The following is a 63,736-nucleotide window of genomic DNA, read 5'->3' as shown; positions in this document are numbered from 1 at the left end:
TTGGGCTTCTGCCATGGCATTGTAATCCAATCTAAGGTGAATGGCGCCCAATGTGTTTTTTGACAGGGCATCAGCAATGGAATTCATTTCCCAAGGAGGTGTTGAAGGGTGCAGGTGTCGGCGTTGACAGGCAGACCAGGCATCGGACTGTTGAGTGAAGGAGTGCACCAGAGGCATGGGGTCCGTGCGAATGATGAAGGGTGTACCCTCTAAAAAGTGGCAAAAGTGAGGGACAGCAAATGCACTTCCAGCAATTCTTGGTCAAAGGTAGAGTAGCTATATTCCGCTTTGGACAGTTTTCTGATGAAGAAGGCCAATTGACGGGGTGGGATCGAGTGCTGCACCAATAGAGATATCACTGGCATCGGTGTAGAGAAGGAGAGCGGAATTTGTCATGGGAAAGGTGAGAGCAGCAGTAGTTGATAGGGCATTCTTTATGTTGCAGAAGGCCACTTCCTGAAGGGACCCCACTTCAGGTCCTTTGGCTTGCCCTTGAAAGAGGGTGTAGTGCTTTGACTGTTGAGAACGAGGGAAAGTTCTAAACACCTATTACCTTCTCATAGAGGGGGTGGATACCTACAGGGGCGATGCAGTGCCCTAAGAACGATACTTCGTTAGGGCCAAAGGTACACTTGTCGTACCAGACTACAAGGCTGTTCGGTTGCAGGCGGTCGAGAACGATGCATAGGTGGCATCGGTTTTCCTCTTAGAAGGAAGTGAATGCATGTATGTCATCCATGTAACATACACAGAAGGTGAGGTCCCCTAAGATGCCATATATGAGGCGTTGAAAGTAGCACCAGTATTACGAAGGCCAAAACAGTAGTAATTGAATGTGTAAATCTTGAATGGGGTAGGTGTTGTTGGTCTTGGGGATGTCTTCTGGGTTCATGGACACCTGACAGTAGCCCTCAAAAGGTCGAGAGTGGAAAACACCTGCACTTTGCGCTAGTAGGAGGTAACCTCAGTGATGTTGGGGAGGATTTAGTGATATGGTTGTGGCGGGATGTTGCAATAACAACCCCTACACCCTTGATCACACTTAACAGACAATTGTCTCCGCAACACAAACTTTCCCCTTACGTTATCAGCAGCGGGACTCTCGGACATAAAAACAAAACATAACCTTAAAACTATATTTCTTAAAACTAAAACAATCACTTAATACTAAAAAAGACATTCAAATAACCAAAAAAAAAATCACAAAACCTTAATACTAAGCACAGAAACAAATCACCATAACCTAAATCTTCAAAACAAAATAACATATATATATATATATATATATATATATATATATATATATATATATATATATATATGTATGTATGTATATATATATATATATATATATATATATATATATGTATGTATGTATATATATATATATATATATATATATATATATATATATATGTATGTATGTATATATATATATATATATATATATATATATTGCATGTGTTTACTAACACTTTCGCAAGATAACAGTCACAAAAAAACACTTAAGTAATCAATCATTTAGCCAAATGTCTTTATTAGCACATCACTATATGGGAAACAGAAGAGTGTCTATTAATATGCCACAACGGCCTTAGCTCTTCGGGGTCATGGATGTCAAGATCATCATCATCATCATAATCATCATCATCATATGTAATCGTAATACACAGGCCAGGTCATCAACGGTTGAGGAATCCAAAAGAGCAGTCTAAATATAATCTATTACAGGCCAGGTCAGCAACTGTATATCAGCATTCAAAAAATAAGTTTTCCAAAGGAGGAATTACGGCTTGCAAATGAAAAAAAAAAAAAACACTTACGAACACTCCTAGCTAACTAAACTATCGCACTATAATCAAAGATAAATAAGGAATTTTCTATTATTCAGAATCACTCTTAGCAAAGATAAATAAAATGTCCTTACTGTCGAAATAATTAAACACTTCCACGCTGGTCGAAATAATAATAATAATAGTAGTCCAGCGTTCACAAAATTGCCTCTAGCTGCAGTCAAATCAAAATAAGCTTTTGCCCAAGAAATGCACTACTGTCCTAACTTAGCTAAAAACATAAACAAACAATTTCAGTTATACCAACAGTCTTTCTCACAACAACAATCGATACACTAACTACCTTTCGCTCGCTGACACTCTCTCTCTCTCTCTCTCTCTCTGGATTTGGCAAACAAAAAATAAATAAAAATAAAACAAAAATTATTCCTCCACATTCCTTCCCCCTTACTTTGCCAAATCAGTCTTACATAACACTTAGCTAATTTTTTTTCATAACCCAGTCGCAGTCGGGAACAGGACCTCTGCTTCGAGTAACTGGGCCTTCATATACTCTCTCATTCACTTCTTCCATATCGCTATCATTCATTGTCCTATTCCGACTTCCATCTATACTCCTATCATCTACTGTATCATGCACTATCCCATCTACCTCGCTATCATCGGGCCCTAAAATCTCACTTATTTCTGTCAACAATTCATTCATTTCATCTAAACCATTTTCTACTCTAATAAAAGATTCATTCATACTACTTATCATTCTCCTATCTCTCATTCTTGCATTCCTCATACTTTCTTTTACATCATTTAAGGAAAAATCACACACACTATAGGTATCATTCATACTCGGCCATGATTCATCTGTATTAACACATTTATCTTCCATACTCACCTGTACATTTACACCCTTGTCATGCCTATTTTTCCTCCCATACTCAACTAACACCAATTGCTTATCTTGTAAACCTAATGTCTCACACATGCTGGGTTAATACTTATTCATTTTCAGCTCCTTCCATTTACGCAACTGGTTGTGGTGTGCCCTAACCTTTTCCACACTACCATCCACACATACTTTACCCAAAACATAACTCAACCCACTAGAACTAACATCTAACATCTCATATGGACCTTCAAACTTATCTCGAACCTTATTAACATTCATTCTTCCCTTTTCAATTACTTCTTTTAACAATTGCTCTCCCACTTTATAGCTCACAAACCTCTCATTCGCTTTCCTCTAAACATCTCTATCATTCTCGGATACACTCAACACCGGTCTTACTACCTTTTCAAAATTCAACACAAACTTACACGGAAACATACCTGTACTCTTGTGCACCGTCACATCCCAATCATTATCACATGTACTCATCATCCGCAGAATTTCAGTCAATGTTCTTGTAGTCCTTTCAGCCAAACCATTTGCACTAGGCATATATGGAGTCGAATACACATGCTCAATACCCCATTCTCTTAATATCTGCTCAAACTCCCCTCCAACAAACTCACGTCCATTATAACTTAACATTTTCGCAGGCTTACACACACACATATCGGCAACATCGCTTGACTAACCATTGTCACTACAGTTTCGCTCCTGTTATTCTTGATAGGCACTGCATACGTAAACTTACTTATGTGATCTACCGTAATAATCATTCCCACGTGTTTCCTGGCAGTCACAGGGAATGAAACTCAATTAATCACAAACATCTCAAGTGGTTCTTTCATACGTGACCTCAAAACAGGCAGACTTGCATGCACACTCTGATAATTCCCCTTCTGACAATCCTCACAAGTAGTTGCTATATCCCTACAAATTTGACTCAATCCAGGCGTAAACAATCTCTCTCGCATGCACTCCCACAATTTATTCTTCCCCATATGCCCATACCTGTCATGCACTAACATACACATACTTACAGCTGCAGGCATTTGAAATACATGAACATATATATCTTCATCCATTCCCCAATGCAAAAAATACACAATATTCTTACTAACAATAAATCTTTTAACAAATTTCTTATACGCTTCCAAATCAGACGGCCATTCTTCTACTCTACTACCATTCAAAATACATTCACTTAACCTATTAATTTCCAAACATTCATCTTGCATCTCTTCCACCTCTTCTTTGGTCAACAAATCATCTTCACTCTTCGTAATATCAATCATGCCAACAAAATTCGCCATAAATATGCTATTATCCTCAATTACTCTTAACTTACAGCCATTCTTCAAAAGCAAACCCTCACCGATATCAACTGACACATCATGCAACCTTAAAAAATAAATTTCTATCAAAAAACATCTAAGCATTTCATTTTCTCCCATGACAATAAAATTATATTTAACTTCCATACTTCCTAGTTTCACCTTCAAGCTCACCTCTTCCCAAACAAGTAAACTTCCCTGACCTATCCCATGAATTCTCACACTCGTACACTGTCTTTTCACTTCCCAATTGTACCTCTCAATTTCTTTAATAACTGACGCATTTAGCAATGACACTTGCATTTAGCAATGACACTTGCACTTAGCAATGACACTTGCATTTAGCAATGACACTTGCATTTAGCAATGACACTTGCATTTAGCAATGACACTTGCACCCCCGTATCAATTAAACTTCAATATTCATTCTCATTTATATTCACATATGTAATCATTCTTCCTTTTACAATATGTATGCATACATTTAATCTCCTTTCAATTCTGTCACTCTCTTCGCCAGTATGTTCATCTTCATATTCACTGTCCTCCATACCCCCATATCTTCCATTAAAGTCACGCTCACCATTATCCTTCTCACTAAACAATTTGCAATATTCCTTATTACATTGAATCCTCAAAATATGTTCCCTATCATTCTCCTTACATGCCCTATATTCCATCGGTGGATTCCATCCAAAATACAAATACACAGTTACACTGTACAACATACTTACCACCATTAATATCTTTGATGATAATTTCCCTTCAAGTAAACTATTCTCCTCCTTATACAACATTTCTTTCGATACTTCATTCATCACCCTTCTTTTAAATTCATTTACGTTATCTGGTATTTCCCTATCTAACCCCTTCTGTATTAACTCACCCAACCCTCTTAAGATGCATTTATATAATATATCTTTCCCTTCAAACCTTTGTTCCACAGATAAACCTTCAGGCAACCTTTCAGAATTATGATCACTCTCATTATCTTCCATCCTACCATGCATTCTCGACATCGCATCTGCTATCACATTTTTACTTCCCGGTACATATTCTAACCTAAAGTCAAATTCATTCAAATCCTCTATTTTCCTAGCAACCCTTGCATTCACACACTCTTTCCTAATCACATACACTAGGGGCTGATGGTCAGTACGCACAATAAATTTTACACCTTACAAAGTACTGTCAATGCTTTCACACAAAATATTATTGCAGCCAATTCCCTGTCAATTGTCAAACACTTCAGCTCAGCTTTATTAAACGCTTTACTAATATGTGCTATTATTCTCAACTGCTCTTCTCCATTTGCTTCTTGCATTTGAACTAAACAACCACCCATACTAACCCCACTCGCATCCGTATACCACTCTAGCATATTCGCATTCGCAATATAGTCTGGAAATGCCAAAGTGACGTCTTTCGCGGCCTCTACTTTTAACCTTTCAAACGCTTCTATCATCTGATCATCCCATTTTAACTTCGTACTATTCCTCTTACCCGTCCATTCATTCAGAGGCTTCCTATACCCGAAAAATCTCTAACAAACTTGCAACCAAACTCAATCAAACCAAGAAAACCTCGCAACTCGCTCACAGTCCGGGGACGTGGAAATTCTCTCACCTTATTCACAAACTTATCACTCTTCCTTACACCTGATTCCCTTACCACATGCCAAGAAATTCCACCTCCCTGGCCTATCACACACACTTCTCAAGCTTAACTTTCACACCTACTTCTATTAACCGTCTCAACACTGCCTCAAGCAACTGCATGTGTTCTTCAACAGTCTCACTCGCTATCAAAATGTCATCTATAAACACAGTCACCTTCTGTAGATCAAACCCAGCCGTTGTTGTTGTTGAAGATTGCCTGGCCCTTTTGGCCAGACACGGGCTCTTGCATTTATGCAGCCCGTAGATGTTTTGTTAGGATTTTTGGGGATAGGTAATTGGGGTATGGGGTATTCTGCAACTTTTATTTTAGGATATTGGGTTAGGTTTTGGGTTGAGGATGGTAACAGGCGATGTTCAAAGCCTGTTTAGAGGGTGAAGAAGGTGACTGTGGGAAGGGGATGTCCTTCCCAGGAGCCCACTGGCTCCAGTCTTTAGTTAGAGAAAAAGAGTTATAGTAGTAAGTCCCGATAAGTAGGAGGGCGTGGGAAGGAGTTGAAAAGTTCTGGTTGGAGATATTGGTATATGTGAAGTAAAAAACTTCGTAGTGGTTTAAGCTTAAGTTATTAGGTAGAGGTATAGGGTGAGATTTCAAAACCCAGCCAAAACAACATTCATCGCTTCCTGGAAGGCAGCAGGCGCATTAGTAACACCAAAACTTAACCTTTTAAATTGAAAATGACAGCTGCTACTCAAAAATACAGTAATGGGCCTGCTCCCCTCTGCCAGAGGCATCTGGTCATAGTCCCGAACTAAATCTAATTTGGTAAAAACTTCCATTCCATACATCTTATAAACACAATCAGACACCACATTCATAGGAAAACGTTCTTTAACAGTTACTTCATTCACCTTCCTATAATCGATACACATACGTAAACTTCCATCAGGCTTTCGTAGAGGGACAATAGGGCTATTCCAGTCACTCTCACTCCTTTCTATTACACCCATATAATTCCTAACACTACTCCTCTATCTCTCTGTCGATATGCGGAAAAAAAATGCCTGCGAACCTGATATATGGGGGTATCATCACTGAGAATTATTTTAAATTCCGGTAGCTTTGACCCCCCCAAATCCTTGTCACTGAGACTCAAAACTCTCCGCTTATCCCACAACATTTAAAACAATCATTCTCTTTCGACCTCACCTACACTCTCATCTAATCTAATTTTTTCTTTCAATGTATTGTACTCCCAATCATCATCATTCTTTACTTTACCAGTCATTACCTGTCTCGCCTTAACATATCTTTCATCCTCTCCATTGATCAGTGTATACATACACCCCATGCAATCGCCCTCACGTATGCCACGTACTCTCTTCCTCCTAACACTCGGCAACAAACTTACATACACCTGGGGTTCCTGCATATTCGTGACACCATCATATATATACGCACTCATTTTCACCAATTTACCTGCTTCCATCCCTTCCACTACATATTCTTCCTTGTCACTATTGGAAATTCCCAGACTACTCGGCCAGGTAACTTTTACACTAATAACCTCATCTTTCTTACCTGATAACTTTACACTTTCCCTTGCTACCAGTGGCACCCCCTTCCACACCTTCGTACTCACTCTACCATCTTCCTTTAAATAAAATTCCCCAATAATATTACCCTTAATTTTCATCTTTATCATATTCACACTTAGATGTACAATCATACCACATTTTTTCAAAAATTTATACGCAGACAATACATCATATTTCTCATTCGTTCCTTCAGCCACGTAAAAATCATTATCATCCATCATTAACCCCCCAATTATAACATTTCCAAGCATCTTGCCTAACACGGGCATACTCAAATTACCAATACCTTTCACATTACCCTTACATCCCTTAAATTCACAACCATCCCTTACCTTATCATATGCGTTGCTAAACATTAAATTAACACCACAACAAATATCAATCAAACCAACCAACTTACGCCATTAAAAGTCAATTTCCCACTCATGCAATCATACGCTCTTTCTCCCATCACATCTTCATGTAATAAACCTTCACGAACATGCATCACATTCACTCCCCACACACACGAGGCCTCACCCAGCTGAACCCTCTGATTACTTAGTTTCTCGAACATCCTGGCTGACTTAATCCCTTCTTCCTACAAACCATAGCTATATGTCCATCTACACCACATTCAGTACACTTCGCACGCTGTTCCCTACATATCCTCGCATAATGCCCATCCTTACCACAATTGACGCAAATTACATTCGTACAATTACCAATACATCCACTTGCTATGTGCCCAGTCATACCACACCAATAACACTTACCCACTTTCTCTTTCTAACACTCACTAATACGATGCCCTGTCTCTCCACACCCGAAACATGCTCCTAACGCCCATCTACACATTCTTTTTATGCCTTACTTTGCCACACCTAGAACAGTTCTCTTCACGGACACAGCTACCTGACCTACCTCGCTGCGCACTAGCACTCCTATCTAACAGGTATTCCCGCATTACTTGCCCTAACACTCCTATCTACTACACTATCAGCTACCCTCATCGGTCCTCTCATAACAGCATCTCTAAAACTAACAAATTCTGGCACACTTTCCTCCATTCCAGTTCTTACACTCACAGATTTACTTTCTTTCATACACCTATCCAACTCGTAATCCTCAACTATCTCTAAAATATTATCCCATGTCAATCTTTCTTTCATCCACCTCATCTTCTCCTTACGTTTCAAATTAATAAACTCAGCCACATTCTCAGGTACAGTAGCCAAAAACTTCTTCATTAATTCCTTATTCTCATTTATGCCTTCATCCCCATACTTCTTCCTAGCTAAAGTTTCCAACCTACATACATACATTGATATCGCTTCTCCTACATTCATCTGTGCCTTATCAAAATCTTTCATACACTTATACCTACGTTCATACGTTTTACCTGTTCAATTATTCTCTTGTTCACACTTTCATAATCAACATCCCCTACACTCATTATCACACCATACATCGTCAACAAATACCCTGTCAAATATTCCCCTAACTCCCTAGCCCAAACTCTGTTACTATCACCATACTTAGCCTGACAGAACCTTTCATACTCCCTAAAAAAGTCATACACATCCCTACTGCTATGTTCATTAAACCTTTCACACCTCGGTACCTCTCTCATAACCACTGTCATACAAACTTCAACTTCATTGTCACTACTATCTTCACTGCCTAATCCCTTCTCGTTTCCTTCTTCCTCATTCGAATATAATGAATCCAATTCAACACTTAAATTCCTATCTTTAACCATTCCCTTCTTACCCTTTTTCTTACTTACCTCTTTCACCCATTCATGATCATCCTCACTCTCATCCTGACCTTTCTTCTTTCCCCTCTTCACATTACTTTTACCTTTCTTCTCATTCTTCCTATCACATTTTTGTTCATCCTTACTATGAATAATTCCCTTATCTTCAATCTCACTATCACTCCCTTCCCCGTTATCACTTACCTTAGCCTTCTCTTCCACTATCACCCCATTACCCGAAGCAGAAACCACTCCTCTGGCTGCACCTTCACCCATGAAAGATTTCATCATTCCCATTACTTGCCCCATCATAGCTTTCATTTGTTTCTCTATCCGTTCCTCATTCTCTCGTATCCTCATCTTAACACCCTTTTCCACTCTCTCCACAGTTCCCTGAAGTTCCCTCAGTTTCTTTTGCATTTCTCATTCTCACAACTCAGCCTCTTATTCTCGTGCAACAATTTTTCTTTCTCTATGGACAACTTCTCCTCACGCTCTTTAACCAACCGCAATTCCCCCCTTAATACCTTTAGTTCTTCCATTTTCATCAACCTTAAATATAATTTTCAATTCTAATTTTGTCCTTCGTCAAAGACTCCAGCTTCCAATCCCACCTCAGCAGTCTCTGTTCGGGCGCCAAAATAATGTGGCGGGATGTTGCAACAACAACCCCCACACCCTTGATCATACTAACAGACAATTGTCTCCGCAACACAAACTTTCCCCTTACGTTATCAGCAGTGGGACTCTTGGACAAAAAGGACATAAAAACAAAACAACCTTAAAATTATATATCTTAAAACTAAACCAATCACTTAATACTTAAAAAAGAAATTCAAATAACCCCCCAAAAAATATTAATCACAAAACCTTAATAATAAGCACAGATAAACAAATCACCATAACCTAAATCTTCAAAACAAAATAACATATATATATATATATGTATATATATATATATATATATATATATATATATACATATATATATATATATATATATATATATATATATATATATATATATACATATATATATATATATATATATATATATATATATATAATTGTGTGTGTTTACTAACTTTCGCGAGATAAGTCACAAAAAAAAAACACAATTAATCAATCACTTAGCCAACTTTCTTTATTGGCACAACACCACTATATGGGATACAGAAGAGTGTCTATTAATATGCCACAACGGCCTTAGCTCTTCGGGGTCATGGGTGTTAAGATCATCATCATTATCATCATCATCGTCATCATAATCATCATCATCATAGGTAATCGTAATACATAGGCCAGGTCATTAACGGTTGAGCAATCCAAAAGAGCAATCTAAATATAATCTATTACAGGCCAGGTCAGCAACTATATATCAGCATTCAAAAAATAAGTTTTCCAAAGGAGGAATTACGGCCTGCAAATGAAAAAAAAAAGAAAAACACTTACGAACACTCCTAGCTAACTAAACTATCGCACTATAATCAAAGATAGATAAGGAATTTTCTATTATTCAGAATCACTCTTAGCAAAGATATATAAAACGTACTTACTGTCGAAATAATTAAACATTTCCACGCTGGTCGAAATAATAATAATAATAGTAGTCCAGCGTTCACACAACTGCCTCCAGCTGCAGTCAAATCAAAATAAGCTTTTGCCCAAGAAATGCATTACTGTCCTAACCTTGCTAAAAACATGAACAAACAATTTCAGTTATACCAACAGTCTTTCTCACAACAACAATCGATACACTAACTACCTTTCGCTCGCTGACACACACACACACACAATTTCTCTCTCTCTCTCTCTCTCTCTCTCTCTCTCTCTCTCTCTCTCTCTCTCTCTCTCTGGATTTGACAAACAACAAAAAATAAATAAAAATAAAGCAAAAATTAATCCTACACATGGTTCCAACTGCATGTTCAGATGCCTATAGTCCCCACAGGAGGGCGGCAGAGAACCATCCTTCTTCAGGATTATGGGTAGGGATGACGACCATTTCTTCCATTTCAGCAAACGTTCATTAAATGGCTGCCAAACGATCCGGGGACATACTTCAGATTCTGGCAAACACAGGGGTCCCCAACGTATTGATATGGTGATAAATTCTGTGCTTGGTAGCAACCATGGGCATTTGGCAAAGTTCTGGATGGAAGACATCCGGCTACAACGCGTAGAAGTGGGTGTAGGCATCCGTTGGTGCTCTGATGTGGAGAGCGAGGTCGGAGGTGGCGGGTTGAAGAGGTGTCAACAAGTACGAGTCTGTGTTGACTAAGTGTCGATAAGCAATATCAATCAAGAGGTGGAAATGGGAGAGGAAAGCCGCACCGAGGATTTGCAATGTGACGTCAGCAATGAGAGATTTCAAATGATATTTGGGGCTCCTAAATGATAATGTGTGTCTTGTACCCATGGGTGGGGATCACAGATCTTTTTGCAGCTACCAGGTGGACGTCAGCATGCCTAGAATGACTACGCCTTGTCCTGAAAAGTGGCCTTGGTTGAAAAGAACAGTGAGCACCAATGTGTACCAAAAACTGCACACCCATACCTGCATCAGGTAAAAAGAAACTTAGTGATTAGGGAGGCCACTGCCACAAGCGATGGCCTACTTACAAGTTTAATGGCCACTGACAACCGTTGCATAGTTCTTCGCAGCAGTCCCAAATCTGAAGTGACAGTAGAATAATTGCGGCTGTTGAGCATCAGTAAGTAGCTGTAGAGGTTGTTGGTTGGGTCATGAGCGATGGGTGACAGATGTGAGTGGTGCGCAGGTTTGTTGCCACTGTAGCACATCACAGGGATGGCGTCTGTGACCTACAGAATTCATGTCGGCTTTGGTTGATGTTGAATAGTTGTGCATTGATAGAGGTCCTGAACGTGGTGAAGTGGCTGACCATAAAGGTGTCGAGTTTGGTCATCAGGTCCTTCATGGGCAAAATATCGATATCGGGGATGGCATCACGTACAGGTTCGGGTAAGCGTCGTACCCAAAGGGCACCTTGTAGGATCACCTCCCGAGGAGAGCCATCTACAGCAGGTTGTAGGCAAGTGGTGCTGGTCATTTCTTTAAGGGCTAGCGAAGCCTTTTTGTCTTGTGACTGTTGTTGAGAGAGCTGAAAAGGCTTGTCTATACAGACGGGTGGGATGGTGACTACTGATCAAGGAGGTATGTTTTGAGGATGTCTACGCTATTGGGGTGTACTTCTGGTCACAAAGCCAATCGGAGATTTCCGGGAAAGTGTCCTCAAGGATCATCTCAAGGATATAGTCTGGTTTGGGACTTGAGCAAGTCATGTCCCTGATGGGAAACTGAACCTCGGTGTATTAAAACCAGGCAAATTACTGCATTGGGAAAGGGTGGTAGTTTCATGGATGTGGCGTGTATAGAAGAGTCTGGGTCGTAGGGCGGCAGAGTTAAACACTAGGACACAACCTTGAGGGAGAAGGCGGTAGGGAGGTGGTACTCAGGTGGTCACCTATTGTGTGAGGTGGTTGTTAGGTAATAACAGAGAGGCAAGATGAATGCAACTGAGTTTGTTCAACAAGAGAACGTGCTTATATACAGATAGTTGAGAGTAAGAATGCACAAAATTCAAACGGTACAAAACATGCGATAGCAAGCTTAAACAGTTTTCTATTATCAATCCGGGGGAGAATGAGAGACAAAAAGCAATACCGTTACAGTGCACGTGTGTGAAGGAAACACGTGGGGCAAAAATCAGATATATTAGGATTATTTCTAGAATATATATCAGAAACATGGAGCCTCATTAATGCGTTTGAATATAAGCTAGTTACAACTCAAGGAGGTATTGTAAAAATAATGATGAGAATAGACACTAAGAGACAGAGAAAGAGCAACAGGGATAAGAGAACAAATTAAATTAGAGCATATCCTAACATGTAAGAAAAAATGGTGGTATAGAAACACCCTAAACAGTTGCAAGAGGCAGGATATATGTGAGGCCTTTATCCTGCATTCTTGTGCATATATATATATATATATATATATATATGTATATATATAAATATATATATATATATATATATATATATATAAATATATATATATATATATATATATATATATATATATATATATATAATTGTATACACCTTAGTATGTGTTTGACCAATGGTATAACGTCATTTTTTAAAGTTTACCAACTTTCTGTAGTACCCTGTGTTTAACAGGGATTCCATACTGCGGGTTCTTATAATATTTCATGTTAAATATAATCTTTATTTTTTCAAATAACCAGTAAATTAGTTTCCTTTACCATTTATCACCATCGGTACCTAAAATATAGTTCAACTGCTGAACTATTACAAATAATTATTTGTAGATATGGATGTGGAAATACAAGTATTTTACCTTCTCGTTTTATGTCATGAAATACTTGATATATACGTTATTTTGAAACTTACTTGATATAAATATTCCATAGTAATCTTGACCTCGGGGATTTCAAGCCTATGCCAAACTAAAAAATTGATACTATTGTCTTTCTAGAATATTTATTATGCATGGCTATTTTTTCCCATTTACAATGTATAGTTGCCCTTCATTTCCATCACCTTTATGTCTAAATACGAAGGAAAGTTACTTTGAATGAAACAGCTAAAGCTTAATTCGTGGCAAAAATCCTAGAATATCCTTACTTTACAGAAATTTATCTCGTTCGTGTCTGTTGCAACTTGTCCTTTGCACTTTAATATCTTTCTAACGAGGTCTCATATTTTTTTCTATTACAAAAAGTGAACTTGGGACGTCCACCTGTAGCATCTGGATTTTTAGGTAAATTTTACTTTTATATTCTGAGTTAAGTCCTATATCTGAACTTTGATTTTGCATTCCCTATATGGCTCATATTACTTCGTAATGATGGCGGGCGTAATGAAGTCAGGTCAAAGAGTAGGATACAGATAAACAGTAATTTGAATAAGATGCAGACCAGAGGAGGATAAAAGAGGTTGTTGGGTAAATTTATGTGTTCAAAGTACAATTTTGTTATTGACAATGAAAGAATTCTTTGAGAAATTTAAGAAAATTACTACATTTTGACTTAGAATTTTATTTCTCGAAATCTATGTATTTGGAGTTTCGTTTGTAAATAATAACGGTAGTGTAACTGGTCTTATTATTTATTATTAGGGTGTCATTATTCGATGGGGGTAGCGCAAATGTATTACTTGTCGAAATGTACTGAATATCGTTACAGAGTAAGACGAAATCCATGAGCGAGTGTGATTTCATTCAGTTTGATAAGTCATGTTTCAATTCATTAAGGGCTACCGTAAATCTATGCGCAAGTTGGAATATCTGACTTTTTCATCTTTGCGTAAATTCCCTGATTATTTTCACCTCTTCACATAAAATGTTGCTATTTTTTTCAACTTCAATTTTCCCCAACCTTCACTGAACTCATTCAACTCTGAATTCAAGGCACATACATTTTTTATCCAGACATTTATTGGCTAAATTACTTGACGTTGATGGCGTTCTTATCTGCAGTTTCATTTTGCTTTAAAATCGTTATATTTTTGTTGAGCGTTTTATTACGAGTTTCTCTTAGCAGTATTCTTGTAGCCGTGAATTAATTAAAACTTAATGAAAATTTACGAAGGATAACAAGTCAGGAGCATTTTAGAATATCTTTTCACTAATAAGAAATTATATCCTGCCGAGTGATGTAAATATATACGAGGAGTTTAATAAAAGAAGATTATATTAACACTTTAAATCGGGATAATCATAAAGATGGGAAGGAATTAGAAAAGGTACATCTAAATATTATTAAAATGTTTTGCGTGACCACTTTTTCTTCCTGACCAATAATTAGCTTTTAATGTTTCTGTTGGAAATATGATGAATAATGTTATCTTCATAATTATGAAAAATAATATACGATTATATCTTATGAGTTCGTGTACAATATTATTGTTCATCTAAGTACGTTTTGATGATGAATTAGAATTTCAAGTGATGCTCTGAATAATAAAGAGCTAAGTATATACTACCTTCAAGTATTCTTCTATAAAAATTATTACTATTTTAGTAAGCTCTTGTGAACTCGAACATTATACTTAGTGTTTGGTATGACTACGGCGAAATCGCTTAAGTATTGTACTTGGGTATCTATACTGGTTGAAAAGCATAGGGGAATCTTGAAAGAAAGGTTGTGGATAAACAGGGTAACCAAGGTAAACTGATGGTCATCAGGAATGCTTGTCTCTTATCCACATCATTGGAGAAAGGCCTTTTAAAATGCCCCCTTATCATGATTAAATTTCACTAAATTAGTGATTGGTAAGTTTATTATTATGCATAGCCATTAAAACCATTATTTTTACATTTTCCAATAAAAGTTTATGTTCTGCCACAAGTACTTGTGCCGGGTCTTTTTTATTCTTTTCTCTTTGGGAATTATCATATGGACTTGTTCACTTACGCACTTCTTTCCCTTGAATCAGTATACTGTTTTTTTTTTTTTACCCGATGTTGTGTATTTGTGAATAAAAATGCCCTTTTTTGAAAATGACTCTAACTGAAGCATAATTATACAAGGCCTTTGGTTTTTTTCAAAGGTCAATATTTGTTGAAAGCAACATGCAGCTTAACCCTTGAAGAAAAAGGAGAGTTCCTCGTTGTTGTTTTCATTTAGCTGGCCGGATACTACCATGGGAACTGCCTGTGTATAATATATATATATATATATATATATATATATATATATATATATATATGTATATATATTATATATATATATGTATGTATATATATGTATATATATATATATATATATACGTGTGTATATCTATGTATATATATATATATCTATATTTATATATATTCATATATATATATATATATATTTATATATATATATATTTATATATATATATTCATTTATAGTATATACTGTATATATGTATGTATATATATACAGTATATATATATATATATATATATGTATATATATATATTCTGCATATGCGTGTATATCAGCGTGTATGTGTGTGTATGTATATATATATATATATATATATATATATATATATATATATATATATATACATAATATAAGTGTGTGTATTTGTATGAAATTTAAGAGATGACCAGTGACACACGCAACTCATGACCTCTTCTGCTCTGCGCATGAAGGAAATGGTGAAAGATTAAGAGTAAGAAAATGAGTCAGGCAGAAACAGGACGAGCTGATTACTTCTCCTCTTGGGAGAAAAGATGGTAATGAGATAAAATCAGAAAGGTGGAAACGCCGTAATCACGAGAGTCGAAGTTCACACGGTACACTTATACTATTTGTGGATAGAAGCCTGACAAGTCCTTTCTCCTGTACATTTTCCTGAAATCTAAGAAAAACTCACTGTTCATCATGACGGACGTAGCGTTTATTTTGTGATTTAATGTTTGAATTCCGGATATCCGATGCGATGAGTTGAGTATCCTGGCAGTTTTCGGTATAGCATTGCATTGCATTCCTTTTTGTAACCATCATGTATCGTTATCGTCAGTTGTGTACCAAGCAAATTTAGGTGCAAGTAACTACGTGATGTTCTTTAAAGTAGATTTCACTATTGCAATTTATGAAATATATGCTAATGTTAAATTATCTGGAGTTGTAGAATAATTATATGGTAACTAAAGATTTCCCAGTGTTGGAAAGAAAAGGTTTCCCAGAGGTGGAGAGAGAATGCTTTCAAAGTGCTAGAAATATTTTCTTATAGAACATAAATGGTGGTCTACTCTTAAATATGCACTCTTTGGTGTAGATGCAACAGTTCCTCCTTTACTTAAACCAGATGGCTCAGTCACTCACTGTCCAAAGGAAAAGGCAACCCTTTTGGCTGATTTTTTTGACAGTAAACAGAGTAATGAAAAACTTGAACTTCCTCATTCCTGTTTTCCTGAGGCTAAACTAACTAGTTTAGCTTTTCTATCTCGTGAAATTAAAGCTCTGTTGATGGACCTTGATGCTCATGGAGGTGTAGACCCAAATGGTATTTTTCCTTTGTTTTTTATAAAGAGTGCAGATTTCTTAGTTCCAAAGTTATCTATTATTTTGCGCAAGTTAGCAAGGAAAGGAGCTTTTAGCACTTGTTGGAGAATTGGTAATGTTACACCTCTATGTAAATGTGTTTGTGGTAGCTCAAGTCCCACTGATTACCGCCCAATTTCCATAACTCCCATATTATCTGAAGTTTTTAGATGTCTTCTGGCAAAACATCTTAATAAGTTTGCTGAAGGTAATCATCTATTCCCTAGTGTGCAATTTGGTTTACGTAAAGGCCTTGGAGCATGTGATGCCCTTCTTACAATCTCCAATGCTGTACAGAAATCTCTTGATTGTGGTCAGGAAGTTTGTATGATTGGCCTTTATTTTAGTGCTGCCTTTGATCGTGTTAATCATGAGGTCCTTGTTTTCAAACTCAAACAGTTGGGGGCGAGTGGGTCGTTTCTTAGCATTATTATGTATTTTTTAAGCAATAGATCTCAAAGAGTTGTCGTTGATGAGCACCATAGTGAGTATAGGAATGTGATATCCGGTGTTCCACAGGGTAGTGTTCTTGGCCCATTACTTTTCATACTATATACACATGACATGTGGTTTGGCCTAGAAAACAAGCTTGTTGCATATGCAGATGATGCTACTCTCTTTGCATCAATTCCATCCCCTGAATGTAGATCTGGGGTTGCTGAATCCCTTAATAGAGATCTAGCTAAAATTAGTGCATGGTGCAAATTATGGGGTATGAAGTTGAATCCTAACAAAACTCAAAGTATGATTGTAAGTAGGTCACGGACAGTGGCTCCTCAACATCCGGATCTCAGTATTGATAATGTTTCTTCAACATTGTATGGCTTTTCAAATTTTAGGTGTGATTCTCGACAGCAAATTTACTTTTGAGAAACACATTAGGTCTGTCTTCTTCAATTGCACAAAAAATTTGCTTATTGAGAAAGTCTTACAAGATTTTCGGTGATCAATCTATTCTGAAGAAGTGTTTTAATTCTTTCATTCTACCTTGTTTTGAGTAATTGTTCTCCTGTCTGGTCTTCAGCTGCTGATTTCTCATCTTAATTTGTTGAATAGAAACTTAAGGTCTATTAAATTTCTTATTCCTGATCTCTAGATATTGAATTTTGGCAAAGTCGTTCAATTAGTTCATTATGCATGTTGCATAAGATTTTTCATAATTCTGACCATCTTTTACATTCAGATCTTCCTGCACAATTTCATCCTGTTCCTAATACTAGGCAGGCAGTTATTTCTAATAGCCAGGCATTCTCCATCATGAGGTTCAATACTACACAGTATTCTAGAAGTTTTATTTCAGCTGTGACCAAGTTGTGGAATGATCTTCCTTATCGGGTAGTTGAATCGGTAGAACTTCAAAAGTTCAAAGTTGCAGCAAATGTTTTTATTTTGAACAGGCTGACATAAGTCTTTTTGTAGTTTATATATGACATATCTGTTTTGACGTTGTTATTGTTTGTAGAAGGATTTATTGTTAATTTGTTCTCATCGTTTACTTTTTTCTTTATTTCCTTTCCTCACTGGGCTATTTTTCCCTATTGGAGCCTTTTGGCTTATAGCATCTTGCTTTTCCAACTAGGGTTGTAGCTTGGCTAGTAATAATAAAAATAATAATGATAATAACAATAACAATAACATTATTATTATTATTATTATTATTATTATTAGCCAAGCTACAACTCTAGTTGGAAAAGCCAGATGCTATACGCCCAAGGGCTCCAATAGGGAAAAATAGCCCAGTGAGGAAAGGAAATAAGGAAATAAATAAATGATGAGAATAAATTAACAATATATCATTCTAAAAACAGTAACAACGTCAAAACAGATATGTCCTATATAAAGTATTAACAACGTCAAAAACAGATATGTCATATATAATAATAATAATAATAATAATAATAATAATAATTTGAAATCAATGATAATATTTGAAAAATACTTTCGACCGATCAGCTATTAGGAAACTTTTCCGAGGTTAAAGGGCACTCCTGCGAATCGGTGCTAATCTGCCTCACTAAAAAAATTGACTATAGATGTATGTTTGATCTCTTGTCAGTTACCCTGTCATATGTATATATATATATATATATATATATATATATATATATATGTAAATTATATATATGTGTATATATATTTATATATATGTGTATACATATATATTATATATATATATATATATATATATATATATATATATGTATATATATTATATATGTATATATGTTATATATATATATATATATATATATATATATATATATACATAAAACCATCTATCTATATGTATATCTATATATTTCAAATAAGCCATATATATTAATACATTAAAGTCTGGATTCTCTTAACGACCTCGGGATCAGAGCCCCAGGTGGAATCGCCCAAAGACTATAATATCAGACCGGCGGGGATTTGAACCCTCGTCCAGGATATCTGTATGGTCACTATCGCCCAAAGATTATAATATCAGACCGGCGGGGATTTGAACCCTCGTCCAGGATATCTGTATGGTCACTGGCATACAGATATCCTGGACGAGGGTTCAAATCCCCGGCGGTCTGATATTATAGTCTTTGGGCGATTCCGCCTGGGGCTCTGATCGCGAGGTCGTTAAGAGAATCCAGACTTTAATGTATTAATATATATGGCTTATTTGAAATATGAAAGAAACACGTTTAAATGTGCAAAAATTTATCATTATATATATATATATATATATATATATATATATATATATATATATATATATATATATATATCAACACACAAGCTTAACGGTAAAAGGGATTAGAACTCAAGTCATGAAGTGTAACTTTAGTCCGTACAGAAAATTAGAATATGTCAAATCGTCCTATCGGTAAAGTGACTTTGCATACTCTCGGGTGATAAGAGATAATCTCTTTTTTGCATTTATTATGATCCTTCCTTCAGATGATGTTTTGGACTCCTATTGTCACTTTTGTTCTTCACCCATGGGGTTACTGCACTGTAATATTCAGTGGCCATTTTCCTCTTGGTGAGGATAAAAAAGACTCTTTAGCTATGGTAAGCAGCTCTTCTAGAAGGACACTCCAAAATCAAACCATTGTTCTCTAGTCTTAGGTAGTGCCATAGCTTCTGCACCATGGCCTTCCACTGTCTTGGGTTGGAGTTCTCTTGCTTGAGGGTACACTCGTGATACTATTCTATCTTATTTCTCTTTCTCTTTTTTTTTTATTTTTATAGTTTATATAGGAGATATTCTATTTTAATGTTGTTACTGTTCCTAAACTATTTTTGCTTGTTTCCTTTCCTCACTGGGCTATTTTCCCTGTTGGAGCCCTTGGGCTTGTAGCATCCTGCTTTTCTAACTAGGGTTGTAGCTTAGCAATTGATAGTAATAGTAATAGTTAAGAGAAAATGTTTCAGTAGCTATGTTGTTACTTGTGAATTTTATTAACTATATTAATATGATTATTTTTGTAACTATTATTATAAATATTTAATGGGAAACCCTTTCCCCCTGGTGACAGTGCAAAAAGAAGTTTCCAGTAGTTGAAAAAGAATGTTTTCGAAAGATAAAGAAGAAATGCTTTTTTATGATGGAGGAGCTGTATTTTTCGTTGGTGATGAGATATTTACTTCGAAAATATTACCAGTGGTGGACAGTAAGTTTTTCCCAATATAGAAAAGGAAATTTTTCCAGTGAAAGAGAACTATTTACCAATCGGGTGGTAAAGGTGAAATGTTTAACTGTGGTGTGAGGAAAATAATTTCAAGTTACTAAGTTAAATACTCCAATTGTGTAGGCAGAATGTTTGTGGTAGTGATATATAATTCTCAATGATGGGGAAGAAATTATTTTTATCGGTGAAAGGAAATCGTTGGGAGAAGTGGAGCTAATTGTATTTTAGTGTTGGTGTGAACATGTTTTTATAAGCTGAAGTAAATGTTTTGCGGTGGAATAAAGATGGGTATCCAACGAGAAAAATCCAAGTTTAGAGAAAATATTTCTTAGGGGCAAAGAAATTATTTCTCGGTTGCCACCCCCCCCCCAAAAAAAAAAAATAAAGATATTTGCAAGTGGTGAAGTAAAAGCGTTTGTCATTGGTGAAAAGAAAATGTTTATTAAAGGAAAAGGGAAATATGTGCATACATCCCAGTCTATGGAAAGAATTGAAGGCGAGAAAACATTTTTAGGAAACACTAATATTGCATTAGAATATATTAAATGTAGCAGACTTATTTTTGAATTGTCTTGTAATTTCTTCAATGTGACCCTGTTTAATTCAGTCCTTTTCCACTTATGTTTTTTTTTATTCTTGGCATATGAATCAAGAAATGAAAATTACCTCATAAGTAAAACGAGAGACAGAATCCTAAAATGTATCCTGCTTTCGTTGAAGGAACAGTGTCCTCCGTGGTATTGTTGAACGGATTGCGCCATCCCCTTCAAAGGGTTTGGTGGTTACAGGATTGTTTTCTGAGGAAAATGTAGAGACAGCTAAAGGTTAAAAGGTCACACTCCTATTGCATGAATAAGTGAAGCAGGGCTGTATACCTCTGTAGGTTTTGCTATTGCAGTTGTTGAAGATCCTAGATTGCATTTATATGTAAATTTTGTATTCGGTCAGCTGCAATTTAAGCGAGGCTTTTCTAATTTATAGTCATACTTAAAAAGCTCTTTCATTGTTTATAAATGTGCCCTATGAGTATTTGATTCTAGTGGGAATGCTTTTATATAAGAGCATCCAGGAGGGTTTTTGTTTCAGATCCAGTTTTCTTGGGTCAAATTGCTCTTTGCGAAAACTTCATCCTAAATTGACTTCTGTCTGTTGATTAAGTAAATAAAAGAGTTCATGGCGTTTTACAAAAGAAATCTTTACTTTTCATTTTAACTAGAATTTACGATTTCTTCATATTAAAAACTTCCTTTTCATATTTTTAATGGGTATATAATTTTGACTATCATCTTCCAGAATTTAATTTGAATCCCAGTAACAATATAACTATATAACACTAATGACTGAAAAAAAATGAACTAAACTGTTACGATTAAATGTTATGTACGACAATCACTCGTGTTTGTACAAGTGATTGATTGACTCTGTGTACATATATTGCGGTTGCTCAAAAATAAAGAACAAAAATATCAATTCAGTCATTCTTATTAGGTGATGCACCATCAATTCCTTTAGTAACCGTAAGTTCATTATATCCTGTTTCTGGATCATGTTCTCTCTTGAGGGTGACATCGGTGGATTCACAGAGTGCCAATTCCATGGTGGTGAAGACCTTGAGGTCACCCATCACGTGACCACCAATTGTGGCGCCGTTATTGTCACCCAGGCAGATGTGCAGGTGGGCTCCGTCTTTGCTCACTGTACCAGACATGGACAGGACTTCGAAGTTCTGGTTGTAATGCTGTATCTGTTGAAAAGGAAATGTTAATGTGGTTTTCGAATTTTAAGATCATAACAGTTCTCAAATATTTTCCCTCATAAATGGGATTATTCAGTTGGAAATGGAGGTATCCACACAAATTTATATATGCTTGCGGAGTACATTGTACGCTACTAGGAATGATTTCTCGAATTGTTATGTTATGGACATATCCATATTCATCTTGTGTTATAACAGTATGAGTGACCATATGTGAGATTAATATTTACCGGTGTTTTACAAAAATAAAACTATAATAGTATTCTTGCTTTTATGCTCAATCGCTCCTTTAGATATTTGCCAAAGCTCTACCACCAATAAACAGTGACTAAACAAACGCACAACGAATCTAGAGGCCTTTTATTACTAGTCTCTCTCTCTCTCTCTCTCTCTCTCTCTCTCTCTCTCTCTCTCTCTCTCTCTCTCTCTCTCTCTCTCTCTCACTAACTTAGTTACTTACTTATTTACTTACTTTGTCAGTCACTCCATTCGAATCTGCTGCGAAACGTAGCTTTGCCGATGTGACAGATCCACAGCAAGTCATGATTGCCACACCGTTGGGGGCATGTCCGACTACATAATCTTCCAAGCATTGTTTTACCTTTAACAAAAGTAGAACGAAAAAGTGTTATGGCTTTTGAAAGTATATAACATTCAGCTGAAATGGTTTAGCTAGAGCCAGTTGTTTGTTCCCATCACCAAAGAGCTGACGAATTTTATCCATGAACCAGAATTTCCTAATGCTTAAAATATTCACTTATCCAAGAAAGAGAAAACATTTTCGCTAGCCCCATTATTTTCGCCCATAGCCATGTACATGTTAGAATTTTAAAGTTACATTGCCAGAAGTATAAGTGAAATTCAATTTGAAAGAACGTAAATAATAACGGTTATATTTAGACTACAGCATCAATAACAAACGAAACAGTTTCTCATCCACAGCAGGACAAAGGCCTCAGAGTTGTCCTTATTCATGTCTAGCCAGTTTTCATCACCACGCTGGCTAACTTGTGATGGTGGGAGAGTTTTGCTTAATCACTTAAGGCAAACCAATCTGATATGAGTGGGCCTGACTAATACATGCTGATATTAGCGATACACAAACCCTTTCACCACATTGATTTATTTTCACGCAGGAAGGGAACTGTTTATATATATATATATATATATATATATATATATATATATATATATATATATATATGTATATATATATGGTGCAAATAAGCACCATGTAAAAACATATCTAAGGAGTGGGTTCCATTATTGTACCATTTCGGTATTTTTATACCATGTACAATAAAGTATACACAATGTAAAAAATTCGTCGTAACAACTGTTTTCTACTTTATGCATTCGATGTCGCTACCTTACATTCACTACATCAGCCTAGTAGTGCTTTTAATACAGACAGAATTTATTCATTCGTATATGATATTAAAATCTCTATCTCTCTTATTCTCTTCTCCGTCCCATTGCTTGGGTTTTTTTCTCTTTCATAGATTACTCTATCTAACCTTCTATATACCTAAACTGGATTTCGTTGGTCATGAAATTAGATCTTAAATATTTTTTTCTCATAAGTAAACCGCTTGTTTGTTTTATTCACTCTTCTTTCTCTGATAACTCTCAAACACCCTGTATGACCCCATAATAGAATTTTATATTTACTTCTTACATCATTTCCTTATTATGATAGTTTTTCTTCCTTTTTATCAAACTATATTGTAGATATTACATTTTTGCCCTTCACGTAACTTTACCTTACACCAGGACTCATACAGTTACTGTATGGGTCCTGCCTTACACCAAATATACGTCTAGTCCCCACACGCATATATATATATATATATATATATATATATATATATATATATATATATATATATATATATATATAGATAGATATATATATTTATATATACATGAGAGAGAGAGAGAGAGAGAGAGAGAGAGAGAGAGAGAGAGAGAGAGAGATTAAACGGATTTTGAGCGAAGCGAAAAATCTATTTTTGGGTGAGATAGCCATGGCGTCCTGATGGAAGGATCCTTTTTGGTAGCTTCCTTGGGTAATCACTACTAGGATTTTCCCAGAGAATTAAACCACAGGTTATCACAGAATTCTAACTTCTGGAGCGAGTATCCTAAGGGTTTCCCCTTAAGACATCGTGTATCAACAGGGGACACGCATGTATAAACGTGCCACATAGCTATCTGCACCCCATATAGAGTTAACGCTTCAATATGGCGGACAGGGAGTGGCTGGGAGCTGAGCCGCAGCCAATCTAGACGTGGCGATATCGGTACTCGCGATGTAAACAGACGGACGCCATTGCTTTTGATGACGTCACGACCGTCCTCATTCCGAAAGTCTGGAGCTCGCTCATCACCATGATACAGCGGCGCAGGGCGGGACCTGATAACAGACAGGGTGGGTCCATCAGGACGCCATGGCTATCTCACCCAAAAATAGCTTTTTGGCTTCGCTCAAAATCCGTTTTTTGGGCTCAAGCCATGGCGTCCTGATGGAAGAGTACCAGAGAATTAGTGTATCGTGGTAGACTTTTTCCCCTTTATAAGTGAGTGCTAAAACATTGAGCCGAGAGCATAGTGGTCTATACTAGAGCTACCGTGAGGCAGTTGCCTTCCTGCCCCCCTGGCATGGAAGTCCCCACGGGCTATGCTGAGATCAAAGTGGTCATGGGAAGGCTATTCATATAGGCTGAAGGAACAATGAGATCCATAAGATAAGTCAGAGCGATTTGGTATTCGCGTCGAAACAAACTTGAAGAAGTGGTGGTTGTACACTTCGTGCATGGAGTTGACTCATCTTCATAATTGAGTAAGTATTCGCTAAGTAAACTTACTTGCTCTATATAAATAAATGCCCGGAGTAAATCCTGGCATTTCCCTTAACCAAGAATAAAGGGTAATAAAACTATGACAATTAGTATATTTCATAGTAAGAAAGGAGCAAGGGAGACGCACAAGTAATAAAATAGACATTTTATTATATAATTGCAGGTAAATCAATACATGTCATGCAATAATTAGTAAAAAACATTTACATTGATAAAAATGTACATAGTCATAAAGGCGTGCTCTTGAGTCTGAAAGGGAAGAATCAAGTATTAGTAGGCACTCGTTCTACGGAACGTTAGTCTTTATGTAACACACGTCATGCACGTGGCATGTAACACTCATGTGGTAATCTACTATGACATTTCACCTGAGGTAAGAACAGTTAAAGAAAACACAAGGTGGTTTCTGCTTCACTACGTATCACTTGAGGGTCAACATAGGCACCCGACGAGTTAGAGTCCCTAATAACTCACTGTTCTAAGCAGAGTTCAGAGCAGGTTTCATAACACTACCTGCGGCTACCACAAAATGTTTCACTTCGTGCACTTGTTTCGCATAATGTTTAAAGAAACACGCGAGGATTTCCAGCCTGTATAGTTCTTGAGGCTTTCGAAATCCATACTCTGAAAGAAATTCAGAGACGAAGCGACTTTCCTAGGATCATGACCAGCGGGTGTACTGTCTGGATCCGCTCTGCGAATGAAGTAGGTGATTTTTGCTCTCAATTGTTTCAGTGACAGGTCGCTGCCCGATGTTTCTCCTTTGAAGAGTTGGCCTCCACCAAAGTTTGAAGTTCTATGAAGATAGACCTTAAGGCTCTCTACTGGACATAGAGAGGCATCTTCCTTCAAGGGGCATATCCTCCACGGGCCCCATCGTTTGGTAGGTAATTCGTTCTTTGCGAGAAACGTCGGATCAGGGAAGAGGGAGAGGTCTCCTGAATCGTTGAAAACGATATGTCCCTCTTCTCTAGATAGTGCCACTATTTCGCTGACTCGGGCTCCCGAAGCTAGAGCGAAGAGAAATATAACTTTCTGAGTCAGGTCCTTGAGAGGGCATGAATCATTGTCCAAGTTGGAGGCGAAGTGGAGAACTTTGTCTAGAGACCAAGTGATTGGTCTCGGAGGAGGTGCCGGTCGTAAACGGGCACAGGCCTACGGTAGTTTGTTGAAGATGTCGCTAGACAGATCTATTTGGAAGGCGTATGACAAAGGTCTAGTCAAGGCCGATTTGCAAGTAGAAATCGTGTTGGCTGCCAAGCCTTGTCCATGAAGGTGAATGACGAAGGACATGCAAAAATCTATGGTGATTTTCGAGGGGTTCTTTGCCTTGACGAAGGAGACCCATTTCCTCCAAGACGATTCGTATTGCCTTCTCGTGGATTCGGTCTTGTATTCCTCGAGGAAGTCTAGACTCTTCTTCGAAATCCCAAACCTTTTATTAGCGGCTAGGGTGAGAAAATCATGAGATGAAGGTCCTTGATTTTCGATGATGAAGCGAAGACAGTCGACTTCTGTATTTGCTGGGAGAGAACTGGGTCCGGGAGGGGGATCAGCGTTGGCTGCATCTCCAGGATCAAGGGGTACCAGTTGCTGCGGGGCCACTTGGGAGCCACTAGAGCTGCTGTCCCTTTGAAGGTTCTCAATTTGGAGAGGACTTTCAGCAGAAGATTGGTGGGAGGGAACAGGTAAATCTTGGCCCATCTGTTCCAATCCAAGGTCATGGCGTCCACCTCTTCCACTTTGGGGTCCTCGTACGGGGTTACATATCGAGGAAGTTGATGGTTGTCGCTCGTTGCGAAGAGGTCGATCTGGAGTTCTGGGACTCTGTGAGAGATGAAGGAGAATGATCTTGCGTCTAGAGACCATTCCGACTCTATCGGGTTTGTCCGAGATAGAGCATCCGCTGTCACATTGCGGAATCCTTGTAGGTGAACTGCAGACAGGTGCCATATCTTCCTTTCTGCCAGACGGAAGATTGTCAGGAGCACCTGATTTATCTTGGGCGATCTTGAGCCCTGGAGATTGAGACAACGCACTACCACAGAGCTGTCCAGGGTCAGGCGAATGTGTATCGACGGGGGCGGGGAGAGTTTCTTCAGCGTCAGAAGAACCGCCATGGCCTCCAAGATGTTGATGTGAAACGTCTTGAATAGGGGAGACCAAGTGCCTTGAGCCTGTTTTTGGTGGGAGTGACCTCCCCAACCCTCCAACGAAGCATCCGTATGGATGTTGAGAGATGGAGGTGGGTGTTGGAGAGGAAGGGACCTTTTTAGGGCCCTCGCTTCTGACCACGGCTTTAGAAGAAGTCGAAGTCTGCTTGGGAGCCGTCTCTTGAGGTCTCTTCGAGCGATGGATGCGGAACGTCTCCAGACTCCCGCTGCATCCTTTAGCTGTGCACGGAGCACTGGGTTTGTGATCGAGGCGAACTGTAGAGAGCTTTTGTTCCTGCTGGCGTCTCGAGATCCGTTTGGATTTTAACAGTCGCTTGACAGACCCTGCTATTTCCTTCCTTTTCTTTGCTGGAATGGAAAGGCGGTGTGACTGAAGATTCCAGTGGATGCCTAACCATTGGAACTTCTGAGCTGGAGATAGGCGAGACTTTTTCGCGTTTATCTGGAATCCCAGGTGTTCGAGAAACTGGGTAACTTTTCTGCAGGATTCTATACAATCCTCGGGCGAGGGCGCCCACACTAGCCAGTCGTCGAGGTAGGCCATCACCTGGACGTTTCGGATGCGGAGCTGTTGTACTACTGTGTCCGCTAGCTTTGTGAATATCCGAGGGGCCACGTTGAGTCCGAAGGACATGGCCCGGAAGGCATAGCTTTTCCGTTGGAGTCGGAATCCTAGGTAGGAGGAAGCGTGATGGTTCATTGGTATGTGCCAGTATGCGTCCGCCGGGTCTATCGAGACCGTGAAAGACCCTCGAGGCAGGAGGGTTCTGATCTGTTGAAGAGTCAGCATCTTGAACTTGTTGTTCGATATGAATACGTTGAGGGGGGATAAGTCCAGAATGACTCTGAGTCTGTCTGAGTCTTTCTTGGGAACACAAAACAGTCTCCCTTGGAACCTTGTGGACTTCACCCTTCTTATCACCTTCTTGTTCAAGAGGTCTAGCACATATTCTTCCAGGAGGGGGGTTGAACGTTGGAAGAATTGCCGGAAGGTTGGGGGTGGTTGCGCCCAGCTCCAGCCCAGACCTTTCTTGATGATGCTGTGTGCCCAGGAGTCGAAGGTCCAGCGATCCTGGAAGTGGCGGAGTCTTCCTCCCACCGGAAGCACTTCATTGCTTCTGGGGTCCCGAGGACTTGCTGCCTCGGCCGCTAGCTCCCTGTCCTCCTCTGCCTCTGGAGGGCCGGCGAGAGGAATCTCTGCCGGAACCCCTGCCTGAGCTTCTACCCTTGGGACGAAAGGTAGTGGAGTGCTGCTCGAAGGCGGGGTTGAAGGCCGGTGATGAGGACAAAACCGGCTGTGGGACCAACTGAAAGGTCTGTGGCGGCTGAGCGGCCACTTGGGGAGTAGCGGGTGCCGGAAACTGACGTCTGTGCTGACGTTGCTGGGGTCTATGCTTCGACTGCTTCCTCTTAGGCTGAGGACTGTCATCCTGAGAGGGCTTTCTCTTCCTAGACATGCCCCATTTGTTGAGAAGGTTCCTGTTCTCAGATGCGGCCTTGTCTGTGATCTCTTTCACTAGATCAGACGGGAAGAGGTACTTGCCCCAGATGTTGGAGGCAATTAGTTTCCGGGGTTCGTGTCTGACAGTGGCACTGGAGAACACGAATTCTCTGCAGGCTCTACGAGCTCGCATGAAATGGTACAGATCCTTGACTAAGGTTGCCATATGAGATTTGGCAAGGACCATGTAATGGTCAGGGACTCTGGTGTCACCAGCCATTACGTCCATCTGGACCTGGAGAGTGAGAAATGCTGCCAGCCTCTCCTTCGTTTCCTGTTCCCTACGAAGGAGGTGTTCGTTTAGTTTGGGGAGGTCCTCATTAAACTGACGTCCAGCAACGTCAGGATCTAGTTTGCCCACCACGAAGGTGTGTTGCACATCCTTCCAGTGTTTGGTGTCGGGCGGGGTGGCTGCAGAGAAAGGTCTGCATTCCTCCAATGCAGGGCAGGATTTCCCTTCTTCTACAGCCTTAAGGCAGGCAGCGAAGGCCTTTTCCGTGAAGGGTATCACCACTTCATCGGGCGCAACGTAGGTGGGGTACTTCTTGCTCAGAGCCGGAAGTCCAGAGCAGGTAAAGCCTCTGCTCTTAAGCGCTTTGGCAAGCATAGCCTGGGCCTTCGAGAGATCGAACACTATTTTCTCCTTCGGTTCGGTCTCTTCCTTTGAGGATGGTTCTGAACGTAGACGGACGTAACAGTCCGGATACGCCTCAAAGTGGGGGAAGAACTCCACTTCTTCCAGGGGTATGGAACCGATCTTATCGCTGACGAAGATCTTGTCATCAGCGATGACCATATGCTCGGCGAACCGCCACGGATTGTCGCTCGAGCATGCGGGGAGGCCCTTGATGGAGATTTTGCGAGATTCCTTGGAACCTCCCATCGACCGAATGATCTTGTGAGTTTCTTGGAGCTTCTGCTCCATCACGGATTCAATGAGCCGAATCATATCCTGTGCCGTAGGTAGAGGAGTCGTGGTGGAGGACGTAGACGGGAGAGACACTTCCGTCGGTGTAGGAGTAGGAGGGGGGATGGAGGGAGGGGCATCCTCCTTATCGGACTCGGTATATACTACCCGGTCCTCTTCTTCACCATCCTCCCCTTCACCCTGGGCCATAAGGGTTTTCTCGGTGTCCTCCGAGATCTCTGACATGTGTTCATCATGTTCTGAATCCAGGTGACAATCATTCATGGACTGAGCCATGACAGTATCAGGTTCCACTGTGATCTGGACGACGGGGATCTGTTCGACTGGGACCACTGAGTCTGGTGAGGCCTTTGGGAACAGCAAAGACCTCATTTCTTCTGTGGCTAGGTATGGTCCAGTGGTGTTCTTTTGAAAGCCACGTACCCACTTGCGTAGGTTGTCCCGAGCAGTGTCCCGAATCTCCGCTGAGGGAGGATCATAGAATGCTTTCTGTAGGCATTCTTGGCAGACCGAACAGGTGGTGGGGCCCCAGTACTTGAGATCCCCTCTCTTGTGAGCACAAGGGGCGTGTGTCCTACACGCCGTGTGTCCATAGAAGTGTGGCCGACGGACCGCGCAGAAGTCGTGGTCACACTTGACGTACTCCTCCTGTAAAGGAAAGAGACGATGAGTATTGTAGAGTCATAATATGGCTCGTATATAAAGTTAATTATTAACAAGTTAATATTAACATAAGGTAATTGTGATGCACAGAAGGGTGGGTGAAAGGAGACAGACGCATGCCTCGTGTAACCCGCCCGGCTGGTTGCCGTAGCATCAGACAGTCCCAGGTGGCCGTAGGCCTCCATGGAAGGTGTCTTGATAATGGGAATTCCATTTAGAATTACCATATTATAGACTAGGCTTGAAATCTTATCAAGAAAGTCTGGGGATCATGAGATCCTAGTAAGGTTCCGGCAACCAGACGTGCCAATTACACGTAGCGTGCTGGAAAGATGAAACACGCAAGAAGACAGAGTGAAAACTGAACAAAATGTACGATTCCGTACCAGTTTGTCTGCGTTAACAAGCCGTCTAGGTGCGGTTTTTAGGAGCTATCGCTAGTAAAGATAGCTGAGAGAAGGGGTGCAAGGCATCTTGCCGCCTCCGGACGGGTCCGGCATACCCCCGGCACGCCGGAAGCCGCTCGAGCAGAGTTTCTGGCATTCAAGAATGATCATTCTATGGTCAAAAGAAGCCAGGGTGGCGGCAGCCGGTAGCGGCGGCCGCCGGCAAGGAGCGGCGGTTCCGGCAGCCGGAGGCAGTCGGAGGGTGACAGGGGTAAGGATAAAGGAGCATAGCCGGGGCCGGGGGCCGGCTGCTAGTGCCGGCACTCCGGGAGGGGTCGGCAGTGTGCCGAGGCTATGAGGGAATGGAGAGGCCACGGCGGTAAGCCGGCGGCCGGCGGCGATCCCCCGGCACTCGGGGGAAGGCGGCAAGGATAAGGAAGTCACCCGTAGCGGCGGTAATGCCGGGGTAGAGGCGGCAAGGGACAAGCACCAAAGATGGAGGTGGGATGGCAAGGCTGTACTAGCCTAGTCAAGACACCTCTGGAAAAGGTACCACCATGATAGAGGTGAATCTATCATCCTAAGCAGGGGCCGCAATGGCCGGGGGCTAAGGCAGTCCAAGAGAGGACAGGGTGTACCCAAAGAAGGGGTGGAGACTCTTCATGTCGACCAAATGATAACTGACTCCATAGCACTATGGAGGGTCTATGTATCAGAGCGGACAACACTGGGAGCACCACGGGGTCCAGCACTCCAGCCTAGGGTGGAGTGTAGGACAGGGGACATATGAAGCCTAACCTACTGGTAGGTTAGGCTAGGCAAGAGATAGGTTGGGGGGGGGGAAAGGGTCTTCTTATAAGAAAGGATGGGTTATGCACCAGAGCGGCCACCTAGGAAGGGAGATGCTCACCCTAACCTATAGTAGGTGGACCAACTGAAAAACGGTGCACGCGTATATTTCAGCAAGGTACATAAACCAGCCCTCCCAACCTAACCTGGATTAGGGTTGTTAGACCCTAATCAAGGAAGGGAGAAGACGTATCGCAAGGAAAAGGTCAAGGACCGATTCAGTTTAAAGGAGGTGATCCTACCTTTAAGGTCCGCAACACTAAGGGAGGGGTCATTCCCTTAGGTGGGGAGGCGATACAGTACTCTGAGGAGTCTTGTCCTATCACATGTAATAGGATACAAGATTACCAGAGGGAAGCCCTAGGGCTAGGGATGAAGAGAGCATATAGGGGTCCTATCATAAGGTTAGGTTAGCAAGGCACTCAAGATAACCTACCCCCTATATGGTCCCTGAAGGCGAAAAACACTTGCATCACTGTCAATGGTATTGTAAAATAATGCCAAAATCTTCATAACTAACACTAGGATCACTGAAATATCATGCATTAACACTGGTATAGGCTCACTGGCCTAGGGGCTAATCAAAGCCTACTGGTATGGGGTCAGCGAAGACCCTAACTAATGCGTCAAAAACACGATATAAAGTTCCTAGCTATGAAGACTAAATAACTAATAGCGCTGATTAGTAATTTATATACCGGTAAGGCTGTTGCGGCTAACTAAATAAGGCATGCAAGCAACAGCAGCGTCATAAAATGGCGCTGACCGGTCTGGCAAAGCTCTGCCACAATTATGCAAATATCTCGAAAAGTAAGATTTACTTTAAGGCCAGAGCTTATTTAAACAATACCTAAACCTTTGTACTCAACTTTCCAGAAGAAGGTGAAGCTGAAGGTTGAGACATAGCGAGGATGCAAGTAGATAAAGTCGCACAAAGGGAAAAAAACGTCCAAGCGAGCGAGCTACTAGCAAAGGAATGAGGACGGTCGTGACGTCATCAAAAGCAATGGCGTCCGTCTGTTTACATCGCGAGTACCGATATCGCCACGTCTAGATTGGCTGCGGCTCAGCTCCCAGCCACTCCCTGTCCGCCATATTGAAGCGTTAACTCTATATGGGGTGCAGATAGCTATGTGGCACGTTTATACATGCGTGTCCCCTGTTGATACACGATGTCTTAAGGGGAAACCCTTAGGATACTCGCTCCAGAAGTTAGAATTCTGTGATAACCTGTGGTTTAATTCTCTGGGAAAATCCTAGTAGTGATTACCCAAGGAAGCTACCAAAAAGGATCCTTCCATCAGGACGCCATGGCTTGAGCCCAAAAAAGTTTATAGTGGGAATGCTAATTGCACCTCGGAGATCATCTCTTGGTATGTTACTGTATATTTATGTCGAACTTTTTGTTTCTCCATTGTTTTGCCTATTAGTCTTATATAAATGTTATTGCATCTGCATGGTATTTGTGTACAACAACGTCATCATACTTCTGAGTATTGTGAATGAGTGAACGGCTGATAGTGAAATGGAAAGAGAGAAATGGAAAGAAAAAGAGGATAAACAATGTCAAGGATGGCTGAGCGGTAAGATATTATTACATAGATATAACTGCTCTCAAATTTACATATAATATCATAAAATTTGTTTTTAGTTTGATAAACATTGGTCAATTTAGTGTGTTTCGGAATTATTACAAAAGCCAGTGTTGTAGATGGTATACACCTTTTCATCAAAATATTCTGGACAACGGGTATCAAGGGGGCGGGAAAAATCTCTACTTCGTTGCAGAATACTACAACTCTTTATGGAGGATCAGATACTTACCTTTGGGGAGTATTTTCGGATGGAAGTAATACATGAATTTTATCAATATAATCAGTCTTATCCAGGACTACTAATATACTAGCATTATCAGTTTTAGAGAAAGAAATCGGGATTTAATGTTAAATGGATCCAATGTACTTATTTAATCATTTAGGGAATTAATTAAAGTCGGTATTACGAAGATATGACAAACAATAAACAACTATATGTACAGCACTGAAAGTAATCCCTCGCTATATCGTTGTTCACCTATCGTTCCTTCAGTACATCGCAAATATATAAATATATTTTTTGGGCTCAAACCATGTCGTCCTGATGGAAGGTTCCTATAGGTAGCTTTCTAAGGGATATTTGGCTACAGTGATATTCCCAGATAATTGACCTTTAGATCTCCAGAATTCTAACTCCTGGCGCGAATATCCTTAAAATTTCTCTTAAGGATATCGCATAATATCAGGGGACGTATATTTTGATACGACACACAGCAATCTTCACCCTGAATAGCGTTTTCCTTTCGAGGGGGAAGAGTGGCGAAAAACAGAAGGGGAGTCGTTATCAAGGTTACTCTTCCTCCCGTACTACTACGAGTATCCAAGATGGCGCTCATACCTATTTTTGTAGCGATTTTGTACAGTGGTGTTCCCTGTTGATCTAAAGTTTTTGATCGCTTTTGTGAGGATTTAATATGCAATCTCCAGCGTCTTTTGCCTCTGGAAAGTTGAGTATTTATTCTTTACAGTGTATTATTTTTAGCTCCTGCTTCACTGAAATTAGAGTAATTTATTGTGTTAACGAGCTAGGCCTGTCACCGGAGGCCTGTCATTCGTTATCCATGTGTTATTTACTTAGCAGAACGACTTTCCCGGTTGTAATAGCATTAATAAATTATGAAAGCTATTTAGGCACAATTATACTAGTAAAGAAATATATTTTATGCATAATTTCCTCTTCCTTTTGTCGATCGTATACATCAGAGTTTCGGCGATTTAGGTAACCGAGATCTCGTCTCGCGCTAGGCTACCTAGCCTGTGCGCTGTAGTATACTTTTAGACATTATCCCCGTTTACCCTCGTGTATCGTTTTATCAATTCAACGGGAGATAGTACATCTCCTAAAATTATATAACTCGATACTTGTCTCCTGTGGAGATTTAAGGGTAATCCCTCCTTCCCTCTGAGTGCCGCCATAGGCTACAACCCTATCTGGTCTTGCCATAGAGTAGTTCACTCCGGCTTGACTGGGTTAGGGTTTTCTGTCTCCCACCTTTGCCGGCGAGATCCCGGCTTTGGTTTTCAACAGAACCTCAGAGTATTCAGTCTTTCTGCCGACGGCAGAGCAGCAGGGTGAGTAGTCACTCCCCTGCCGGCTTACAGCTGCCGGCATAGGAGGCTAAGCCTCCCTAGGCCGCACCTGAAGTGGTAGTATGATGCCGCCACCTTCTCCCCTGCGGTCTAGAAGACTAGTCCTGCTTCGGCAGACCCTAGGCTGAAGAATAGATATTCTTCTGCCGCCTAGGATGTCGCCGATACTGAAACATTGTTTCACTCTTGTGTGGAAGTGATGGCAATCCTGCCGCCGCCTTCTACACTTGATAGATTCGGCAGACCCTAGGCTGAAGAATAGATATTCTTCTGCCGCCTAGGATGGCGCCGATACTGAAACATTGTTTCACTCTTGTGTGGAAGTGGCGGCAGGATTGCCGCCGCCGCCTTCTACACTTGATACAGGACCCTTTTCCCTTCCCCTCTCTGTCCTTTAGCGATGGCTTAGCCATCGCAATCCTGTGGCCATTGTCCTGTAATCTCACCGCTTGTCGGGTAGGTTGCGGTGCTGGCCGGGCTCCTACATAAGCAGCTGTTTAGTCACTCAGTCTTTCCCTTATGGACACAAGGCTCCGGGAAAGGTTGTGCCGGCTATGGCGGCTGCCGGTGGGAGACCCTTCTGCTGCCGAGGGTTCTTCAGTCGTCTCTTGCTGAGACCAATCCTATATTGAAAGAATAGAATTCCTTCAATACTCTGATTAGAAATCAGTTAATAACTTACCCTACAATATTAAATAATTTCAGAGGGGTCAGTGGTAGTACACTTTTCTATCCCTACAGGTTAGAACCCTTCTCTTTTGAGTTTTTCCCAGATCAGGAAACTCTATAGTCTTAATATTGGGGGGGGGGAGGTCACAGCAATTGGCTGGGAGGGATACACAAGTATGTGTCTTTCCTAATTTCTAGTCCAGCCGGTGACATGCCGGCCGGATTGTGCCGCCAGGTACTGGCCCTGCCGGCAACATGCTGGCTGAACTATAGTATATGATTATACAGTAGCCAGTATATTTGCAGTATAGTATATACTGCAGACAGAAAACTATAGTATATATTGTACAGTAGTTATTTTCCAACATACCTTGTGTATCCTTGTACAGACTTTTGCTGAGACCATTCCTATATTGAAAGAATAGAATTCCTTCAATACTCTGATTAGAAATCAGTTAATACTTACCACACAATATTAGATAATTTAAGAAGGTTCAGTGGCAGTGTAAAACTTTTTCTAACCCTAGAGGTTAGAACCCTTCTCTTTTGAGTTTGTCCTGATAAAGGAAACTCTATACCCTTAATATTGGGGGGAGGTCACACCAATTGGCTGGAAAGGATACACAAGTATGTGTCTTTCCTAATTTCTTTCTAGCTTACTATCCTAAGCTATAATGGTTAAAATATTAATATTTTGTATATCTGTTTATCATGTGAGATAAACAATCGCATACTCATTTAATTTTCCTTTCTTTACAGGAGGTAACCCAGATGAAATGCGACGATCTTCTGCAACCTTAGGAGTAGGAACTTCTACGGTCACAAAGCGTGCAGGTCTCATGCCCCCTGCACCATCATTACTGAAACCCTGCAATATTGGGACCCCCAAGTCTGCAATATCTGCCGGACCTTGATGACCGAAGGTTTCGACGACCCCAAGTCAACGGAGTCGAGGGATGCGGCATGTGAAAAGCTGTGCAAGTGGGTAAGAGGGTTCCAGAAAAACTCTCCGGGACCATACCTACCTAACGATAGGATGCGTAGCTTGCTGTTCCCGAAAGCGAGTAGTGAAATTGTTGTGCCCCAAGCACAACCTGGACCTCCCTGCGTCCAGATTGCCATCGAGACGGATGTCAGTGAGACGTTGCAAAGTATGGACATCCACCAGGAGAAAAGGATGTCGGAAGTGTCTACGGACACTGAAAAGGATCTATTAAAGGATAATCCCGAGGAGGAGTCTACTCTACCTCCGGAAAAAGATGATGGTGTCGAGTCGGAGTTCCTTCCGTCTGTGCAGGCACCGGAGCCGTTACCCTCGACATCTTCAGCTTCTACCCCTCCATTGGACAACATGAGCCAGGCACTGGCCCATCTTACGGCTTTAATGGAGAACATTCGCAAGCAAGGCGAAGCAGGGGAAGCGAGTTTCGAGAGAGAGCTCCTTGAAGCTCAACTTACCACCTCCCAAGGGTCATACAAGCGACCCAGAGTCCAAGACCTCCCAACCTGCTCAAAAACCAATCCCTGGAGGTATGCGAAGTTTATGCCGATTATGAATGGCAAACTCTACATCTCGAACAAGATGAGAGCCATCCCCTTAGACGACATCCAGTTTTGGCCAAGCTTTAACGATTACCCTGATTGCTTCATTCGATTGAAGCATGAATCAATGCCAAAAGAGGAGACGGAACCGAAGGAGGTCATGGTTTTCGACCACGATAAGGCACAGGCTCTTTTGTCGAGTAGCATGAGAAAGGCGGGCTATTCGATTTCGAAAGTGTCCACCTTGAGCAAGGAACACCCTAACTTACTTGCTCCTGCTTCAATAGCCTTCCCCTTTACGTTGAAGGCATTTAAATCTGTTGCCAAGGCAGTGGAGGCAGGCAAACCAGGTCCTGCACTAAATGAGTGCAGGCCTCTGTCGTTAGCTTTGCGCATGCAAGAGAAGGAATCGAAGGAAGTCCACCTAACCTTCTCAGTAGGGAAACTGGACGCAGACATCACTGGATGACAGTTTAGCGAGAATCTCCCTAAACTTTCTGACTTTCTCTTGCGCAAGGAATAAGAGAGGAAGGAGAGACTTGCGGCATCTTTATCCCTACAAAATTGCATGGAAATGTGTGCAGGCCAAAGAAGTACCCCAGACATGCTCATGGTCCTGGCCAAAATGGATATGGCCACCCTAGTAAAGGACCTGTATGCTTTCATGAAGGCTAGGAGAGCCTGTAGGGAGTTCGTGTTCACTGCTGCAACAGTGAAACATGAACCCAGGAAGCTGATATCTTCTAACATCTGGGGTAAAGACCTCTTCCCAAACGAAGTAGTCAAAGAGGTAGTTGAGAAAGCCATCACGGAGAATAGAAACCTTCTCCAGAAGTGGGGCATCTCTTCAAAGAGGAAGTCTTCCCCAGATGCGGGTCCCCAACCTAAAAAGAAGATGACGAAGTCTAGACTTCCCAATCGGACTGCTCAACAACATCCCACAGTCACTATGACCGCGGTGCCCCAAGTGGTGGCCCAAACACAGACCACCTTCCAAGGGGTGCCTCAACAGTTGGTTGCCCATTCACCAGCATTCAGCCCCGGGTTTGAGAGGCAGACCACTACCTCTCGGTTGAAAGGTAAAGGATCCAGATTTGGCTCCTCTAGTCATCCCTCAAGAGGTAGGGGATGACACGGTCGAGGAGGTAAACCCTTCGGACAATTGAAGCAAGGAGATGCTTCCAGTAGGAGAGAGGCTCCAACATTTTCAGGATCGTTGGACCTTCGATCCTTGGACCCACGGCCTAATCAAGATTGGACTAGGATGGAAACGGAACGTCTCCACCATCATTTCCTCAATTCTTCCAACACTCCACTCCCTCATTAGAAAAATATACCTTAGAGCTCTTGAGCAAACAGGTTATAAGGAAAGTAAAGTCCATCAAATTCCAGGGAAGGCGGTTTTGTGTTCCCAAGAAGGACTCAGACAAACTTGAGTCATTCTGGACTTGTCACCACTCGGCAAGTTCATAGAAAACAGCAAGTTCAGGATGTTAACCCTTCAACACATAAGGACCCTGTTACAAAAAGGGGCGTTCACAGTCTTGATAGACCTGACAGATGCCTATTGGCACCTTTTAGTCAGTCTCCCCCTCTCCTCCTACCTAGGATTCAAGTTACAGAAGTTAAAGTATGTTCTCAGAGCCATACCCTTCAGACTAAACATAGCCCCAAGTATCTTCATGGAACTTGCAGATGCAGTCGTGCAACAACTACGCCTAGAAGGTGTTCAGGTAGCAGCGTACCTGGTCGACTGGCTAGTGCGGGCAGCATCCAAAACGGCTTGTCTGCAAGCATCCAAAGAAATTATCCAGTTCCTGGAACATCCGGGATGCAAGATCAACTTCAAGAAGTCTCAACTCTCTCCAGCTCAAGGGTTTCAATGGCTGGAAATCCATTGGAACCTAAGGTCACACCGTCTCTCCATTCCCTCAGGGAAGAGAAGGGAGATCGCAGGGTCTGTCAAGAGACTACTGAAATCCGACAGGATTTCAAGACGCCAACAGGAAAGAGTACTGGGCTCTCTCCAGTTCGCAGCAGTAACAGACCCAGTGCTAAGAGCACAGCTGAAAGATGCGTCAAGAGACTGGAGAAGATACGCATCAAACACTCGAAGAGATCTAAAATGACCGATACCGGCCTTACTACGATCACTTCTCAACCTGTGGTCGAATGCCAAGAGCTTAATGAGGACCATGCCCTTGCAACCACCTCTGCCGTCGATGACCATCCACATGGATGCCTTGACGGAAGAATGGGGAGTTCACTCCCATCAAAGGAAAGTCCAAGGGACTTGGTCATCTCTGTTCAAGGCCTTTCTCATCATTATTTTGGAAGCCATGGCAGTCCTCTTGACGTTGGGAAAACTCTCCCCTCACAGATCAGTTCACATCAGGCTGATTTTGGACAGCGAAGTGATAGTGAGATGTCGGAACCGACAAGGCTCGATCGTTCCATATCAACCATGTGATATTAGCCATCCATTGTCTAGAGAGATAGTACCTATCAGCAGTTCACTTACAAAGGTTCCGCAATGTGATAGCAGACGCTCTATCCAGGCTCAAGCCGATAGAGTCAGAATGGTCCCCAGACGCAGACTCATTCTCCTCCATCTTGGAACAAGTCTCGGAACTGCAGATCGACCTCTTCGTGACGAGCGACATCAAGAAACTACCTCGATATGTAGCCCCATATGAGGACCCTCTAGAGGAGACAACGGACGCCATGTCCCTAGGTTTGAATGAATGGACCTGGATTTTCCTGTTCCTTCCATCCAATATCCTGCTGAAGGTCCTCAACAAACTGAGATCCTTCCAGGGAACGGCAGCTCTAGTGGCCCCCAAGTGGCCCAAGAAAAACTGGTTCCCCCCCTAGTGATGGAACTCAGGCTGAGGCCGGTCCTTTTACCGAACCCAGCACTATCTCAACGGGTTCAGAAGTCGACTATCTTCGCTTCATCACAGAGAACCCAAAACCTTCATCTCATGATTTTCTCGCCTTAGCGGTTAGGAAAAGATTTGGGATCTCAAAAGGCAGCATAGACTTCTTAGAAAAATGCAAGTCTAAGTCAACTAGAAGACAATATGAATCGGCATGCGCTAGACTTAGGCCTGCAGCTCCTCCGAAGCCCATTTCATGGTCCTTGGACAAGGTCCTACATTATGCTTCATCTGTGAACAATGAAGATTGTTCTCTAAAGGATCTAACCCAGAAGGTTATTTTCCTGTTCGCTATAGCCTTCGGGGCTAGAGTTAGTGAAATAGTAGCCCTATCAAGAAATGAGGGTCACATTCAGTTCACAGAAGTGGGAGAACTGAATCTCTTTCCTGATCCAACCTTTCTCGCCAAGAACGAGCTACCCACTAAGAGATGGGGTCCCTGGAGAATCTGCCCTCAGAAGGAAGATGTCTCTCTGTGTCCAGTAGTGTCTCTAAAGGTCTATCTTCGTAGAACTTTAGACTCCAGGGTAGGACAGCTCTTCAAAGGAGAAGCTTCAGGATCAAACTTATCCCTAAAACAACTGAGGGTGAGGCTCGCCTACTTCATTCGCAGAGCGAATCCTGACAGTACACCAGCAGGTCATGATCCGAGAAAAATTTCTTCATCACTGAACTTTTTTCAGTATATGGACTTTGAGCGTCTTCGCTCATATACTGGATGGAAGTCATCCAGAGTGTTCTACAAACACTACGCAAAGCAAGTCCATGAACTGGAGCATTATGTGGTGGCGGCAGGTAGTGTATTAAAACCTGGCGTCTAGTGCTGCGATGAACAGTTAATTGATTGGGACTATCAATTAGGGTGAAAAGGTGTTAACACTTCCAGTGCGATACCTTTTAAGCGGGTGTCACCATGGTGACATTTAAGACTGTTCAAAACCTCAGGTGTGGAATTATACAGGTAACACTTGTGCCATGTGTACATAGTACACAGTGTTGATAGTATACAACATTTACAGAAAATTATATTAGAAAATTTTATCAAAAATTTTCAAATTTAGCGTGGCACTCATCATTTCTTCCCTTTCAGGGAGAAAAATATTTTCTGTATACGTTGTACGTATAATTCCCTTAACACGTTACACTCGTTATTTCATTTGGTCATTTATTCGAAATAAATGTCCAATAGAGTGTAATTGCGTCTTATTTCGCCCTGCAATTAGCACAATAAATATGCCAGAGTTCTCTTACTTATTTAACTAAGTAAACCTCATATTATTGTATGCTTACAAACAATGGATATAGTTGATACTTAGTCGTTCCGACAACATATATAAACCGTGAGACTTTTATATATCTAGTTGATACTTATGCTTGTTCATACAATATATACAAACCTTGAGACCCCTTTTCTACTGTCTAGTATGACTCTTCCCTGCAGGGGGCAGGAAGCACTAACATTGTCCATGATTAGTGGTAATGAGGGATAATGGTAACGTCATTTGTCTCAATGGTCCGGATGACCATAGAAAACTCGTCCCAAGGTTAAGGCACCTATGAAAATCCACAGATACAGTACTTTCTCGTAATTCTCTGGTAAACTTCCATCAGGATGACATGGCTTGAGCCCAAAAAATGGATTTTGAGGGAAGCAAAAAATCTATTTTTGGGTGAGATGGCCATGTTGTCCTGATGGACCCGCCCTCCTTTTCCATAGAAAAGGCTTAGGCAAGATCCCCTCCGAAACTACTATATCTGTAGCACCATGCTCAATGCTACAAGGAATGAGCGTCATCTTGGATACTCGTAGTAGTACGGGAGGAAGGGTAACCTTGATAACGGCTCCCCTTTTGTTTTTCGCCACTCTTCCCCCTCGAAACGAAAACGCTATTCGGGGTGAAGATTGCTATGTGTCATATCAAGATATACATACCCTAATATTATGCGATATCCTTAAGAGAAATTTTAAGGATATTCGCGCCAGGAGTTAGAATTCTGGAGACCTAAAGGTCAATTTTCTGGGAATATCTTTGTAGCCAAATATCCCTTAAAAAGCTACCTATAGGAACCTTCCATCAGGACGACATGGCCATCTCGCCCATCTTCCTCTTCATATCGCGGCTTCCAGAGGTCAGATAAGTTTAATATTTTTCATATTGTTATAAATAGTAATATTATGTGAAAAAATAATCATGTAAATTACAGTAATGTGGCATATACTTCTATATCATGCGAGTTCCTTTTGGAGACCAAATTATAAACTAACCTAAATTCCTCTACCTCTTTATCCCAACGTCTACTTCAATAAGTTATAAATACCTGTTTTGTTTTGAAAAGCAAATTCAGATAGCAACCAAGCTGTTTTCCTTGCATTTCAACTTTTTACTAGATAGTAAACAATTTACCTTAGTTGTTACAATTGACGTTAAGAATATGATTAATGTATTATTACGTTACACTTTTTTCGTTTTATTAAAAGGTAAACCAAATTGTATAAAAATTACCTAAGAAATAAAAAAAAAGTCAATAATTTCATAAGCTTTGTTATCAAGGTAAAGACTAAAATTGGCGGGCATCGACAACCAAGATGAAACACTAAACTTCGATATGCTATTAAAATGAACAGAAAATATAATAGGAGAAAAGTAGTTTTACTAAAAACTATATAATTTTATATGGTAAAGTAGAAAGGATAGTTCAATTAATAATAATATCCTTTAACAAGAGAGAGTAATCATTATGAAGCTTGCCTAAATCAGATGATTTGGAAAGAGTAGGCAGTAGGCAGTAGTTTGGAAGAGCCTATACTCCTAAAAAATGGAAAAGATGTATATTAGCCGTGATTTATTTAAAAATACAATACTATTAGGTGACTATTACAATCATTATTACTGGATACGGTTTAGTACAACATCAGTGTTATTAAAAAACTGTATATTTTAAATACATGTATATTTAGGCCACAGTAAATGGGCATATAGTTTGGTCAACGGCTTAACCTGGCCGAGAAGCATATACGGTGATGAGTGTTCAGATTTAAATGTTTTCATTTACTTGTATGTAAAGATGTCTGTAGTAAAATTAAATTACGGTTTAAAAAGTGTTTTAAGTGTGTGCAATGGGGTTATAAGTGTTAGGAAGGCTTATGAAAGATTGAATTTATGAAGAAAATAGATAAGAAATTTTCTTTAAATAATGAAAAAAATATACCTGCTGTCGCGGAGTTGCCTGGAACAGAACACTCGCGATAGCCAAAGGATTACTTCTGATGGAGGACGAAACTATAAGGCTAAACTCAAAATATTTGGTATTTTTCAGTCTTAACTTTATATATATATATATATATATATATATATATATATATATATATATATATATATATATATATATATATATATATATATATATATATATATATATATATATACATATAATATATAATATACATTTGATAAGAGAAGGATAGGATGGGATGGAGAGCTTTTGGAAAACAAAATGAGATTGTGAAATGTAAAATGCCACTTTCTCTAAAAAGAAAAGTATTTAATGAGATTGTCCTACCAGCATTAACTTATAAATCACAAACTTGGAGCCTTACTGAAGCCTTAGAACATAAGCTAGTTACAACTCAATGGTGGGAATAACACTAAGAGACAGTAAAAGAGCACCATTGATAGGAAAGCAAACTAAAGTAGAGGGTATTCTAACAAATAAGAAAAATAATTGGACGTGGACAGGACATGTAATGAGAATGACACATAATAGATGTACATTAAGAATAACAGAATGGGCCCCTAGAGATTGTTGAAGAAGCAAGGGAAGGAAGAGAAGACAATGAATTGAGGAGCTCAGAAAATTGGCGAGTATAGACTGACACATAAAAAGGTCGTAAACAAACGCGAGGAGAAGGGTGTATGAGACCTTTGTCCAGCAGTGGACTAGCAAGGGCTGATGATGGTGATATTGTATATGTGTATATATATTATGCATATATAATTATATATGATACACACACATACATACATATATATATATATATATATATATATATATATATATATATATATATATATTTATTATAAAGGTAATAAAAATATGTCTGCTTACCTCCTGTCCTGGTTTGAGGCGTAAAATATGGACTTTCGCGCACATGTCTTGATGCTAATTTCCTAACTGAAAAGAAGAAAAGACAAATTAATTAATGATAGTTAAAGGAGCATAACAATAAATTTTTATAGAATATTTTTTTCATATAATTGGTTTGTTATATATATGTAAAAGCCAATTGCTTGGAAAATCTTGATTGAAATAGGTCTCGTTTCAAATATCGTCCTAATGTTATTTTCCTGTTTTATATATATACATACACACACACACACACACACACACATATATATATATATATATATATATATATATATATATATATATATATATATATATGTGTGTGTGTGTGTTTGTGTATGCGTGCGTGTGGTGCGTGTGTGTATTAATATGTATCAATAACATTAGTGGTTTTCAAAAAATCCTAATTGAAATTGGTCTCATTTCAAATATTGACTTAATGTTATTGGCCTGTGATATATATATATATATATATATATATATATAATACTATTTATATATATACAGTATTTATATTATATATATATATATATACAGTATTTATATTTATATATATATATATATATATATATATATATATATATACAGTATTTATATATATAAATTATATATATATATATATATATATATATATATATATACAGTATATATATACATATATATACAATATTTATATATATATATATATATATATATATATATATATATATATGTATATATATATGTTTGTGTGTTCTCTAACACTCATGATTTTTATCATTATAATTATCAACCACAATGACATTTATCATCGAACTCTACTTTTATGAATGTATATCTACTGGAAATTCATTTATGATATTTGCTTCTGGCTGGGCAAGGATTCGAACCTATTCTTTGATTCTCTGGGCAAGGGTTCAGACCTATTCCTTGATTCGGAACACTGCCTTTAGGGATGACTTGATCAATGGATTCTATCAAGAGAGAAGCATATATCACACAGATTTCCAGTGAATATACATTCCCAAAGGAAAAATTCGTTACTAAATGCCATTGTAGTTGATTATATATATATATATATATATATATATATATATATATATATATATATGTATATGTATATGTATATATATGTATATGTATATATATATGTATATGTATATATATGTATATGTATATATATATATATATATATATATATATATATATATATATATATATATATATATATATCACACAATTATGACAACTATCAGGTTTTATATCGAGAAAAAAGTGAATCCCTGCCACCTTCATCCTTTAAGCTCCGAATTTAAGATAAATTTTTGAAGAGGTTGAAAATATTTGCAATGGTTTAATCAACCTTCCACGGTACTGAAATGAGGACTTTGAATAGTAAGGGGAAAAAGTGAACAATCGAGATGAATTTATCTCTCACTATTATTGAAGTAAAGTTTTCACAAATAGTTTCCTCAAAATTTATCAATCCATAAACGTGCACAAAGTGCCCCTAGCTGTGCGCGGAATACCCTATATAACACACACACAGTCAATTACCTCTCCCTTGCGCACACAAATATATGTGCAGACATGTGTCATGTTTGTATGCCTGTGAATATATTTAAAACATTCATTTTTTCATTTTTCTTATAACCTTTGAAATGCCAATGTTGAATTAGTCTTAATTTTACCTGAACCGCTTGAAAATGGCATTGTAAAATATCGTAAAACAATAATCAGTTGATAAAAAATTTTTTGTTACTATTAATAGCTAAGCTACAACACTGGTTGGAAAAAGTAGGATGCTTTAAGCCCAAAGGCTCCAACGGAGAAAATATCCCAGTGAGAAAAGGTATAAGTGAACAGATAGAATAGGGTGCCTGGGTGTAGCCTCAAGCAAGATAACTCTAACCCAAGGCAGTGGAAGACCATGGTACAGAGGTTAATGGAACTATTCGAAACTAGAGAACAATGGTTTAATTTTGAGGTTCCCTTCTCGTAGAAGAGCTGCTTATCATAGTTAGTGTCTCTTCTACCCTTACCAAGAGGTAAGTGGCCACTCACCAATTACAGCAGAGTAATTAATTCCTCAAGTGAAAATCTTTTTGGTTATCTTAGTGTTGCCAATTGTATGAGGAAAGAGAAGACTGTGTTAAGAGTAAGCCAGACTATTCAGTGTATGTGTAGGCAAAGGAAAGGTGAGCCATAACCAGAGAGAGGTATCCAGTGTGGTACTACATGGCCAGTCAAAGGACCCAATAAATCAGCTGTATTATTTCAATGAGTGGCTGGTGCCTTGGTTAACCTATCACCTAGTACTGTAAAAATAAAACATACGAAATGGAATAATTGTCCTATCTTTAATTCCAAGGCTAAAGTCATAGAATCTGAAGAAAGTAATAAAAGGATTTTTGCAAGAAACACACTGACATCACTAAGGCAGTTGCCTTTAATGAGAATTGTATCTGAGAGAAAAAAGTATCACAAAAGCAGATACATGCAGGCTTTAGAAGCAGGTATTCAACAGGTGACCATATCCATGTAATCAACCAGCTAAAGGAAAAATCAACAGAGTATGACAAACAACTACATATGGCCTTTATAGACTATGAGAAAGCTCTTGATTCTGTGAAATCTTCAGCAGTAATGAAAGCCCTTCAAAGACAAGAAACAGATGAATCTTATGTTAGAACACATCTTGAAGATATCTGTATGGTATGTACAGCATAGATAATGAGAAAATTTCAATTGAGAAAGGAATTTGACAGGGAGATCCCATCTCGTCACAACGTGACTAGAATAAGCTTTTAAGAATTTAGATTGGGAAATTTAGGAATTAACATTAAGAGGGAATACCTTACCAACTTAAAGACTTGCCAATGACATATTTTTATTTAGTGAATCATGGGAGGTACTGCAAACGATGATAGACTTTAGTAGAGAAAGCAGAAATGTTGGCCTGAGAATGAATATGAATAAAACTAAGATATTGTTCAATAAAAATGCAGAGACAACAAATAAGGATTGTGGACGAACCTCTAGAGATTGTTAATGAATCTAAGTACTTAATCCAGACAATAAGGTGATGAGACCGAAATTAAAAGAAGGATAAGCATGAGGTGAAGAGCTTTTGGTAAACAGAATGAGATTATGAAAAGTAAAATGCCACTTAATCTAAAAAGTATTTTATCTGATGGTTTTACCAGTATTAACTTATGCATTAGAAACTTGGGAGTCTTACCAAAGCATTAAAACATAAACTAGTTACAACTTAAAAGAACTATGCAGAGATTAATGATGTGCTTAACACTAAGAGACAGAAAAAGAGCAATATGGATGCAAGAGCAAACTAAAGTAGAGGATATTCTAACATGTACAAGAAATGGACGTGGGCAGCACATGTAATGAGAATGACAGATAATAGATGGACATTAAGAATAACAGAATGGGTCCTTAGAGGTTGCAAATAAAAGAAGGGTAAGGAATAGAAGACGATGGAGTGACGAGCTAAGAAAATTTGCGGGTATACATTGGCATAGAAAGACTATAAGCAGACGCGAGTGGAAGGACATATCCGAATCCTTTGTCCTGCAGTGGACTAGTTATGTAAGATATATATATATATATATATATATATATATATGTATATATATATATATATATATATATATATATATATATATATACACGGTATGTATGCATATTCTGCAGTAAGTTCGTTCCTTGAATAGTAAGAGGCCTCAGGCCCATTCCGTAACCATTAAACCTTTGATGCCTTCCATGAACTAATCAATTCATATGCCACTGCCAAATTAGATACGAGCCAGGTTTTTTTTTTTTTTTTTGCAGACAACTTTGTATTCCGATCTGTTTAATGTAAATGATTCTCAAAGAAAGTTCATCATCAGCATAGTGAACGTTTTTCTCCTACATGTCATGGTTTTCCCTTAACACAAATTGTACTCCTTTCTCACAACATTGCAGAATTATGTACTTATTTCACCAATGTGCTGATCTTTACTTATCCATTTGACTAAATAAAAAATGCTGTGATCCATGTATTCACTATCGCGCTTACTTTATATTGTCTTATATTTTTAGTTTAATTTGTATTTCATTCACATCAACATAGCTTCCCGTTTTGCCCATTCATGAACTTACTCCCTTAGCACATTTAAAATTCCAAGGACATTTGTATCTTTGTTTGATTTATTACAGCAATGGTGCTAGGCATGGAGCTGCAAAGACCATTTTCTTGTCATTTGAGGGTTTTCACGCTAAGTTAAGCCATGAAAGATTTTTCATTCTTAATTCAGGCATTTCATAGAAATGGCTACGATTGCTCCCTGGAAAAGACAGACAAGAACACACTCGAATTAAACGTCATATTTCCATGGGTGCAATATTCCCATAGGTGCTCCTTTTGAAAAATCTGCATTTAAACCCCCTAGTGCTTTATAAGCCACATCTCTTTTATTTGTATCAGACAATTTTTTCCTCGAAGTCAAGCGTGTAGAAACACCTATTTATCCATATTTTATATTAAATAAGAGGCAGAAACTGAAAATGTAATGTTAAATTATATTTATGAAACTGGGTATATTCTGATGAACATTACTTTCAATTCACTTTTGTTGATTGTGAACTATGCTCTTTGGGATATACAGTAGTTGGGCGTTTTGGCGATTTGAAAATATACATAACGTCGAAAAGTGAAGAGAAAACATCGCCTGACTCAGCTCACCCCTGGAACATGACTAATCTGTTAATCATTCATGTCAGGCAACATGCGTGGTCTTCTTGATATGAAATATCTCTCTCTCTCTCTCTCTCTCTCTCTCTCTCTCTCTCTCTCTCTCTCTCTCTCTCTCTCTCTCTCTCTCTCTCTCTATCCCATATATATATATATATATATATATATATATATATATATATTATGATATTTTGTATATCCGTTGTCTCTCCATTAGTTGTTATAATGGAGAGAGAACGGATATATATATATATATATATATATATATATATATATATATTTATATATTTATATATTTATATATATATACACTATATATAAATACATATATATATTATATATATATTATATATATATATATATATATATATATATATATATATATATATATATAATGTCCCTGACATGTCATTTTGAGCCTATAAGACCACAAGATAAAAATTCAAGAACATTCCGAATAATTCCACGAGTAAATTGAACGATTTAATGCGTTTGAAGGAACGGTCGGTGTGATTTAGATGGCCATGTTCTTTGTGGACAAAAAAGTTCAATTAATTGGGTGATTATAATAGATTGAGAGGTTTCTCTTCAAATAAATTCTTAAAATCTCATTTTCCTGTTATGAATATTCAAATTTTTCAAGCGGTCAATGTCATAAATGAGAAATAGCAGGATAAATGGTAGCTATTTTTTCCCGTAAATTTTCATTGCCCAAATCTTGTACCGAATTTATATACTCTTCATTGGATTTTTTAGAAAGTGCGATATTCTATAATTCATAAGATTATATATTTCAACTCGGGTTATTTTATGGTTTCGCGTCCCGTAAGACCTAGGGCTTTTCCAGGTCATATTTGACATTATTCACCAACGGTACGAAAAAAAGGTGAAAACCCGAGTTCTTTTATATAAAAAATGATTCAACTTAAAATTTGTGAAGATTTCCCGAAACAGTTCCTTTGCCCCTTGGATATGTTCTGTTTGTTCCTTTTCAATTGTACATGATACAGGATATTTTTTGCCTTTCGTTAATCTAGAAAATTCACATCTGGGTCGTAATGATGAAATCTGAAAGCAATGGTGTCTAGCTGATGTAGATTACAATGAAAATATTAATGTATTACAATCATTACAAAGGTTATATAGCAACTACATTCTCTTTATATTTCTCAAGTTTACAGAGAACATGCTTTATAATTCTGAATTAGACGTTGGTTGAAGTATATGTCAGCCAAGGTCTTTAAAGGACTATATAGTGCATGTGACCAGTTGAAAATGATAGCTAAATATGAAGATAGGATACACGTACACGCATCATCCTCTCATTAGGGTATAATTACTCCCTCTCCCCCCTACCTCAGTGACGGGGAGTATTGAACGTGACAGGTGAGATATATATATATATATATATATATATATATATATATATATATATGTGTGTGTGTGTGTGTATATATATATGTGTGTATATATATGTATGTATGTATGTATGTATATATATATATATATATATATATATATATATATATGTATGTATATATGCATATATATGCATACACACACACATATATATATATATATATATATATATATATATATATAATATATATATATATATATATATATATATATATATATATATATATATATATATGGGGACATAATTTAATTTTAAACCAAATTAGGAGAACACTATAGGGTTTTCGGATGTGGGCACTGATTTTACCTAAAGATTAATGTCTTATACCGGTTTGCTATTAACTCCAACGATGACTAAAACTACGAAAGTGTGTAAAAGCTCTCCTCTTTTAATTAAACATCTCACTAGATTCTCAATTTATAAATTATTATAGACTTTTTTTCTATTATTAATCGCTAGCGTCTAATTAAATAAATTGCTTCACATAGAAATTTCGAAAAAGAAATACGAGAAAATGTTCAAAGTAATTAATTGATAAAAGGGGTGTGTTCTTTTGTAGCTCCCTTTAAATTTGGGTCACTTTTCAAGTGAATAATTCTTCAGCAGTTTTTGGAAGGTTGATGAAGCAGAATATAGAATCTCTGCCGAATTCAGAAATTATTTTGGTGTTCTGATTTGCTGCGCTAAAGGCATTACAAGGATTACCTTTTCAATCACAAAATATTGAAAGGCTTATTCTTATTCCGGAAATAAAGATATAGATATATAAGCCCTAATGGCATCAGCTGTGATTGTCTAGTACACCTGTAATCTAAAGCACCGCGCTATGAAAACTAGAAGTCTACACCAAAAAATGCAATTTTCTGGCATACTAGTATATTTCAATAAGTTGATTGGTTTTATCTGACTATTATTACAGCTGTATTTTTGGCTATTATTAATAAATTGTATATGCTATTAACCTTCATTTCATGTAAACTGTATTTTTTTAAACTAAAGTCTTATTGAAGCGCAATATATTGGCTGAAATTGTGTGACTTAAATTTAAGCTATTATTTTGGCATTTTATAGTGGTACGGTTCCCATGCCTTGAGATATAGCAGTTAAATGCTACGGCAAAGAGCTCAAGTAAGCAAGATGCTGATTTCAATCTCATATTATATTGTTCTTTTTCTCAGTAGGAAAATGTAGAACATACAATTGTTTCTAAAGTTCCTGCACATGACGTGGTTTGAATTAATTATTTTGGTTTTAATGGCATCGTGACATCGAGGGTCATAGACGCCGATACCATTTGTTATAAATAAACTATACATAAAAAAACAATTCAATTTAAAACCGTGAAAGCAGAAAGCTCAGTATAAAAGTTAAATAACTTTCAGAAGACCTGCTTTTGAAATAAATCTAAAAGTGACCCTAATGTCGCACAGGACATCCTCTCCAGGAATCTTGGTAAGGATGAATCTGTCATCCCAACCTCAAACCTCAGACAGAAATCTACTTCTTAGGTACCCAAGAGTTGGGCATTCGGTCAATAAATGCCTCACTGTCAGAGGTACCAAACAGTCAAAGCTATATGGCTAATGTTGGACAGTCATAAAACACTCGTGTGTTAAATGGGTGTGCTCAATGTGAAGTCGACAGAGAATACTCTAATTTTTGGGGCATAATATTATACCCGTAAGGAGATATAACACTCGGTGTTTCCCTCGGTTTGAAAGTGACGTGGTAAACTAATCATTTGTGATTTTCTATCTTTTTTTTTCTAAGTGGTACGTAGTATACTGTAAATAGCTCTTGGCTAGGAAAAGGGTATGCCCTTTTCTTGGTGCTAATCTAAATGAAGATAGTAGCCTTGCCTAAACTATACAGCTTCGGTCACATATGATGCTGTATAGCCTTAACGACCTAGTACATACATACCCTTGTTATGGTAACTATGATCTACATTTGTGAGAATATTTGTTTGGTTATATTTAAAAAATAAGCGTGGGCTGCTTGTTGCTTTAAGTTAACATCTTTATCCTAGGTGCCATAAATTACCAATGTCTTTCCAAACATTCGTCCTGACTGTTATTATATACCCTTCATTTATTTATTTTTTTTTTTTTCACCGGGTTATAACGTAACCACCCAGCCTCACTCACTACTATAACCCCTACTCAATTCAAAGTCCAGTTCGTATTGCCTCGACCTTGAACCTAAAAAGTGTATAAAAAAAAATCGACTGTCCAAGCTCTCGGACTAACACACATAACATTGGGACCTGCTGTCTCAACATAAATCGGCAGCCCAGGTCAGTTTGGTTAAACGAACAAGGTACCATCATTCAGAAATGGAAATATATTGGGGGTCATCTAACATATGCAGAAAAGAGAGTCTGGCGGAGTGGCAGTGGTACATAAGAATTTCATCCATATAAAATGTTGAAGCCTATGGTTTCGCCTTTTCAAAATTGGAATAGCGATGCTAGACGAATCCTTTTTGAAAGAAATTAGCTGTTTGAAAAATTTTTGCTTGGTAAACTATTCCACATAAGACATGTGCAAGCACCCAAAGTCTCTCTCTCGTTACCATTTACATCAATATTACTAACACTGTCAGACATAACAGGTCATGTGAGGCATTTTGGGGAAAAGTATACCGAACAAAAGTTTTCAGACAGTCAAGCTTTGTCATATAAAGTTAGTCTTGCAACTTTATTCCAATTATAAAAATGAGAGAGATCTAAGGTTTTTTTCACATTTATGGATGAAGTTCGTTAAGTGCGTCTGATACCCCATTGCTGCAGTGCCACCCCGGCACTTTTATATGTTGGTATCTCGTTCATGTAACAAAACTGCTCAGGGTTGCTGGTCTAACACTAGTGTAATCCCCTATGCTCTCTCTCTCTCTCTCTCTCTCTCTCTCTCTCTCTCTCTCTCTCTCTCTCTCTCTCTCTCTCTCTGTATATATATATATATATATATATATATATATATATATATATATATATATATATATATATGGGGGTTTGTTCATGTAATTCGTATCCAAATTATCATGTCACCTGTAGTTATGATCTTTACAGATCATTCATCTCTGGGTTTATAGAATCGAATGCATCAATGCAGTTTTACATTATTATTATCATATAAACCATGCATTTCCAGTCTGTTTTGGACATTCTGTTGCAAGTTTACCATATATTCCCAGAGTTTTTTATGCATTTCTTCTTCAATGGGAAATTTTCTGAAAATTTCCCTTTCTCTTTCTGAAATCGAGGAAAAATAACTCGAAATCTGTACTGAGAATATAATTGAGAGCGTTTTGAATATTTTAAGCGAGATCCTATACAGTTTTCAAAAGATTTCTTAATTACTGTATTCTACAAGGAAAATTTTTTTTTCTTGGTGATAGGAATTATTTGTTCTCTACTTTTTCCTTCGGTTGTAACCGTCCTAATATCTAGATCCTTGAACCTTGTTTTTCTTGCTCACGATTGTCATGTATGTGTGAGCGCCGGCAAGTAAGTGTACATCTTAACAGGATTTACAATGCTCGTATAAAAGCATTATGTGTTTCACGACCAATTTATCACTAGATCATTACAAATACTTACAATTGCCCTTGAGTTATTGGATTCTGTCAAATGCACTTAGGCGTTTTACACCAAATCTCCGAATATGAAATAACAATCACTTATCACTCAGTGACTCAACCACGACGTTAAGTTGTGGAACTTGTCTTACTAGAATGGTATTGGGGATGATCACGTGACCGCGTTACTGTAGACCCATTGGCTCAATTTTGATGATGTCACCAATTGAGATGCCAAGGACGAACCATAGAAGATTTTGACAGGATCACAATTTCTTTTGAAGAAAGAAACAATGATTTCTGTTCAATAACCTATACAATTTTTCTCAATAGTAATGAAGGCTCGAAATGAGCAAACCTCTGCTGGATTGAAAAGGTTACTCAATTAATTTAATAAGATGCGTTACGTTGATATGGTATGGCAATTTACACAGCGAGTTTGATATCACTGGCCAATTGAAGGTTTAAAATCCTTAGGGATGGGAGCGTGTATGTAAGCTCAGAAATTTAAAATTTACAAATCTTCAGAACTAAATGGTATATAGGATTAATAATTCTCCCACCCCAATCTAAAAATCCAGGGACACGATTTGTCTGGAGTTTATATCTGATGCTTTGTTACTTTTTTATTATCGATAACTGCTCTTTGATAATTTCATGTGAAACTAATCAAAAGCTGTTCTTAAAAACGTTGTTCAGATAGGAACACGTGTGAATTAGTCATTCGTTGTAAATTTGAAGTGAGGCCTGTGTTACTCAGAATGTTGGTTATTAGGTATAGTGTATATTTTTCTCTGAAATGGACTTATTTGTAATTTATTGGTTTATTGCGAAGAATTATGAAATTGTTCACATTACAGAGAGAGAGAGAGAGAGAGAGAGAGAGAGAGAGAGAGAGAGAGAGAGAGAGAGAGAGAGAGAGAGAGAGAGAGAATAATTTTTAATCATTATTATTTCCTCATTGAAATTTTGTCTTTAGCGTCTTTGTGGCCTACAGTTATGCAATTTTCCCTTTAAAGGCTACGAAGGTGTATGCTGAAGATAAAATGCATAACCCCTAAACTTTATATTAATCTTAAGGAAATTGCAGTAGTTTTCTACTGGAATTGATTATTTCATTATTAATGTCTTGTAACGCAAACACACACAAACACAGTATATATATAGTGTTGTGCATTATGTGGATGGTGTGGATGGTTCGATTAACTTAAAAAGTGAGGATGAACCCCCGTGCACGTCATTCACCTCCCACTTCTCATGTACAATATGTCTTTCGCTATGAACTAAATTTCCGCATAGCATATTCAGGATGGAAGATAGCTGTCTGATTTTCCTTAACCACAGCTCACACTTGTCTATCCAATCCATTTTTTCTGCCCCTCTCTACCTACGCCTCAGCCACTCGAAGTAAATTACACTTGGATCATCCGGGCATTCTTTTCAGACACCCATGTGTGTATCCTCTATCAGTCTGTCATCCACATTCAGGTGCTCTCTCTCTCTCTCTCTCTCTCTCTCTCTCTCTCTCTCTCTCTCTCTCTCTCTCTCTCTCTCTCTCTCTCTCTCTCTCTTTTCTATTTTCTATTTTAGTCTACTTTATGACTATCTGATCCAACATCTTGGACCTGTTGATCTTCCTTCCTCTACTGTGATCCAGTTACCCCTATTACAGCACCTCTGGGGAGGGCATCAGATACTTTATTATGTTTGCCTGCCTTGTGGTCAGAACCTCTTATGAATGCTAACAGCATTTTTCTCTTCCCAGCTTATCTAGTAATTAAATCCCCCCTACAAAACAAAATTGAATTTGTTAACCCAACAAAAGAACCGATGCCTCCCTAGAACCCACTTCATGGACCGTGCCTCTAGAATCTAGATTAAAGTTACCATAATTCTTTTCTGCTTTCAGCTCCTGAAAAGCAAAGCGTACGTTCATTATCTCGCTGTAATGCGAGTAACTAAAACTAGCTAAGGCAGCTTTCAGTTCGCTAAAGTCCCTTTCTTCTTGAACTCCCCAAGCTATTACTTTTTGCATTTTAAAACCTCTAGGGGTCTTGCAATTTCCCCCAAATTGTGTACAAACCTTCAGTAATAACCAGTGAGCGCGAGAAAACCAGGTATGTCTTGGGAAGTACTTGGCCATGGATATTCCTTTATTGCTTTTACTTTATTTGGGTAGGGTTAAATATTCTTTGAGGTCGCTATTCTACTTTCTTAAGGAAAAACTAACATTTAATTAAGTTAATATAATGTCGTAAAGGTGAAGAAAATTATGACTAATTAAGGGACACAAGACTTTCATCATTATTGTCAGGAAACTTCAAATCAATCAATCAATCAATCATCAGTATTGTTGAAGTGGCTAAAAGTTTTTCTCTAGCTTTCTTATTGAATTGGGATTTATTGATAGAGATATTTTAAATCTATAACGGTTTGATATTGAATGTACCATACCTTTATGAGCAACACTTCGATCAAGGGCAATATATATGCATTGTCTTTTGTTATGGCATTCAGTTATTATTATTATTATTATTATTATTATTATTATTATTATTATTATTATTATTATTATTAGCCAAGTTGCGACCCTAGTTGGAAAAGCAAGATGCTATAAGCCCCAGGGCTCCAACAGGGAAAAATAGCCCAGTGAGGAAATGAAACAAAGAAATAAATAAGCGATTTAAGAAGTAATGAAAAAATAAAATCAAATATTTTAAAAAAACATTAACAACATTAATACAGATAATTCATATATAACTATAAAAAGACATGTCAGCCTGTTTAACATAAAAACATTTGCTGCAACTTTGAACTTTTGAAGTTCTACTGATTCAACTACCCAATTAGGAAGATCATTCCACAACTTGGTCACCGGTGGAATAAAACATCTAGAATACTGTGTAGTATTGAGCCTCATGATGGAGAAGGCCTGACTATTAGAATAAACTGCATGCGTAGTATTGCGAACAGGATGGAACTGTCCAGGAAGATCTGAATGTAAGGGATGGTTAGAATTATGAAAAATCTTATGCAGCATGCATATTGAACTAATTGAACGACGTTGCCAAATATTAATATCTAGATCAGGAATAAGAAATTTAATATAGCGTAAGTTCCTGTCCAACAAATTAAGATGAGAATCAGCAGCTGAACAACAGACAGGAGAACAATACTCGAAATAAGGTAGAGTGAAAGAATTAAAACACTTCTTCAGAATAGATTGATCACCAAAAATCTTATAAGACTTTCTCAGTAAGCCAATCTTTAATGCAATTGAAGAAGATACAGGCCTAATTTGTTTCTCCTAAGTAAATTTGCTGTTGAGAATCACACCTAAAATTTTAAAAGAGTCATACAAAGTTAAAGAAACATTATCAATGCTGAGATCCGGATGTTGAGGAGCCCCTGTCCTTGACCTGCTTACAGTCATACTTTGAATTTTGTTAGGATTCAACTTCATACCCTATGATTTGTACCATGCCCTAATTTTAGCTAAATCTCTATTAAGGGATTCAGCAACCCTTGATCTACATTCAGGAGAAGGAATTGATGCAAAGACAGTAGCATCATCTGCATATGCAACAAGCTTGTTTTCTAGGCCAAACTACATGTCATTTGTATATAAGATGAAAATTAATGCGCCAAGAACACTACTTTGTGGAACACCAGATATCACATTCCTATACACACTATGGTGACCATCAACAACTCTTTTTCCATTAATCAACTTGATCTTACCAAGCCATCATTTTTCATTACTGACACATTTATAGAAGCCCAAGGGAATTAATTTTACTTTATAAATATTTGTTTTCTTAATTTACTATTTTCCCGTTCTACTTCCTCTTGGAAATAAAAAGGGATCCTATAAGACATTGATCTAATAGGCATTGTCTACTCAGTCTCAATACAGCACTATCCCTGGTGTCTTGTCTCCAATAGTGTTAACCTGGGAACAACTACTAGCTATATTACTAACTACATATTGATGCTCCTGTGGACATCGTGCCCAAACTTGCTTCAGTAAGCTCTGAGTGCATTCATCATTAAATTCACACACCTCCATTTCACACATACAATTGTTACCCAGGACAATTGTCTTATCACAGAAATTAATAACTAATGTCTGTAGTGTTTTCTTTTATCTTCTCGAACCTCTCTAACACTGCGTGCCCATTTGTTATGGAGCTTTACAAACACCTGAAATACGTAGTCCCCTCTGAAATAGGCCGAGAAGGGGCGACAGTTGAATTTATAATCTTCAATAACCGCCTGGGTACACAATTTACCCTTTCTCTGGTACTGCTGTTAAACCCCCCCCCCCCACCCCCCAACTCTTCCCTCCTGAATAGGTACTTGTATTTCCTCTCCCTTACATTTTATGGGAAGTTCATGCCCTCCTATTAAGGCTTTTAGATAATTATTTTCACCTCCCTTTGTGCTTTTTCTCTCTAATATAATAAAATATTAACTCAAAATTAAACTAATTCCAGGTATGTCCCATGTGGGTGCTATAAAGAAATCGTGCAGAAAATTGTTCGATCCCACCGTGAACGAATGTGTCGCTGTATGTCTTGGTTCTAATTGATTACCTTCTTGAGTATTAAGGATGCTCAGTGTTGCTGCATATAGTGGGCCTGCAATGCCCTCCTTTCAGTGACTTACATCATTACGTCTATTTAAGGAAAACCTTTATATTCTGGGTTTACAAGATAGTGGGCGGTATTCATAAAGAAAAGGATATGCTTATACTTGCAAAATATGAAGGAAATCCTTCTACTTGTATTCATAAACATTTCAAGAAAAAGCTTCTACTTTTAGAGCAAAAGCATATCCTTATAATCACATAAAAGTAAATGGTTATACATAAAGAAGACCCTTTACTTCATATATAAGCATATGCTTCGAAAAAGCTGAGTCTGGTCAGTAGCAGACTGCAGTTCGAAGAGAAAGGTTGTTCTGTCCGATTCTCAGCACGATAGCAGATTTTGTGGATGTGAGGCATGTTAAACAATACATGCCCCGTTTACCCACACTTGATCGTGATTTCAAGATGTTATTCCGTTTTGAAGAACAAAATGTACAGTGGCTTGCGGACAGATATCTTGTCCACACCTAGAATCTCGATGAAATATCAAGGTTAAGCCATAACTTGGTGATATGCATTTTACATTTGCTTTTGCATGTATAAACAGTTGGGAGAATATGAAGGCTGCTGTATTCAGGGATGTATGTATGTACAAGCAGTATATATGTATGTATGTATGTATGTATATACTGTATATATATATATATATATATATATATATATATATATATATATATGTGTGTGTGTGTGTGTGTGTGTGTGTACAGTACATGCAAATATACTGTATTCATATAATATATAAATATAGTTTATATATATGTATATATATATATATATATATATATATATATATATATATATATATGTATATGTATGTATATATATATATGTCTGTGTATATATATGTATATATATACATCGTATAAATATACATATATACACAGAATATTCATATGCTGAAAAGCTTATATACATGCATGTATATACACATATATAAACTATATATATGTATATATATATATATATATATATATATATATATATATCGATTCGTACCAGAAATAGATTGTTCTAAATCCCTAACCTGAAATAATTTAGCTGAAATCGACTATTTTAATTTGGTTTGCTTTAAACCTCAATCACCCTTCGCCCTTCGTCCAGGTATCTTAAAGTTTCCTTCAAACTGAAAAGTTGAGCGTTTAGCGTCTTCAAAACTTTTCAACTTAAATCCATAAATCAAATCACGTAGTTTATTATTATTATTATTATTATTATTATTATTATTATTATTATTATTGTTATTATTATTATTATTATTGCTGTTGTTGTTGTTGTTGTTATAAAACAAGAATGAAATTTTTCGCGAGTCCTAAAAGAATTCGGAAGAAAATCTTCTCGGATTTCCTAATGGCTTCAGAGGAAATAGCCATAGACTTAGCATGGAATTCTGAATGCCTCCAGAACGGAATTTCAGAACGGTATCGGAAGAAAACTTTACCGTATTTCCAAATGGCTTCAGAAAAAATAGCCATAGACTTAGCATGGAATTCTGAATGTCTCCAGAACGGAATCTCAGAACGGTTTCGGAAGAAAACTTTCCCGAATTTCCAAAAGTCTTCAAAGGACATACCCATATACTTAACATGGATTTCTGAATGACTCCAGAACTGAAATTTCCAGGAGCAGTCCTGAACAACTCCTCCCCGAGCTTCAAATGACTTCTGAAGACCTGATCTTCATTTTTTCAAACGTAGCCTGCAACACCTCACATGATCTGTATGTAGCTGGCGAAATCTAACCAAGGAATTGCGCGTCAATAGGAGTAAGAGGAAATGAGTTGATGACTGGGAGAAGGATTTCACTTAACTCACAGAGATCGCGTTCTGGCGGAATAGGAAGCTGCCGATAAGAATTATGTGTTACGTCTTCGGAACACCATCAACTACAGATGGTTTTGGTTACTGCTGAAGTTGCCGATCGTTCGTTTTATATCGCCCGACCTATAGAAAGACACGGGATCTTCTGTTGGCAGCTGAGCTTTGAAGATCATAATGTATGCGCCTTGAAGGGTCCTTTGCTTGGGCTTTTGCGATGATGTCTTATTAAAGGAGACAATTGGAAAAAGTACGAGGCTTTGTATCGGTGCAAAAGCGGATTGCGGGGAATGAGGATGGAGGCAGAATGGTTCAACTGAACGGTGAGTGACGTGTAGTTCTTCATCAGGATTGACTAAAATTCGCCATTGAAGTAAGGACATATCCAGACGACATTGGTAAATATATCATGTTGCTCGTCGTTTACTTTGGCATGATAGTGTATGCGGAGAAATCGATAGTATTCATCTCTTTACTCATTGCCCAGATAGGTAAAGAATAAATGCCTTCGATTTCCCTGAGGAATCTGACGAAGTGAGGACTCGTGGCACTGAAATCTCTTTTGAAATCTAGAAGGACACTGACGAACTAAGGAAAAGAGACAATGAAATCTCGAAAGAAACAGATAATCTAATGAAAGAAGATCTTGAAAAGTAGAAGACAGGAGAGAACAGCGAAGAGGAGCCTTTAATGCCAGAGGTAAGACACCTAAAAATAGAGAGCCTCTAATGCTAGAAGTAAGGCGCCTCAAAATATAGATAGAAGATCCTCTAATGCTAAAAGTATGGAACCTAGAAATATATGTCAAAGAACTTCTAATGCTAGAAGTCTGAGAGCTAAAGAGAGAGGTCAAAGAACTTCTAATGTTAGAGGTGTGGGAGCTATAAAGAGAGGTCAAAGAACTTCTAATGCTTGAGGTAAGGGAGCTGAAAAGAGGTCAAAGAACTTCTAATGCTAGAGGTGTGGGAGCTAAAAGGAGGTCAAAGAACTTCTAATGCTAGAGGTGTGGGAGCTAAAAAGAAGACAAAGAACATCTAATGCTAGAGGTGTGGGAGCTAAAAAGAAGACAAAGAACATCTAATGCTAGAGGCGTGGGAGTTAAAAGAGGTCAAAGAACTTCTAATGCTAGAGGTGTGGGGGCTTAAAAGAGGTCAAATAACTTCTAATGCTAGAGGTGTGGGAGCTAAAAAGAAGTCAAAGAACTTCTAATGCTAGAGGTGTGGGAGCTTAAAAGAGGTCAAAGAACTTCTAATGCTAGAGGTGTGGGAGCTAAAAAGAGGTCGAAGAACTTCTAATGCTAGAGGTTTGGGAGCTAAAAAGAGGTCAAAGAACTTCTAATGCTAGAGGTGTGGGAGCTAAAAAGAGGTCAAAGAACTTCTAATGCAAGGGGTGTGGGAGCTAAAAAGAGGTCAAAGAACTTCTAACGCAAGGGGTGGGGGAGCTAAAAAGAGGTCAAAGAACTTCTAATCCAAGGGGTGGGGGAGCTAAAAAGAGGTCAAAGAACTTCTAATGCATGGGGTGTGGGAGTTAAAAAGAGGTCAAAGAACTTCTAATGCAAGGGGTGTGCGAACTAAAAAGAGGTCAAAGAACTTCTAATGCAAGGGGTGGGGGAGCTAAAAAGAGGTCAAAGAACTTATAATGCAAGGGATGGGGGGCTAAAAAGAGGTCAAAGAACTTCTAATGCAAGGGGTTTGGGAGCTAAAAAGAGGTCAAAGAACTTCTAATGCAAGGGGTGGGGGAGCTAAAAAGAGGTCAAAGAACTTCTAATGCAAAGGGTGGGGGAGCTAAAAAGAGGTCAAAGAACTTCTAATGCAAGGGGTGGGGGAGTTAAAAAGAGGTCAAAGAACTTCTAATGCTTGAGGTGTGGGAGCTAAAAAGAGGTCAAAGAACTTCTAATGGTAGAGGTGTGGGAGCTAAAAAGAAGTCAAAGAACTTCTAATGCTAAAGGTGTGGGAGCTAAAAAGAGGTCAAAGAACTTCTAATGCTAGAGGTGTGGGAGCTAAAAAGAGGTCGAAGAACTTCTAATGCTAGAGGTGTGGGATCTAAAAAGAGGTCAAAGAACTTCTAATGCTAGAGGTGTGGGAGCTAAAAAGAGGTCAAAGAACTTCTAATGCAAGGGGTGTGGGAGCTAAAAAGAGGTCAAAGAACTTCTAATGCAAGGGGTGTGGGAGCTAAAAAGAGGTCAAAGAACTTCTAATGCAAGGGGTGGGGAAGCTAAAAAGAGGTCAAAGAACTTTTAATGCAAGGGGTGTGGGAGCTAAAAAGAGGCCAAAGAACTTATAATGCAAGGGGTGTGGGAGCTAAAAAGAGGTCAAAGAACTTCTAATGTAAGGGGTGTGGGAGCTAAAAAGAGGTCAAAGAACTTCTAATGCAAGGGGTGGGGAAGCTAAAAAGAGGTCAAAGAACTTTTAATGCAAGGGGTGTGGGAGCTAAAAAGAGGTCAAAGAACTTCTAATGCAAGGGGTGTGGGAGCTAAAAAGAGGTCAAAGAACTTCTAATGTAAGGGGTGTGGGAGCTAAAAAGAGGTCAAAGAACTTCTAATGCAAGGGGTGGGGAAGCTAAAAAGAGGTCAAAGAACTTCCAATGCAAGGGGTGTGGGAGCTAAAAAGAGGTCAAAGAACTTCTAATGCAAGGGGTGTGGGAGCTAAAAAGAGGTCAAAGAACTTCTAATGCAAGGGGTGGGGGATAGATGTCGCCAGCGAGGCTTTGGGGAAGGCGCGGCAGCGTCTGTGTTCTTTCTGATCCGTAAACTTAATTAAATACAAGTAAAAACAGGGCATTAAATATGTATTATAAATACTAAACTCTTTCTTATCTTGACAGCACAAATGGAATCTTACAAGTTCCAACATGTAACTAAGCGCTCCCGAAACACGAGTCAACCTTTTACTTCTGCTTGAAGGATATCCTAGCAAGTAAAAGGTAGAAGTACAAGGTAATTCTCTGAAGCAAAAGGTAGAAGTATAAGCAAATCTTTCTTTCCATATTCATAATGATTACCACATTCTCTGAAGCAAAAGGTAGAAGTATAAGCAAATCTTTCTTTCCATATTCATAATGATTACCTTATGCTTACAAGGATATCCGTCATTTTTATGAATACCTCCCAATTTATCAATTGTTGTTTTGTGGTAATAAGCTCTGAAATGTTTTTAAATACACTCTGTTGCAGATAAGTATAGTGTTTAAGAATGCTGTATTTAAGCAGAGAAGGTTAGATTCGTTTCAAAGTTATTATTTTTAGGCAATCTTTTAGACACCC

At 38.5% G+C, this 63,736-nt stretch overlaps 1 protein-coding gene across 1 annotated transcript; it reads right to left on the bottom strand.

Moving 5' to 3' along the window:
• Positions 1–20,167: 20,167 nt before the first annotated feature.
• Positions 20,168–54,164, bottom strand: LOC137642630 (bifunctional protein GlmU-like). Its single transcript, XM_068375353.1, has 4 exons — positions 54,032–54,164; positions 44,261–44,326; positions 22,929–23,057; positions 20,168–22,444 (listed from the first exon to the last, which is right to left on the bottom strand). The coding sequence occupies exons 2-4, from the start codon at positions 44,303–44,305 to the stop codon at positions 22,172–22,174; spliced, it is 447 nt and encodes a 148-aa protein (XP_068231454.1). The 5' UTR covers positions 44,306–44,326; positions 54,032–54,164; the 3' UTR covers positions 20,168–22,171.
• Positions 54,165–63,736: the final 9,572 nt, after the last annotated feature.

The sequence above is a fragment of the Palaemon carinicauda genome, chromosome 1, assembly GCF_036898095.1.
Source record: "Palaemon carinicauda isolate YSFRI2023 chromosome 1, ASM3689809v2, whole genome shotgun sequence".
NCBI classification, from domain to species: Eukaryota; Metazoa; Arthropoda; class Malacostraca; order Decapoda; family Palaemonidae; genus Palaemon; species Palaemon carinicauda.
This window is presented reverse-complemented; position numbering and strand designations above follow the sequence as displayed.

Bases quoted from the DNA above. Each gene is read 5' to 3' on its own strand.
- LOC137642630 (XM_068375353.1), bottom strand. From the start codon at position 44,305: ATGTGCGCGAAAGTCCATATTTTACGCCTCAAACCAGGACAGGAG. The intron at 23,058-44,260 runs GTAAGCAGACAT...CTTTTGTTAAAG, and splicing joins GCCTCAAACCAGGACAGGAG to GTAAAACAATGCTTGGAAGA. The intron at 22,445-22,928 runs GTAAGTAAATAA...CCTTTTCAACAG, and splicing joins CGAATGGAGTGACTGACAAA to ATACAGCATTACAACCAGAA.